Below are 72,089 nucleotides of genomic sequence, written 5' to 3'. Positions count from 1 at the left end.
GGAACCTTTAGCCGTGACATGACCATCTGATCAACCCCGACCTCTCACTTTAGCTGGTCATAGGTTGCTGACTTTGCCTTGGCAAGAGTTTTCTTGGAGTACGTCTGCTTGTAGCAGACTGATCCCTTTGCCACCATGAACTGTTTGTGGGTAATGAGGTTACTCAGGGTCTCCATTTGCATACTGGGTCTGAACTTGGTTTTATTTTTTGTGACAAGACTGAAGATGCGTTCACAGTCTGCGTTGGAATGAAAGATGCAGAGGATAGCCAGCATCACCCTGCACAGCAAAGGATACTTGAGATGGCCATACCCATCCTTCAGCTGACTCATCAGATGCCACTGTGTGTCTGGTCTGTCACAGCTGGTGATGCTCTCTGGCAGAACATCCGTTTGGTACGTCATGAATTGACCCTCAAGCTTGTCCATCTCCTCAGCATTCATCCTCAAGCAGGGGAATCTGCCTGTGAAGTACCTGATAGAATTGAAGTCTGCACTGTCCCGTGTAGACATGTCAGCCACAGAAGCATTCAGTAAAACTGGGTCCTTGTAGGGAAACTTCTTGACCATGTACTCCACAGCCTTCACGTAGAAAGCCCTGACAGCGCTGTAGACCTTGGCCAGCTGCAGCTCCTCAAGCTCAGGGTGATCTGCAATGAAGGTTCTTGTGGTATCCCCAATGAACAAGGCCTCATTGCTCTTCTGGTTTCCTGGCTGACTGAATTGTACCTGGTGAACCTCAGCAGCCGCATTGATCACCTCAGGCTTCACAAAACGGTTAAGGAGATCCTTCAGCTGTGTGGTCAAGGTCCTGTGCAGTACATGAATGCAAGGTTGGTCTTGCTGCAGCAGCGTGTTGGCCTCATCAAAAATGGGCAGGACTGCACTCAAAAAGTAGCAGTAAAGCTTGAATGCTGGGTCCTTCAGATGTTCACATGCCCTCTTCACTCTCTTTTGTGCCCATGTCTTGGGCTGAGTGGCTGCAGTGCTACATGTCTTGGGCCGAGTGGCTGCAGTGCTACATGTCTTGGGCCGAGTGGCTGCAGTGCTACATGTCTTGGGCCGAGTGGCTGCAGTCTTGGGCTGTGTGGTTGCAGCTGCTGGTCTTTTCGTTGCCTGACTGGACTTGGCTAGGTTTTGTTGGCGGAAGAGATAGCCTGCCAAATCAAACCCAGAATTGACCTTGCTGCTGCCACTGTGAGTTGGTTTCTCCTTGCTGTGGGTTGACATGTCGCTACCCCTGCTGTGAGTTGCTTTGTTCTTGCTGGTGCTCTGCGTGGACTTGGTCTTGCTGCTGTGCCCAAACGTTGACTGTTCTGATTCAAAGTATTGCAGCAAGGCAGGCCACTGCTGCAACAACCTGCCAATGCATTTCTCTTAAGAGAGCCACCAAGTACTAACATGTTTCACGATCTTTCGCATTTCAACTCCACACAGGTCCTGAAACTCTTTCAGTCCCTGTTTCCTCTTACTGGATTTGTCCAGGTAGAAGAACACATCCACAAGCAGCTCTTCAATAGGCACTGGCAGCTGAGCAGCTGCTTTTTCTGCAGCTAGATGAATCAGATGGCACGGGCATCCCAGCACATATACTGCACTGTTCTTCTTGTTGATGTACCCTGCCGTGCCCTCCTTGAGTCCTTGCATCACCATGGCATTATCTGCCCCAAAGCTCATGCAGTTGTCCCAAGAAATGTCACGTTTCTCAAGTTCACTGTCCATGAGTTTAAATATGTTCTCACCAGTAGATGCAACATCACACTCCGGCATAGACAACAACACTGTCAGAACACGGCCAAGTCCTGAATCAAAGTACTTGACAACTAGGGGATACAGCTTGCAGTCTCCATAATCTGGGCTCCCATCTGTGGCTAAGGAGTATGGAGCCGTCTTCATTGCCTCCGTGATCACAGAAGCATCTTCCTTGGCAAGGGCTCCTACAATGGCGCTACTCTTTGTGCGACCAGACCCATACTTTCCTGCAATTGCAATCAAAAAAAGTATTGCATTGTATTATCATGATTATACTATGGATTAATAAACACACAGTAGACGCCTCATTGTTCCGACGTCTCAATGTTCCGAAATATTTCCCATTAGATCGACATGTCACTATTCCGACGGTTCAATGTTCCGAAAACGAAACCCATTGGTCCGAAGGTCCGTAAGTCCGACTTTTCGAAAAGGAGGCGCATTAGGCAGACGGTTCAATATGCCGAATAGGAAAAATAGTTTTATACCTCGCTCGCTCCCTCTCCCTCTCTCTCTCAATCTCACTCTCACTCTCTCTCTGTCTCCAAAATACAACCTAGGCCTACATATCACGTTCACGATGAATTTTGGAGGGCAAAAAGACAACGCTTCACTTAATTTCGACACGGTGTTGCAGCACCATGGACAGAGAGCGGAGGTCTAATTCTCAACACGGGCACGAACACACACACACACACACACACACACACACACACGACACACACACAGAGTGAGAGTGAGAGAGAGAGGGAGCGAGCGAGGTATAAAACTCTTTTTCCTATTCGGCATATTGAACCGTCGGCCTAATGCGCCTCCTTTTTGAAAAGTCGGACTAACGGACCTTCGGACCAATGGGTTTCGTTTTCGGAACATTGAACCGTCGGAATAGTGGCATGTCGATCGAATGGGAAATATTTCGGAACATTGAGACGTCGGAACAATGAGGCGTCGGAATTACGGGCAGGCCCCTCTTGGCAATACATCTTATACTGTTGGAAAGCCTGTTTATTTCCTTTTTAAATGGTGCAGCATTTGTAAGGAACATGCATTTGTTGTGGCTGCGTATGGATCTTCCACCCACTCCTGAGGCTCTGGATGGTGTATTAAATGAATAAACTGTAAAATTGCCAATATGTCTTGTTTGTAACTTTTGTTCAATTATCAAATCCACCAAACAACTAAAAACAAGAGTGTTGCTCATCCTACAAATGCATGTTCCCCACAAATGCGGCACCATTTAAAAGGGAAATTAACAGGCTTTCCAACGGCATAATATGTATTGCCAAGAAGCATTGTTACAACAAAGAAATAATCTACCAAAACACAAATTTCTATGTTTATTTATATAATATTAATATCAATATTGATTGATCATGAAATGTATCCTCTAGAGTAGGCTAGGCTTAATTTTTTTTTCACTTTCATATGAGATGGAAAATTATGAGAATATCATATGATAAATCAAAAAGAAACAGAATCAGTTTTAATCAGCAATAATTAGTTATCATGATTTTAATCAGATTATTAACAAAGGCAGTACTGTTACTGTACTGTAGGCCTACTGTACAGACTGTACAGTTTGTAGAGTGTATTGTGAGAGTACATAGGCTACAGGTACATCTATGCTAGGATGCTAGTGATACATTGAGGCTATTTGTCATTTGAGCCTTACCTGCTATTTTTGAGTCTGGAAACATCTTTTTTACCAGTGGCCCAATATGGTCGGCCACCGCGATCGGGATGTTATGTTCCACTAGAAAGTCAACCGCCAGCACTTCAGCATTTATGACACTAGTGTCCTTATCAAGAGTTAGGAAACCCGCGATTGGCCTTGTAGACTCCATCGCCGCTTTGTACGACTGGTGTTTGCCGGTCCTGGTGTGCTTTTCAACATCGTGACGACCACCATGCCGGACGCTGAAATCTGCCTTACACAACATACAGTAGGCGTGGAAGTCGTCCAGCTTGGACCGTGTGATGATCGGCCATTCAACGTTGTACTCCAGCTTGTAACGCTGTTCAGATACCCGCCTCTTTTTCGACGGAGCTCCAGTAAATTCACCATCCATGTTTGATACCTGTAGTCTGTAGACTTTAACTGACAGCTCACTCCGCAATTTCGCGGCAAAAAACACGTCACATAAATCACATTGATTCGTTTACACATTTATAACAATGTATCATGGAGGCGGAGATCAAACAGATAGACACGCGAGCTGAGGCATCAATGAGCTTAGCCTCATCTCTGCCTTGTTTTCTCGTTGTCTGTCACCACTTAAATATTTTTAGACACTTTTATTATATGTCCTTTCTATCCATAGAAAATGGAATGTATTTCACGTATGTGTATAACCTATTGGCTTTGGAACAAACAGCGGGGACTAAATATTCGCTAACATTACATTCAGTGTAGTAAGCCCTTGCTCCGTTGATTTCACATTATTTCTCTTAAGATTGTTTAATGTCTTTGTGAAGCCATTTAACATAATACAAGTGGATGTAATAACTTTGAACCCAAGACTGCTTTTTATTGGTGAGCTGATTTTGAGAAATTAAACGTTGCAGCTAAAGTTGTGTTTCTGGTTGCTTATGGTTATGTAGTTGCTATGCTAGCTAACTGGCTAGATAAGGAAACTTTAAATAACCGTTAACGATTTAAATGGAAGAGTTCAATTTGCATGAAATTATAGCTAGTTATCCATCTGATGTTATAATCTCCCGAGATTACATTTATAGAAACCCTTACCTGTGCAACTTCGTATGAAAGAGTTCGTATTCACAGATATTAACAAGAGTTCTCGTCACAAGCTAGCAGCTGCCAAATGTATGTACCTTACCTGTGTGTGTAAAGAATGCAGATATGAAATATGAAAAACAACCAGTAGTCAATGTACAAGATGCCAATTGTATTATATAAATGCTCATCAACAGCGGGAATCCTCAGACTACAAACAGCATAGCATCTTGGTAAAAATAGAGACGGCATTAAAAAAACAAACAAAAAAAAAACGGCCATTGTATTGACTCTTTTCCGACGCAATGAACGAATCATAAGAGGGCTTATATGTGAGCTTTACGGCTGGTTGGATGTCAACACATGGACGTGGCAGCCTGCTAAAAGATTGACATTGATTTGTTGGGAAATGCGTAGGATATTCAAGTCAAGCGTAGCAGCGTAATTGGGGTCTGGAAATCGTATCTGCTACGCCAAAATCGTGTATGTTGGCAGCTCTGGTACAGTAGTCATATTATGATCATAACGAATTAGGAACGACCGGGATTCGTTACGACGAGATCAGGATGTATATTACGGTATTTATGGCACTTTACATCGACTAACTTTATTCATCATTCTTTATTACAATACGATATATATTTGATACAACATTATTATTCGTTTGCATAAGGATCTGGACATGTTTCTGATGTTAAGTATTTTAAGAAGCTGCATTACCCTCACATAGCCACTAGGAAGCAGGATCGAACATTTAAGCTGCAATAACTACTTTAGCCACAGATAGCAGCACCTTTAGACAGGGGCGGAGCCATTACGTCACCCCGGCCACGCCCACTGCATAGGCCACGCCCACTTGACGTCCTCTATCAGGTGATTCGAATTGAAGAGGCCAGAGATCAATAGGTAGACGGCGGAGAGCCGGGGCTTGAAGTAGATCATGGTATTTTCCTCTCCACGCGTTAGATACAATTCCCTCCCTTAAGCTTCATAGTTTACCATACCGAAACATGCCTACTTTAACAAATAAAGTGAGTTAAAAGCAACCCGGGATTGGACTATTTTCTTCGAAGAATGCTGCAATACTGACAATATGAATGTACAGTAGTCATATTATGATCATAACGAATTAGGATCTACCGGGATTCGATACGATGAAAATCAGCATGTTTTTTGGTATATCTTGGTGCTTTACCTCGACAAACACGCAGCTTCAGGGAAATTTAAATTCTGAGGATTCAGATTAGTTGGGGTGAGAATGTGGTGGGATTTCCTGCGACTTTGGTCATGCTCGGTACTGGCAGTGTCTTTGTCCTCTAGGGTCTCAGGACACCTAAACTAGGTTCTGCATCCAGGGACATTCAAATGTGCTCAAGTGGTAAATAATAATTGCACCATCACATCACATGGACATGGTCTAGAAGTGAAGTAAGTGCTGTTCTTAACACAAATATGTATTTTAAGGTGACAAGACATCGCAGTGTACAGGGATCGACGTCTGATCAGTCAATAGCACTACAGAACTATTATCCGTTGCCGTGTTCCAATACCCGTACTGTCCGCACTAACTAGCCAAAATTTGAGTACACGGTACGTTCCAATTCAGATCCGGCGAAAAGAAGTATACTTCAAGGACCCGGATGCCGTACTCAAAACGGGCTAATCGTGAAGTGTGGATCGAAGGACACTCCCCGTACTCAACGGCAGCCATCTTAGCTACGTAGCGGAAGAGGCGGAGCCAGGCTGAGCCAAAGTCGGCGCATTTTCCACATAGCCTGCATTAATAGAGTCATTTTGTAGTTTTTATAGTTTTTATAGCTGCTAGGCGTAAAGAGTTCACCGTTCAAAGCGGGATGTTTATTGCGGGGGAGGAGCCACGGCGGCAGTCGTGATCGTCATTTCCGGTAAGTGCATCACAGAGTACTCGATTTGGAACAGCACTCGCATCTAAAAAATTAGCGTACTCAAGTGAGTACGGATAGTGCAGATAGTGTACTTCCTTTAACTATACTCATGGAAGTACGGGTATTGGAACATGGCCCGTGAGTCAATTATCCTTCTTTATTTTTTTAAACCACTGTAATCGAAATTATTTCTGTGTGTCTTTTTTATACAATAAAACATGTATTTTCTTACTATGCATTATTTTCCCAGCTTATAGATTTTGCAAGAAGTAGTTTTTTTCTTCTCAAAATGAATTGATAACATTCATTAGTAGGTCCTATCACATTAAATAGATTAGGGTTCAAACTGACACTATAACATTCATGTGGGCTATGTGGGGTAGATAAGAACAAATCCAGTCTCTTTTATCAGCTGTAATACGTTTTAAAGCGAAAATATGACACATTGGAGTCGTTTTCCTCCTGCCAGAAAATTATCGCAAGCCCTCTTGGTACTGAAATGTTTTATATGCCTTAAAATTAGTTGAGAACATTCATGAGTATCACATTACATTGATTATATCCCATCCAGTGTCTATAATGTTAAGTATTTTAAGAAGCTGCATTACCCTCACATAGCCACAAGGGGAGCAAGACCTTATTGAAGGCTGCTCCCTCCACAGAAGGCAGCACCTTAGATCGGTGAAGAAGCCGAAGCCATTACGTCACCCCGGCCACGCCCACTGTATAGGCCACGCCCACTTGATGTCCTCTATCAGAGGACGTCAAGTGAAGAGGCCAGAGATAAATAGGTAGACAGCAGAGAGCCACCGGGCCTAAGCCCGGGGGCTTGAAGTAGATCACGGTATTTTCCTCTCCACGCGTTAGATACAATTCCCTCCCTTAAGCTTCATAGTTTACCATACCGAAACATGCCTACTTTATAACAAATAAAGTGAGTTAAAAGCAACCCGGGATTGGACTATTTTCTTCGAAGAATGCTGCAATAATTACCAGCTGAAACACCTTTACATGGGCAAATATAAGACATTTCAGTCGTTTCCCTCCTGCCAGAAAATGATCTCAAGCCCTCTCTTGGTACTGCAATGTTTTATTTGCCTTAAAATGAGTTGATAACATTCATGAGTATCACATTACATAGATTATATCCCATCCAGTGTCTATTACCAGCTGAAACACCTTTACATGGGCAAATATAAGATATTTCAGTCGTTTCCCTGCTGCCAGAAAATGATCTCAAGCCCTCTCTTGGTATTGAAATGTTTTATTTGCCTTAAAATTTGTTGATAACATTCATGAGTATCACATTACATAAATAATATCCCATCCAATGTCTATTACCAGCTGAAACACCTTTACATGGGCAGAAAATGATCTGAAGCCGAATCTTGTAGTTAAAATTATATTTCTGCTCCAAACTGACACTATAACATTCATTTGGGCTATATGGGGTAAATAAGAACAAATCCTGTCCATTCTATCAGCTGTAATACGTTTTAAAGCGAAAATATGACACATTGCCAGAAAATGATGATACTGAAAAGTTTTATATGCTTTAAAATGTGTTGATCATAATCATGAGTATCACCTGCCAGAAAATGATCTCAAGCCGAATCTTGTAGTTAAAATGGTATAATATATACAGCTTTTTATTTCACACTAATAAATCAGTTTTTGTAGGAATCCAAACTATTATTACAAGGACAATTTTCTGAACTTTAGAAAATATTAAATACAGAGACAAGTACAGCTCTCATGTGATTTGCTGAAAACGAGGAAGACATTTGATTGGCTACATAGTTCCCTGTTAAAAATAAATGTATTTGTTAATCGAGCAATATCAATGGAGTCTGATGAACCACATAATAATGCAGAGTCCACGGGGCCTGCCCGTAATTCCGACAGTTCATTGTTCCGACGTCTCAATGGTCTGAAATATTTCCCATTAGATCGACATGCCACTATGCCGACGGTTCAATGTTCCGAAAACGGAACCCATTGGTCTGAAGGTCCGTTTGTCCGACTTTTCAAAAAGGAGGCGCATTACTGAAGGCTGCAATAGCTGCTCCATCCACAGAAGGCAGCACCTCAGACAAGTGAAGAAGCCGAGGCTAATACGTCACACCGGCTCCGCCCACTTCACACAGGCCGCGTGGATTTGAACATAAGTCTACAGAGAAGTAGAGGAGGCAGAAACTTCAGGCAGCTCAGACTTAAGGGTTAGAGTTTTGATCAGCTGGGAGTCGCTCAGCACCTGTTAGACACACTTCCCCTCCTTTTGCTCCGTAGTTACCATACCGAAAATCTTTGACAAATAAAGTGAGTTAAAAGCGATCCGGGATTGGACTACTTTCTTCGAAGAATGCTGCACCATACATACCGGGGAGCATAGGACCCTTTTTGGGAAAAGCTGGGAACATAGGACCCTTTTCTGGGAAAAGGGTCCTATGTTCCCCCGCAATCTTTCAATATTTAAAAATATTTAAACTTTGACACGACATTCGCGTGATGACAGCCAATCGGCGTTCAACAGCGTGGCCACTGAGTGACATGTGTAACGCGTAACAGCCAATCAGCGTTCAACCGGCCAACTCAGTGCAGTGCAGTCCGGGGTGAACTGCAGCATTGAAGAGAAAGTGATTGTTGCCGTTTGCGACTCCCGGAGCTCTTTATATAATAGTATATAATATAATATAATTGTATAATAATATCACGGCCAAAAGCTCTGTGCGCCTCCGGATGGCCGTAGCGCGAGGGAGCTCTCATAGGGATTGGGCTTCTCTGGGTTTGTTTACCGGCGTATGAATAGACTGTGTCAGGTTCTTCGACGTCTCTCCCTCTTCCACAAAAGGTAAAGACGTGCAATGGTAGTTATCTCGGCCGGAATTTGGCAGTAATGGTGGAAAAAGTAACAGACCGGGGAACATAGGACCCTTTTTGGGAAAAGCGGGGAACATAGGACCCTTTTTTAAAAACAGGTTCCTATTTTCCCCAGTCTCATACAAAGAGGGGAACATAGGACCCGGGGAACATAGACACGCTCCCTGACGGTTGACCTCATTGGCCAACCTGCGCTACTTCAGGATGGGACGGTGCAAATTTAATGAAAAATGGTTTGAGGAGGATACATTTCGGGGGTGGTTGGAGAAAGCAGGTGACTACGAGGCAAGGTGTCGTTTATGCCGAAAGTCGTTCATATTAGGGACAATGGGAGAAAAAGCTTGAGTCCCACATGAAGTCGAAGAAACATATCCGATACTCCGCGGTAGCTAGTGGGACAACACCGATGCCCGTATTATTGGAACAAAGTGGACCGAAAAGTTCAGAATCCGTGGCTAGTACGTCACATCAGACGGCGTTAACCGGCTTTGTGTCGCCACCAGAAACCCAGAAGGCGGAGGTATTGTGGGTTCTCCACACGGTGAGCAGACATAATTTGTTCAAATCTAACGAGGACATTAGTAGCGTCTTTGCTGCTATTTTCCCAGATTCGGAGTTTGCGAAGTCGTTCACCTGTGGTGAAAACAACGGCCTATCTCGCCAAATACGGCATTGCATCTTTTATAAAAAGCGAGCTGTCACGCAGCGTACAGGATAAACAGTACGTCCTCATGTTCGACGAGAGCATGAACAAGACAACTAAAAGTAAACAGATGGATATGCGAAGTTCTTCAAAGAAAGTAGTCCAATCCGGATCGCTTTTACATGGTGTCTACAGGTATAAACAAATTAAATTTAAGACTTTTTAATACCACTTCTTAATGAAATTTAAGACCAAACTTACGATGGAAAAACAAATCAAAAGGGGAAATATACAGTAATCTTTCCAAGTAAACACACTGATGTCTGATAATAACCGGTTGAGTTTAAGAACATCGGCTAAATGTGTGTAATGCGAAAAGAGAACACAAAAATGTCATTAGTCCTCAATTATATTTATTATTTTTATTTATTATTTTCAGAGCAGGGGGAAAAAGACAAATTGTCTTTTTCCCCCTGCATAATAGTAATCAACCGTACTGTAAATGTGATGCATGAATTAAGTTCTGACAATTTCACTTAGTTTTATAAAAATTGAATGGATTTTCATTTTAATAAAGACAATTCGATCAACCACAACAAAGCTTTTGTGACTTCCCCAAAGAAGCTCCATGCGCAGGAGACATGACCGCATTCATAACAGACAAAAGTCAAATAAATATCGATCAGCTTGATTGCTGTCATGTTTTATTCATAAGCGCACATGTGTTTACAAGCGGACACGCAGTATTAAAAAGCGGAAGCGCTTCCACACTACCGAGTCGTTCCCAAAGTCAGACGTTACAAACGCTAGGAAGCACTCGAGCTAGCACTCTAGTCTCATCTCCATAGGACGCGACTAGCAAGGACGCGTCCTAGCAAGGCTGCAGCCTTCACTTTGGGAAACAGCCCAGGCCCCGAGGATAGGCGCTTACTTCCGCAATCCACCAGTGCTCAGAGGCCAAGCCTGGTATTGCAGCTGTTTAAGCTGGCAGTGGACGGGGGTCCGTCATTTCATGTGGCCCAGAAGTAGATATCGCCGTCCACTCCAATACAAGTGGGGAACAGGATTGTGTCTCCGCAAAAAATGTCTGGATATCTTGTCTTTCCCGCATGTAAAAGACTGTACAAGGGCAGAATCTGGGAACATCGCTTTAAACAAGTCATCAATTCCGTCATTGGACCTGCAGGAATGGTGGCTTGTCACGGTCCTCATCACCCAAATCACCTCTGCTCGCAGTGTTGGCGTAGAGCCACAAATTGCGCGGTCAGATGGCATGCTTGTAACAGGCTGTGGATTTCCTGTTGCAACACTAGCGTTGTCAATTACATCATTGCTAGCGGTGGAGCAGAAGCTAGTAATTGTAGGCTGCAGGCGTGCTTTTGAGTAAGCTTTGTGTTTCTGGCTCTGGACATGGGATTCCACCGCTCCGATCCCCATTGTCCCAAGTTTGAAGGTTTTTTTACACACAGTGCACCGAGCTTCATAGGCGCTACCAGGCACCGACCTTAACCAGTCATACTCGTCCTTCTCGAGCCATTTATCATTAAATTTACACTTACCCATGTTTCAGAGTCGAGTGTCTATATCGTAGTGAGGGGTCTGAATCGCGCAAAAATCTATAAACGAACAGGCTGGAGCCCTGGCTAGATGATAAACCAATAAACAGGAGCCCTGGCAGTGGCGTAATCGGGGGGGTGGGGCTACAGCTGCGCAGTAGTCTACGCTCTGACCTAACCAAAGACAACGCAGCGCACAGGCTACCGGAAAAAAAATATTTGACCTGGCAGAACAGATTGCCCGCATTTTCGCACTGACATGGCACACAAATATTTAAGACCAATGCAATCTGAATTTAAGACAATTTAATACTTTTTAAGGCCTTATTTTGATGAAAATTGATTTACGACTTTTTAAGACTTTTTAATACCCCGCGGCCACCCTGTTTTAACTCACTTTATTTGTCAAAGTATTTCGGCATGGTAACTACGGAGCAAAAGGAGGGGAAGTGTGTCGAACACGTGCTGAGCGACTCCCAGCTGATCAAAACTCTAAGCCGCGAGTCTGAGCTACCGGAAGATTCTGGCGTCCAACCTCTCTGTAGAGATTGTTAGGGTCAGCGTGGCCTGTGTGAAGTGAAGGAGTTCCTGCAGGCCCTCAGGGATAAAGTGCCGTTTATGCCAGAGGCCTTCGACCTCTGCAGGCTCATTGGCCGTACATTCATCGTTCTGGTCGATGTCTGCCCGAGGGACCTTCGGGGACGTGGCACGATGGGCCGGTCCAACCTATACATCCGACCAAAGGAAGATGAACATTAACAAATAAGCACAACAGGTCAAATAAAATAAACATCGACCACTGTACCTGGCATTAACAACTTATTTTACAGGGTGCTGCGGCTGCCATTCCCTCAACCAATGAGGTCCGGCACCCTCTAAATGCACCTGTCTATGTTGACAGTATTCATGTTAAAAAATGCTTAAAAACGGTTATTTTCACAATATAAGTGAATACTTTGACTGAGTACTCATTCAAGGTTTGTAGGTGTCTAAGAAGGAAGAGCAAATGTGGAAAAGATAACCACTCTTGCACTAGCAAGACATTTTTTTGAAAACATTAATTCCAAGTCTGTCGTCTGTTCATTGAGAAACTACTTTTTCAGGGTTACCATCTAAGATCCCAGGCTCCTCTTCAGCCAGCCAGTAGCCTGAAGTTGTTAGCTTTTGTAATAGGGCTTTATTTAGACCGAGCCAGTACAGAATATCTGCATAGGTAAAGAATACTGATGGTCTTTACTTTTCAGGTACCTCTGCCACCTGCTGGCCAACCCCAACCTGCCGGCCCAGAAACCCTGCCCAGCCCTTCTCTACCTCCCAGCCCTTCTCCACCTCCCAGCCCTTCTCCACCTGCCAGCCCTTCTCCACCTGCCAGCCCTTCTCCACCTGCCAGCCCTTCTCCACCTACCAGCCCTTCTCCACCTCCCAGTCCTTCTCCACCTGCCATCCCTTCTCCACCTTCCAGCCCTTCTCCACCTGCCAGCCCTATCCCATCTGCCAGTAGTCTGTGAGTAGTGAACCGTGTTTCCCATTAATAACTTAGTCTGGTGCCCCGTCAGAATCCCAATTATTCCCTCCATAATTTACGAGTTAAACTGAAATTATCTTTAAATTTGTGACAGTATCAAAATAACTGCATCTTGCCCTGTTGCTTAAGCAAAGCTTATCCAAGCAGGGAAAATGTTTTAAATTGTTTATTTAATAGGAAAAGTGGTATAGCTAAGCAACTGACACATCTGGTAACGCTCTTCTTTATTAAAAGGATCAGCACTACCAAATTATACATTTTACTTTTGTCTTTAACTTGCACAGTTTTACCCTCCACTGATTTTCGTTGTTGCACTGTTCCTTGTCTTGGCTTGTCTTTTACAGTTTACTTCTATTTGTTGTATTTTCTTTGCACCTTGGTCCGTATGAAAATGTAATTTTGTTTACTGTAAACTGTTTATGTAAAATGACAATGAAAGTAGTTGAAGCATTTTAAGTAGTAGTGCAACGGTTCACGGGTTACCCGTGATCCGTACGGATCAACCCTCACGGTTTGGGACGCAAGTGATCCGTGGATCGTGGATAAAAGTTGTGCGTTCACGTGATCAGCGCATGCTTAAAGGACAATTCCGGTATTAACAACATCATCAAGTATCGTAGCGAAATACAGTTTCTGTTGTTTTATTTGGCGTTCTGTAAATCCCATTGAAATGGGAACCAGAAGCGGACATGATTATGTTTGGTTGTAGTCTTTTCTCTCGGTTCTCCGTATCAACAGTAGGGTTAGAACCGAGCGAAATTACTACAATCAATCCCCCTTGCAATGAGCAACGAGTCTTCCAACCGAAATCAATGGATTTACAAAATGCCAAATAAAACCAGACAGAAACTGTATTTTGCTACCAAACTTGATGAAAAGAGGATGTCTGCATTGCCTTTGGAGAGTGTGGACTCTAAACTCTCCCCAGGCAATGCAGATATCCTGAGTTTAAAGTTGTAAATCCAGATTAAAAATAATAATAATATTGACTATGCTTAAAGGAAGCAGGAATATTACCACATTTTTCACTCTATTTTGTTTTTACACATTTGAAGATTCTACTTAAAGTCACATTTGTCTTGTTATCTTATTTGCTGTTGTTGATCCAAAAATGATCCGACCCGTGACTCAAATACCATGACACGATCCGACCTTGAGTTTTGTGATCCGTTGCACCCCTAATTTTAATTAGTGTTCTTTAATCCTGTCCTGGAGGACTGCTTATCCTGTACAATTTAACCCTCTCCCTGCATCTACACAGCTGATAATCAGGGATAGCTAAAATGACTAACAGGATAAGTGGTACTCCAGGAGATGTGAAGGACATCCTTCTGCCGCTGCAGGACCTTGTGCTGAAATTGGGTCAGGGAAGCCGGGTGAACGCTTTAAGGGGGGAGGAGTTTCAATGTGCCGCTAGGGCCTTCAACAGGTCGAGTTTTGACCCCTACACTAGGTTGGATGTGGTGTTTGTCGATGGCGATGGGGTGGCAGAAGGAGCAGTGGATGAGGGGGTACCGACCAGAGAGTTCTGTACCCTCCTCACCCACCAAATACAGAACAACTGTATCTTTGAAGGTCCTGAAGGCAACAAAACCCTGGCCCTGAACAGTGTTGGTAAGCTTTGAATTTAATTTATGGTATTGGGCGTTGCAATTTAGAGTTTTTAACATGCATTTAAAATGAGTAACAAACTTTAATAACCTTGTGCTTTTCCCCTTATCACAGCATTGCAGAAAGGACAGTACAGGCTGGTGGGGAAGATGATTGCCCTCTGCCTGGTGCAGGGGCAGGTCTCTCCTCGATTTTTTATCACAGCGCCTCTACAGACAGGTTTGTAATCTTTCCCCTCTTCCTGCCACTTTGGAAGAGGTGACTGGTGATTACAATTTGAGGACCAAGCTCCAAAAGGCAAGTAAATGGTTATGTTAATTGAAACCACTTTTTGGAGAAGTGTTTTTGTGTCAAGATACTGTGTGGTGTGCTCTATAGTGTACTGATGTTGAATTTCAATGTATGATTTATGTCATACACATATGTCAATGCATTCTTTACTGTTAGAAGATAATTTGTGCCATGAAAGTGCTTAGAAATCCCAAATAATGATTATTGTTCCTAATGTATGATATTAGATTGCAGATGCCACACATGTGGAAGGTGCCAGGGAGGCTATGGAGGAGGCCACAGACGAGCTCTCCCTCATGGGCTCCTTCACCTTTGTGCGGAGCCTCCCGCATAGGGATGAGCTGCTGGGGGCAGCCCTCAACTTCCTCACAGAGGCCGTATTTCAACTGCTCTCAATCAGTAAGTGGAGCTGGGAATTGACTATTTAATGGACTGAGACCTTTGTGTTGGAGTGAAAAGTTATCATGTGTTCCAAAATAATCTAAATTTCAATTAATTGAAAGGATTCCTTGTCTAATTGATTTTTATCTTCACATTATGTACAATGGAGTAGTCTAGAACAGGCTTCAGAGCAACAGACTTGGATATTCTATCACCTTATATTTTCTCTGATCTATTATCTCATTGATTTTACAGATTCAAAGAAGGGTTGGAGACCTTCGGAATTATAGCCCTTTTGAGGATCTACCATAAGGCGCTCAAAGGGGTCTTCATGGACACACCTGAGCCGCTGCTGGCCTCCCGGTTGGAGTCCACATTCATGACCTCCTACCTGTCAGAGCCGGGCTCCAATCGGAGGAGGAAGGAGGCCAGGACCCTTATATATTGGAGGGACTGGCTGATCGAGGTGGAGGGTAAGGAAGTGTTTCTATCTACAACCCTTATCTTTCTAATTATTCTTTGTTAATATATGCTTATTCTGAATTTGATGCCAGCAACACAATTCAAAACAGGGGACCACCAAACTAGGAAAGCTGTAGAATGCTCAAAAAACAACAATGTTCAACTGTTTCAACATTAGTAACTGGTAACAGGTGATATTATCATGAATGGATATAAAAGGGGCATCCCGTAGAAGTTAAGTCTTCACAAACAATAATGGGTCACAATACACAAAGGAAAAATACAAGACTGTTTACAGCTCTGCATGAATGAACAAATGCACACATGAAAAATATTTACTATTTTATTTGTGAACCTAGGCATACCTGTAAATACAGCACTGCATAGGGAATTATAGTGAACCAATGCCTAGATTGTGACAGAACCCATTTTATATTTTTTTTGGAAGAATGACACATTGATTTATTAGTGCACACTTAGGGTTAAACAAGGACTTTTGAAAATTTCTATTGTGATCTGAGAAATGCAACATAAACCAACATAAAACATAACCTAAATTTCTCTGCTGAGATGAATAAAGTATATCTTATCTTAACTAAGGACGACGAAGGATTGGCACATGTCAGGCAGTGTAAAATTCCTGTTAATGTTCACATGCGGTCGTTCTTACAAGTTATCTCTTATGTACTAACAGATGGAGATAGGAGTCTCACCCTGGGGGCGGTTTTGGCATTTGCAACGGGCCACAAAAGGATTTCTGCCGTGGGTTTTCCCATCCAACCCCGGCTTGAATTCCTCCATGAGGAAGATGGACCGGCCCTTTTCCCCACGGCCAATACCTGTTCCCTGGTCCTCAGGCTACCGGTGTATCCGGAATACAATGGATTTAAGGAGGCCATGGAGGAAGGAATAACCCCCTGTGGGAGTACCTTTGGCGTGGCCTAATTTGGTGTCGAACCCCGTGGAAGGACGCTTGGAGTGCCCCACACACACACACACACACACAGGGAAGGACGCTTGGAGTGCCCCCACACACAGGGAAGGACGCTTGGAGTGCCCCCCCACACACACACACAGGGAAGGACGCTTGGAGTGCCCCCACACACACACACACACACACAGGGAAGGACGCTTGGAGTGCCCCCACACACACACACAGGGAAGGACGCTTGGAGTGTCCCCACACACATACACACCTTTTTTCCCACTCATGACCTGCACCTTAACGTGGTGAGTGGGCTTTCCACCAAGCCAGGTCAAACTATTGTGTTCCAGCCTCACTATGTTAAAGGTAAACAAGAACAGAGTCTAGGCAGGAAGCTGTGTTCATCCCTGTTCAGTGGTGTTTGCTCGGTTTAGCAGTAGCTAAGTGTAGAGTACAAGACTACAACTTTTCAACATTCAAGATATTTATTGTCGTTTGCACAGCAGAAGTACAGGTACATTGGAATAATTGTACCTGGAGGGAGATGGTGGGATAGCCCGCGGCCGTGGGGCCTGCTCTGAGCCAAGCACATCTGGCTGTTCTTCTGCTAGCCATGGAGAAGAGGCAGAAAAGGATGAGCACACAGCAGCAGGAGGACCATCACCTCACTCATGTGGAGGAGACGACCCCTATAGCACTGACACAGGATGCTGGGGTAACACCATTGATGAACAGGTGCGTGTCTACTGGGCGAAAATGGGACCAGAATTGTCCACTTACTTTAATGCTTTCCAGCAAGTCCTCAGCCGTTGCATGCCCAAGGAACTGTGATCCAAAATATCATCTTTCCAGAACCAAACGTGAACATCCATCTGTTTCCTCTTAAGTGACTGGTTAAGAGACAGCAGGGCTAGTGGCATTTGCTGCTGCTCCCCCCTCGCATGAAGCCGCTGCTGGTGAATGCTCGAAGCGTCTGATTGGCTAAGCATGGTGCTGAACTCCCGCCCCCCTGGATACCCGTATGTATCTTTATGTTGTCCCTTGAGGCTATGTGTTGGCATTGCAACTTTGTTTATGGCTATGTGCGGGAATTACACTTGTTCTTGTATCAAAGCTAACATTATTAAACATTTAGAAGATGAAAATCTCTCTAAAATATGTTTGTTAATAATTGCTGTTACAGCTTAACTTTGACAACTACGATGGAGTCATAGGATTCATGAATGTTGCAAACAACCACTGGAAATTCCTGGTAAGAACCTTAATGAACATATTACAAAATATATCCTCAATAATAATAATCTGCCAATAGTGAAATTCTAATGAAATGTAATTTCTCCTTGTAGTATCTCAACAAGTTGAACCAAAACGTGTTTGTCATGGATCCATTGGGTCAAGATGAGGACAAAGAGTCAGTCGTTTCTGCGGAACGGTTTCGGTAGGGTCCGCTAATAATAATGTAGATACTTTTTAATAAATGTTATCAGTTAACTACAAAAAAATTGTGAATCTCTTGCGATTTTGTATTATTTTCTATTTAACATTAATAATGATGTAATGTAACAACGTTTTTTTGTTTGTTTGTAGCAAAGTAGGCCTTCATTCAATTAAAATTACAATCAGGATAAAATATGTTTTGAATCTTTCAACCATCACTACAGCCAGTTCTTCAGGATGCGGCAGAACCGCTATCAACCACATCATGTCAACCACATCATTCAAAAGGATGGTTGAAACTGTGGTGTTTTCTTCATGAAGGTAATGTCTTCATCCCCTGATAAATAGTTTGAATATGAAAACATTTGTTTGTTTTGGCTTGTTTTTTATAAAAACATGACTGATATGGGGTTGTGCTGAGTGCAGAACACAGACAAGGAAAATGGATGAAGTTAAACTGATTTATTGTTAGAAAAATCCTGGGCAGTGAAGTGGAAATGGCTGCCACGGGCTGTAGCAGGGGTGAGGTCGAAATGGTGAAGTGTCTACTAGGCAGGGGTTGCTGAGTGGCAGATGTCTGGCTGGACCTCTGAGCATCATAACAAAAGTATGAGCTTAGTAGAACATGAACCTAACTTGACACTTGGACAAACAATCAAACTAAGAGGCAGGAACGCCATAATAATAATGGCATCCTTAATTTTCTCACCCAAAAGTTTCTACTTTGTATTTCTATGATTAAACAGATGGCTACAGACGTTGTGGCTTTTCCCGTTGTCCCCCAGGGAATAGAAATACCCACATCACTAAAGGACTTAAAAGACCCGAGGATCACCATGGAAAAAAACATACTGCAGTGCTCTGGGGTCTCATTTATAAAACTGTGCGTGGGATCGTTATTAAAAATGTGCGTACGCCAAGAAGCCAAGTTTTGCGTGCGCCAAAAAATATACGGATTTATAAAACACTGCGTACGCACACCTGTACGCAATCTTTGCTTTATAAATCACATACTGACTACAATTGTGCGCAGCTGTATCAGCTTCACGTTCCGCCCTCTACACGCCCCTTTTTAACCATAAATGGTCAATGCAAATGACCTCATGAATGCGATCTGCATATAAAACAGACTCAGATGCCGGTATTATGTCTTGTTGGAAACAATGGCAGAAGTACTGAGAAAATCAAAAAAGCGAAATTTCACGGAGGTTGAAGTGGAGACACTTGAGGGTGAGATGGAGGCCCGAAAGGTAGTTTTGTTCGGCGGTCACGGGATTGGGATCGCCAACAACAAAAAGAAGAGTGAGTGGCAACATGTTGCTGCAGCAGTGAACTCTGTCTGAACTCTGTCATCAACTCTGTGATGAGTAGTGTGGCTTGGTTTTTCACACTTGGGATTTAATTGACATTTGATTATGTGTTTACAGTCTCATCTCATCTCATTTTCGTCCGCTTATCCGGGGTCGGGTCGCGGGGGGGGCAGCTCAAGCAGGGGGCCCCAGACTTCCCCTTCCCGGGCCACATTGACCAGCTCTGACGGGAGGATCCCGAGGCGTTCCCAGGCCAGTGTTGAGATATAATCTCTCCACCTAGTCCTGGGTCTTCCCCGAGGTCTCCTCCCCACTGGACGTGCTTGAAACACCTCACAAGGAAGGCGCCCAGTGGGCATCCTTACCAGATGCCCGAACCACCTCAGCTGACTCCTTTCTAAGTAAAGGAGCTGCGGCTCTAATCCGAGTTCCTCACGGATGGCTGATCTTCTCACCCTATCCCTAAGGGAGACGCCAGCCACCCTTCGGAGAGAACTCATCTCGGCCGCTTGTACCCGCGATCTCGTCCTTTCGGTCATCACCCAGCCCTCATGACCATAGGTGAGGATAGGAACGAAGATCGACCGGTAGATCGAGAGCTTTGCCTTGCGGCTCAGCTCTCTTTTCGTTACAACGGTGCAGTAAAGCGAACGCAATACCGCCCCGGCTGCTCCGATTCTCCGGCCAATCTCACGCTCCATACCCTCACTCGCGAACAAGACGAGACCCCGAGGTACTTGAACTCCTTCACTTGGGCTAAGGATTACAGGTGTTTACAGTGTCACATAAAATGATTATGTTATTGACACATGTTGGACAGATGCTCTATTCCAGGGGTTTTCAAAGTGTAAGAGAGTGAGCCCCCCCTCAGAGAAAAAAATTCAGCTGAGCCCCCCCCCCCCAAAAAAAAGTTCTAAAGACCTGTGTTTTGAAAGCTATCTTAATTATTTTACACATTTTAAACATCTCTGATCATAATTTTAAAACATTTCAAACATATTTTTTAAACATTTTAAACATATTTCTGAAACATTAAAACATCTTTGTGTGTTTTTAAACACATTTCTTAACACAATTTAACAACTTTATCTAAGCAAGTTTTAGCTTAACCTTTTTTAAATACATTTGAACATCTTAATCTGTGTAAACTGCCAGTTTACACAGATTCGTTCAGGGTCCCCGACTCTGAATTTTCAGAGTTGAATCAGATCTGCTTTTTCAGTCCAGAGATTCGACTATTCGGCGGGGTTTGTTTACCGGCGTTGCTATGGTGACCTAAATTATTATAAGCAACTGAAACAATGCCGGTTTGAAACTAAAACGGTGATTCTGAAAAAAGTATAAATGCTATCAAAATTCCGTTTGGATAGTATTGAAGATACAAGTGTGTAGATTTGTTCAATGGTTTGAACGATGGTAAACGGTTGAAAAATGAATGAGTAACGATGTCTAGAAGTAGGTGTATCAGAATGGGCTGACGTCTTCAATGAAAACAGCTGAAAACGAAGCGGTATGAAACTAAAACTGTGATTCTGAAGAAATTTTAAATGATATCCAAATTCTGTTTAGATATTATTAAAGATACAAGTGTTTAGATTTGTTAAATGGTTTGCACGAAGATAAACGGTTGAAAATCGATTTAGTTATTTCTACAGTTGAAGTACGATTGATGATTTGAATCATCGACTTTCAGGTTTTCTTCGGGTTTATTTTTTTCTCACGTCGCGCCCCCTCTGAAGAACTCTGGCGCCCCCCAGGGGGGGCGCGCCCCACAGTTTGAAAACCACTGCTCTATTCCATGCAGTCGCGCCGTCAGTGGACAGTATGGAGTGACGGGATTAAATATAGAGAATTTCTTTTTATTTCTATTCTAAGGAGATATTTCTGGAGTTATAACTGAGAAATAACGCAGTGGATTTAAATTATTCTGATTAGGATTTAACGCATGATACGGGTTGAAATTAAATTTATGAAGGGCGATGATAAAACATAATCGTTCTTCTCACTCTGCAATTCTTCGGTCTGACTTCAGTTCACCACCACACCGTCTGTGTCGCCAATTCTCCTTTTCATCCAAACCATGCGTACGAATGGGTCAGAGTTTGCTTAGGGCTGCGCACATTTTCCCGTCAAGTTGGTTTTTTATAGATCACAACCTTGGCGTGAAAAGTCACGTACGCAACTTTCAGCCCCGTTTTGTGCGTACGCAACGGTTATAAATGAGACCCCTGGTTTGTAGAATGAACAATGATAATAAAAATTGGTACTGTAGTAACTTCTTCAAAGAAAGTTATTATTATTATTAGTGTTATTAATTATCCATTTTATTTTATTCGTTACTCTGGATCATGCCCCATCCACCAACATGGAGGGAGCAGGATAAATGGCATGTGATGGGGCGTTGGCGTATATTTGTGTTTATATCCATTATTTACCCCACCTTTGATCAACAGTGAAAGTAATTTGTAAAATCACTATATTTTAGTCTTCAGTGAAACAGACCATTGTTCCAGTTGCGGCCAAGATAATCCCACTGGACAGAAGGGGAACACAACATGGGTAATTTATCAATTTAATATTAAAGAAGTTAAACTTTTGAATACGCAGAGTAGTACTGTAAAATCGCCCCTTCAATGGATACGGCTTTGGCTAAAATTTGATATCAGATATACAAATAGCATTTTTTTTTCAAGAAAGTATAATCTAATGTGCTGTGTTCTTTTTGGAAAAAGTCTGCCGAGTCAGGATCGCTTTAACTCACTTTATTTAGCAAAGGTTTGGACCAGCATTCATGAAGCAAAAGGAGGGGAATTGTACAAACACGCGTGGAGATACACTTAGTAGGGCATTCAAAAGGATGCTTTACCTGGAGCGTTCTAACCCCCTGGGCTATGTGTTGGGACTTATCTACTGGGCAGGCGTGGACTCAGTTATGTGCTCTGATTGGCTAAGCATGGTGCTGAACTCCCACGCCCCTGGATACCCGTATGTGTCTTTGTGCTGTCCCTTGCGGCTATGTGTTGGCATTGCAACTTTGTTTGTGGCTATGTGCGGGAATTACACTTGTTCTTGTGGCCTTGAGCGTCTGGGTCTCTTGAACATCTTGACCGCTCGTATCTCTAGAATTGACACATGATGAATGGCCTCCTTTATGAGCTGGACGCCTCCCTAGGCTCCGTATCCCTCCTTAGCCTGATAAAGAAGACTCTTTAATTGGTAAGGGCATATGTGGCCTTGGTATGAATGTGTGAATTACGTTACAATTGTGATTTAAAAATGTATTTCAGGTTGAATGCACTAAATGCAAGAGGTGGTACCATCCGACCTGCATGGCCATGTCGGATGAAGAATGGGAAAAAGAGGAAGTAGCATTGAAATGGAACTGTGGCCTTTGCTTATTTACCGTACAAGGTGTCTACGTTACATACATAACTTTGAATGTGCCTGGTATGTGTGTAATGTAAGTAAACATAGAATAGATAGAATTCCTTCCAATTCCTGGCTGTAAAATTAATTTGAGCTTAATCACTTCGCTTTAGCAACTCGCAATTAATTCTATATACAAAAAAACAAATACAATTTTTATCTTTAGTAGCTTTAGGGCCTATATGTGTTGTTTACTGTGTTTCCAGTGGGCTTTTAGCCTAAATAATGCAGCATTCTTCGAAGGAAGTAGTCCAATCCGGATCGATTTTAACTGACTTATTTGTTAAAGTATTTCGGTATGGTAACTATGGAGCAAAAGGAGGGGAAGTGTGTCCAACACGTGCCGAGCGACTCCCAGCTGATCAAAACTCTAAAACACTCGCAAGTCTGAGCTACCAAGAGTTTCTGAATCTCTCCACTTCTCTGTAGACTGTTATGGTCAAATCCACGCGGCCTGTGTGAAGTGGGCGGAGCCGGTGTGACGTATTAGCCTCGGCTTCCTCACTTGTCTGAGGTGCTGCCTTCTGTGGATGGAGCAGCTATTGCAGCCTTTAGTAAGGTCCTGCTCCCCTTGTGGCTATGTGTAGTATTTACGGCTTATATGTTTGGTCCTGCTTCCTAGTGGTTATGTGAGGGTAATACAGCTTGTGTGTTTGAATCTGCTTCCTAGAGGCTATGTGGGGGCAGCTTATGTTCTTAAGGCGAGACACGGCAGGCAAAAACATCGATTTTTCATGCAGTGGTCAATTTTGAGATTTTGGGCTAGTTTACTCCTTCAATATGTGTTCTTTCAAGCTACTATAAATAAAACGTTGAAAATGTACACAAAGATGTTTATTTTAATACATTTTGGCTGCATCCGAATACTCGTACTTGCATACTATATAGTATGCATTTTGTAGTATGCGAAAAATCTAGCGCGTCCGAATACTGTAGTATGCATTCTGTAGTACGGAAGTCATTTCCGAATGCATACTACCGCCAAAGTGAACCACGGACCACACTACGCTATCCCACAATGCAACCGGAGTCTGGTAACAAACGAAGAAGAGATGGCTGACCCGACACCACCAACAGCGGCTCCCGCAAATTTCGAAACATTGAAATGTAAGTACAACATTGAAATGTTAGTACAAGTATTAAATGTTTCTTTAATCGGTCATTACGAAAACTGTGCCGTCTTTCTTGTCATGGTAAGGTCAAACCTTGATCTGTTTTTCAGGCTAACGTAAATGCTACGTGTTAGCAGCTATCTATCGACAATAATAACGTAATTTCAGGTAGTAAACTAGTGCCGTTTTGTTAGTCCATCGTAGCTTGTGTTTGCTGTGGATATAACATTTATGTTGGTTTATATGATGGCTTAACGATAGGTTACGATTGTTAAATGCGTGTTGCGTTCATACGACAGTCTCGGCATCTGTGCAAGCACGCGAGTGCCTTGCACAGATTGAGAGTGAGAGAGATATCAACGTACCAAGTGCCAAACTAGTAGGCAATAAACTCACCAATGAATTACTTTGGCTGAATATCTGATTTGTCATAATTTGCTTTGACGCAGGGACTGACGAGGACACCCGCCATCTTATAGCCTGGCGGGCAGCTAATGCAATGCTATTCACGGGAGTGAAGAAATCTGCTAAGGATGGCTTTGAGTACGTAAAAGTAAACATATGTTCGAAGACTTTGGTTAAATATTGTTGTTTTATCCTGTGCTCATTGTTTTTGTCTCTCTTCTGCAGACAATTTATTAAAGACAAGGGGCTGGGGGGGAAGATATCCACCCAGCAGGTGAAGAGGAAGTGGGAAAACCTCACCGCAAGATACAAAGTAAGTTTTTGTGCTTCTACATCAAAGATCATGCTAAATGTGCTAGGACTGCATAATTTTAAAATATCATGCTTCTTGGTAATGTTTCATAGGACTTGCGCAAGCCCCCATCGGGGGTTGGCACTGAGGACGGGAAGGCCACAGCGGCGTCATGGAAGTGGTACAGTGAGATGGACGGTATTCTTGGACAGAAACCATCCATCTCACCCCCCGTAGTGATCTCTTCCTCCGGCCAGGGCGCCGCTGTGGCCACCCCGTCCTCGGTGCCATGCACCTCAGCAGATGACACCATCACCCCGCCACCAAATAAAAGGCACTTGTCAGGTGCCGCTACAGGTTTTAGGGAGCTCATGGAGCTGATGGAGAGAAGGGAGCGGCAGGACCTGGAGAGAGAGAGAGAGACGCTAGAGAGCAGGAGGAGAGGCGATGGAGAAAGCTGGAGGAGAGGGAGGAGCGAAGAGACAGAGAGAGACGTGAGGCAGAGGAGCGGAGGGAGCTGCAGGCGAGAGAGATGGAGGAGAGAAGGGACAGGGAGGCAAGAGAGAGGGAAGAAAGATTTTTCCTCTTGTTGAAGCGAATGAGGGAAAGAGAAAAATAAATAAATAATCTTTATGAGAATTTTTTAGTGTATGTGTTGATATTTTGCTCAAGCAATCAACAGTTTATTTACTCCTTTCCGAGTCCAATACAATAAACAAACCAATACATCAATAATTTTCCATATTATAAATAAATAGCAGCATATATACAAATAGATGGCAGTATAAATATCACATCTCTACGTGTGTGTCCACCCAACCGCACACCAACCAACGACAGAAAGAAAAGGCCAAGATCTGCAACACACCGACCTGAATAGCCGCAGCAGCACTAACGTACCAAGCGACAACATAACTAGGGTCGGCTTAGCTCAGGAGGTAGAGCAGTTGACTTGTAACCGGAAGGTTGCAAATTTGATCCCCAGCTCCTAGCAGAGTGTTGATGTGTCTCTACGCAAGACACTTAACCCTAATTGCTCCTGATGAGCTGGCTGTCGTCTTGCATGGTTGACTCTGTCGTCGGTGTGTCAATGTGTCTATTAACCGATGTAAGTCGCTTTGGATAAAAGCGTCTGCTAAATGGAGAACTGATGGAGAACTGATTGAGAATTATTAAACAATGAATCACTGGCTTTATCTTACAGATAGTCGTGCCCGTGAGGTGCTGCCACACGAGGCCCAGCAGCAACGGCAGCAGCCAGGATCGCACGTGCATCATCCCCTCGCCTTGTCTCAATGACCCTCTCGCCTGCAGGACCATCATTGTCACGCCCATGGTCATCCTCCACAATGTCTGGCTCAACAAGGTCTCCGTTGGCAACGCAGACATTGTGCAGGATGGCACAACATGTGACCACGTAAGGGACAAAGGTGGGGCTGACCTCCAGTGCCTTAAAGAAAATGGACCGCCACCTCGCCTTCATCGTCCCGAATGCCCTCTCAATGACATTTCTCGCCCGTGCGTGCCTACGGTTGTAAAGGGCACGCACAGGGTCTCGGACTGGTTCCCTGTAAGGGGTCATTATGCAAGTTGGGCTCGTCAAACACGGATACCCACCATCCCCAAGGATGCACCGGCCCTCAGGTGGGTACAAGGCCTCATAATAGACCGGACTGTTCCTCAGCACCCTTGAATCGTGGACAGAACCTGTGAATCCAACAAAGACATCGATGAACCTGCCTCGGTGGTCACAGATGACCTGCATCTGGATTGAATGGAAAAGCTTCCGGTTGAAGTAGCAGGCTCCATCTGCTGCTGGGGGCTTCACACGAATGTGGCAATCATCTATGGCCCCCACTGCCACATTGAATGCTTGCGAACCAGCCGATGCCGCAAAGCCATTCCCAACTTCCTCCAGGTCCTGGGGATTTCCAACTTCCCTCCGGAGAAGGCCCACAATAGCCATGCATGTCCGGTGTACCATGTCGAAGACCGTGGACCGTGGGATGTCGAAAGCCCTCGACACCACTGGATAAGTGGTAGCATGGGCAAACCAATAAATGAATACCAACACGTTGATCTCTATTGGCCAACCATGGTCCGAGTCAGACCCCAGCATTCCAATAAGGGCTGTGATGGTCTCCCGAGACAAGCGGAGATCTCGCTTGAGGTCTCCACCATTGTAGTAGAGACGAAGGATGGGCACATGCAGATTAACCTCACGATAGGATGTGGGATTTGCACCTTGAGCCTGTAGATAGACAAAATGAATGATAGAATAATTCTTTATTTTTTTTGTTCAACATGTACGTTATTTGTGTGTGTGTGTTCAATAAAAAAGGAAAAATTAACTTCAATCGTCTTTTTCACGGAGTAACAAATAACTGTAAATGTATTATTATTCCAAAAAAATGACGTACCAAATGTCCACATATATACAACATAACCTGCCGGTAAGTCGCTCTACGAGATGACCGACGACGACGCCTTCTAGCAGAGATATCAATTTCAAGAGCCATTCGCGTAGAAAGAGACTTTTTTTTATTCAATAGCAACGATAATGAGACGGAAAACAGGTACATTTTGCCGCCATCTGGGGGGAGATACGTCATCTCCAAACATCCGGTGGAGTTTCGGCGGTGTGCGGAAGCGTTCGACGCATGTCTGTAGACCGTACTACACAGTCAAGTGTAGTATGGTCAAGTAGTAGACACTAGACAGAAATAGTATGTACTAGGTATTCGGATGCAGCGTTTGTTTACTTGCAGCAGTAAGTTACTCCCGAATTTACCAAGAAGTTAGCATTCCAACGCGACATGCCGAGTTTCGCCTGTTTACTGAAGACTTTCGTGTCCGGTATTGTTGTAAAGCTCCGAGTCCCCTGCACAATGATCTGTTCTCCAAATAAGGGCATTTCCTTTCTATCAGTAACCAATCGTGAATGTCCAACGGGGGTTTTAAAGCTAATGACGAAATCTCATTGGCTATTGCTGATTTCTACTAACGTGATTCGCTCAGACGCATCACGTGGTGTACTTTGACACTTCCGTGTTTAGCTTACCGCGGGAGCTTCCAAAATGCCGATACCACCGCAAATGACAAGGGAGAGAAAAAAGCAATTGGCCATAGCAAGATGTGGAAAGGGAAGGCGATCTATTGGATTAGCTGTTAAAACACCAGCAAGCAGCACATCTGATCGTAAGCTGTCATTGGGAAAACCGAGGGGGGGTTAATGACAGTGCCACATAGGCGGAGTTTCACTTTTGCATCAGGGGGGGCAAAACAATTTTTTTCACACGAACATGTTCTCACTCATGTTCACACGCACACACACACACACACACACACACACACACACACAAAGCGCATTTCGCATGATGGCACAAGTTTAGATGAGGTTCAACACCAGTTGTTACATTACAACGTGGTTACTAGGAGTATTCATTTAACCCATTTAGGCCTATAAACGCCTGCTATAAAGGCACTCCTTGCAATGATGTAAGAGTTGTAGCAGCTGACCATCAGGAAATAAAAAAAAAAGCCTCCGCCACCATTTCTTGGACCGATGCTGGATTTGATAGTAGCCCACCATCTGGTCCAACAGATCGACCCCCTTCATGTGCCTCTGATAGTCGGTGAGGCATGCTGGCACTGTCACCTCAGTCTGGATGGTTCCTCCATGTCTTCTTTTGACTGTCCCTGTTGCCGTTGGAGCATGGAAGTTTGACAGGACCAGGACGGTCTTCGTGTCCTGCCAGGCACAGAAGGTCAGCTCATCCTTCTGGGATACCGTGTACTTATGCTTGGCCATGGCAGCCAGCTTTTTGGGGATTCCTTTCCTGTTGGACCGAATGGTCCCACAGGCATCCAGGCCATGATCTTTTAACTCTTCAAAGAGAGGGACCCCAGAATAAAAATTGTCCATATAAATGGAGAGATGGGACCCAAAGTATGGTCCGGCCAGATCCAGAAAGGCCCTTCTCACTCACCCCCCCCCTTACGTCCAGTGTAGACCTGGAAGTTCGACACATACCCGGTGGAGCTCTCAGCCATGACCCACACCTTGGTAGGTTTGAGAGGGAGATATTGCCGGAAAGAGAGTCCCCTTGAATTTTACCATACTCCCATCCACACTCACAAAGCCATTGACTTCATATAGTCCCTGGAAACGATCTTTCAGGTAGTCAAGGAACCATCTGACTTTCCAGAGCTTGTCTGAGCGGTCCACATCATGGGCCTTGTTGTCTTGCAAGTGGAGATACCTGAAAATGTACATAGCCAGTTAGACAGTGAATAATATTGTTTTATTGTTTGACATTGAACTAATGTTGTTGTTATTGTCATGAGCTTTCATTGTCATGTATTTTTTAAATTATACATTATCAATCATCTGACATCAGAATTATTTCCATCATCATGAGCTATCATTGTCTTTTCTATTTATTGAGTTATTAATAATCACCTACTTATTATCTATCATCAGACATGAATTATTATCGTCATTATAATCTATCATTGTCATCTGTATTGTTTTCATGTATCATATTATTATCCATAATCATCCATTATTATCAGTGACTTGTGACATAACGTATTGTAATTAGTATCAGGATCAAATCATTATCATCAGACATGAATTATTATCGTAAGAATAATCTATAATTGTCATTTGTATTGTTTTTTTGTATCATATTATTATCCAAATCATCCATTATTATCAGTGACTTGTGACATAATGTATTGTAATTAGTATCAGGATCAAATCATTATCATTGTTGTAATCATGTCATATGACATGGAAAATATTTCCAATATTCTTATTAGCTTACCTCCAGAAGATGGCAAACCTGTCCCTTGACATGGCTTGGGGAATGGATGTTCTGAATAGCCACTTCTTTTGACGCCAAAAGTCTCTTCGTGATGGCAGTTCAAGTATCCCCATGGCCAGACACAGTCCCACGAACGTCTTCATTTCATGGATTGCGTTTGCTCAGCATAGAGGTTGGTTTGCGTTATAAGACGCATCCACATTTCTTCCGTGAAGATTTTGGAGAATACCTGCACCGGTGTTATAACATCTGGCATTGGCAGCTCGATCTATATGCCAGGTTGGCGATTGAATGGAATCTTTTCCCGCGAGTGAAAGTTGCCACTCTTCCACTCGTTCGCGAAGCCTTCAAACTCGCTCAAATCCTCTTCTTCCCCAAACATCGCTTGAATCCATTGCTCTCTTACCACTCGATCAGATGGTAAAATATTTTCTTCCAAGTTATCTAATTCATCTAAGTTATCTAATTCAGTGTCTTCGATGTCACTACCTTCACTTGAATCTGCCATGTTCGATGCCATATTCGATCGCTTCGGCGATTTTAAGTTTAAACGTCCCGCTGAATAAAACATGATCCACGTGTATTTCGACCAATAGAATGCTTCGCTATTAATTTAAAAAAAATCCCAAGCATCTCGTTCGCTCAGCCCAAGAATATATCAACCAATCACAGTGAGTATAACTGGTCATGTGCCTTGAAAAAGACCGCATTGCTGAAAATGACACACACGCGTTTCCCGGTCTCAATGGTAACTACGCATAGATGCGTGTTCCGGTCTTAAAGGTAAATACACACGTATGCGTGATCCGGTCTGAATGGGTTAAAGAAAATAGTCTTACCTAGTGCAGAAGTAAGCGTCTTTTTTTGCGTCCTGCGTAAACGTCCACAACCGTCTCAAGTGACAGCCTGGCAGTGATGTCGCGCTCGATGTGAAGCACAGCAAGGGATGAAAACCGTGCAGCTCCTGTTGTTAAGCGTAGCCAGTTGCGAATCCTTCTCATTGCAGAGAAACTCCTCTCGGAAGTGGCAGATCCAACGGGTAGAGTCAGGGCCAACTGTAGTAGAATGTATAGATTTGGGTATACGGCCCTTGTCACAGTTTTTTGAAGATGTTCACGTGACACAGATCCGACAGTAGAGGCTTTAACAATGTCCATCTCTGTCCCAACAAGGTGGGGGTTGATTTTCAGAGGCTGTGCATACTTTTGTACGAGAGGTTCAATTCCACTTTTGTCGCATCTTAACACTGCTGCACAGGCCTGTGCGAGTTCAACAGCCTCTCCCGTGAATCGTCTGTCCAGTTCGCCAATGATGGTATCCAGCACTGGGAAATACAGGTGCTGTTGGAATCCAGGGGTCTCACTCTGGGACATTTGTACAGTATTTACATAATGTTCTTCTCTCTGGCCCAAAGTCGTTGTTATCAGGAAATTGTCGAGGGAGGTGGGGGGTTGTGTGGCCCGTTTTCTTTTCGGTAGTGGTCCAGGACCAGCAGGTGTCTGACTCTGAATGTTCGCATCCTCGGGTACGGAGACGTTGTTGTCTCGGCAGAACTGTTTCACTGATCCCCATACATCATTCCATTTGTCAGTCTGTCTCTGTGACACAAAGTGCACTTTCAGGTTGTCGGTAAGCACAGCAGCTTCGGAATGTGCGAGACTGCAGGACTGAAGGGCTTTGTGTGTGACATGAATCACACGCAGTATGTCTTCAAGTACAATGAGACATGTAATGAATGACAACCTGCCCATATGCTCACATAGGCCAGTGGCCTCCACTGACCACTTGCCTCCCTCATCACTCATTTCTCTCAGGCACGGTGTAATCGCAGAGTAGTGTGTTTTAACGGCATGCAGAGAACGCCACTTGCATGCCCAGCACGTCTCGCTGGGCTGTGCAATTTCGGTTGGCTTCATATCCAGCGATTTCTGGACTTCAATAAAGCGATGGTGGTATGTCGGCTCTGCAAATACTGAGTACAGTTTGCCGATGACATTCAGTAATGTTTTGACACTGCGGTTCACCGTGCAGCAGTCCACAAGCACGAGATTCAGTTTGTGAGCCAAGCAGTGTATGTATACTGCGTATGGATGCGTCTCTTTAATGCGCTGCTGCACTCCAGACACTTGGCCGGACATTACAGAGGCGCCATCGTAGCTCTGGGCAACAATTGGGATGTTTTTCAGTCCGCAGATCTCCAATCCAGTGTTTATGGCGTCCACGTTCCCAGCAGCATTTTGAGATGCTGAACAATCAATAAAACACAAAAAACGCTCCTTGATTTCAAGCTGCTCTGTATATCTTAAACAGACTGACAGCTGCTCAGTGTGGGATGACCTGGCCTCATCTGCGATTACAGCAAAAAACCCAGTGTCCTGCACTTTCTCTGCAATTTCCGCCAAACCAAATTTGCGCATATCTCAATTATTTCGTTCTGAAAATCTGGACTTGTAGCATTGAAATAATTAGACTGCATACTTTGAAAGTCGGGATCATATTTCGAGAAAAAATTGCAAACCTCAAGATAATTCCCACGAGACTCTGAATCGATAGCCTCCCTGTGTCCACGGAAAGGCAATCCAAGTGCAGACAGCAATCTCACGATATCCACAACTTTAAAAAGATAAGATCTGTCCTTCTCAACAGTAGCGTTGTGGCTCTCCGACAATTTGGCAGCTATCGATCCACCTCCAGATATGCTCTGTTTGAAGTTGTCCCATTTAACCATACAGTTCTGATGGGCCAGTGAATTTGCATGTTTTTCCAGTTTCCTGCTTAGTTTTTTCCAGTCACTTACGCCCTTTCGGAACGATTCCTCCACACTGCTGTCAGTCTGGAAGTGGCGGCAGGCGAAACAGAAGACAGCATCCTTTAAAACCGAGTATTCAAGCCAACAGTACTTGTTGTAGTAGTACGTGGAGAAGGCTCGTTTAGTCTTTCCAAACAACCTTGAAGGAAAATCCGGAAGAATAGGCTTCTTAGGACAGCAGTGCTTGTCGCCAAGATCATTTGGTAGTTGCTGTGAGCTAGTGCTGCTAGGCAAGCTAACTGACCCAGACGACAGCCCAGCAAGATCCGATGGTGAGCTAGCACTAGCTGGGTTTGCCGAGCTGGTTCCAGGTGTTTCCAGGTCATCAGCATTTGTTGGTAGAATTACTGGCTCTGGTTCGACTTCTTGCCGAGTGTTGGCCGAGGTCATGGGACGTTTTAAAAAACGTCGAATATCCATTTGCAGTTTGCAATACTTACATCAGGCTACAACTGTAATTGTTATGCTATTACATACTGGCTAGCGAGATTGATACTGAGAGCGGGAAACCAAGTAGCGGACGGAAACAGTAGTCAACGTCACTATGTCACACGATTACTGAAAAATAAATATATTACAAAAATGTGCTAGGATTCATATTCATTTCATACTACTACCATGTATTTTAATCAAAACCTTAAAATATCAGTACGTATACATTTTTAACATTTATATTTTGCCATTTCCTTGACGTCATGTCATTACATGTTTCAGCCACCAGGGGGGGCAGGGCCCCCCCAGAAACTCCGCCCATGCAGTGCCACTGACTGTGCGACACAGCAGTGGCTAATTGTGCATGTCACACGTCTGAATGAATTGATTCATGATCTCTTGTGCCCCAATTGTGCTACTGCGTCGGGTTTATTTATAAAGGTTGATCCAGAGAATCATGGCTTTTGCAGTAGTCTGCTTTTAGAGTGCACTAATTGCAAAGGAGAGAGCATGTATAGGCGGAGCGTGTACACATCCACACGGCTTCAAAGCGAGACGAGAGGGGACGTCGCTTTTGACGTCAATGTCCGCATGGTGCTTTTGGCCCATGAACTAGGCATGGGATATGCTGCTCTGAGGAAGGTCAGTAAGGTGTTGGGGATCCCTTCCCTTCACCTGAAAACATACCAGAGGCATGACAAGAGAGTGACGGGTAGGCTATGGAAACAGGGATGGTACAGGGATGTTGATTTTGGAGGTCTAATGACCTGTTACATTTTATGGTGTTGTTGTAGACTCTAACAGCGAACATATTGTCATGGATGGAACAAGGATGGATTTGTAACAGTAGAATAAAATGTCATCTCATACATTGTGTTGTATTGGTCAGTTTTACTTGAGTTTTCAGTTCAGTGGCAAAAACAAAGGACACTGAAATAATGCAGCCTTATGGGAGAGAGAGAGAGAGAGAGAGAGAGACTATTATGTTATACCTGTTGTAATAGTATAACATTATAGGATGGCCTTATTCTTTATAGTCATTTACAGTTGGCTTGTCCAATTGGCTATGACATTACATTACATACTGCACGCTAGCACAGCTCCTTTACCACTACACTACCACCGCCCCAACATGGCTGCATGGTCTGCTCCCTGGTCCTTTTTGCCACTCTAAGTCAACAATAAAGTAACAGTTCTTGGCATTTTTTATTTTAGTGGCGGAAATTGAAAGAGGACTGGAGTCACTGCACAAGACCAGGGAGCAGATCAGGCAGGCCTATGCGGATGTTGACCCCGAGTTGGCAGAGTTGCTGAGGGAGGATGCTGATGCTGTTATCAACATCGGTGTCTCTTTTGATGGCACATGGCAGAAAAGAGGTTTCACTTCCCATTATGGGATTGGCATATGCATAGACATTCTCACAGGTTTGGTAATTGACTTTGAGGTGTTATCCTCTTACTGCCATGCCTGTGTCCTAAAGCAAAGTGCTGTGAATGAGGGCAAGATTACGGTGGATGAACTGGACAGCTGGAGGGAGAAGCACACTGACTGTGCAAAGAATTTCAGTGGTTCAAGTAAGGCAATGGAGCAGGAGGCAGCAAGGAGAATGTGGGCCAGATTAGTGAGTCGCCACCAGCTGCGCTACACTGAGATGCTCTCAGATGTTGATAGCTCTGCCTTTAAGGAGGTACTATCACTGAACCCATACCCTGGGAATGAAATTGTGAAGCTGGAGTGTATTAACCATGCTCACAAGCGAATGGGTACAGCTCTCAGAAAATTTAGTGCAGAGCGCAAATTGGGAGGCAAGGGTTTGGGGAAACTTACTGCAAAACAATGCAAAATTATTACAGGGGGGCTATTTTGAATAATCAGGGGTCTGTAGATGCAATGAAAGCTGAAATATGGGCAGGCCTTCTCCACTCCATGTCCACAGATGAGACACCATTGCATACTAGGTGCAATGTGTCTTGGTGTTGGTATCGGAGGGCAGAGGATAAAGGTGAGACCCCCGAAAGCCACACACGACATGCTTCCAATTACCTCACCCGAGAGGTGGGCGAGAAACTTCTCCCCATCTACCACCGCATGTCTAGCGACAGCTTGCTGAAAAGAATGCAGCATGGTGGTACACAAAATGTGAATGAGTGCCTCAATTCTGTCATATGGGCCCGATGCCCCAAAACAGTTTTTGTTGGTAAGAACAGGGTCGAGGCAGCAGCGAGCATGGCCATCTCCTCTTTTAATGAGGGTGCCTCAGCTATGCTTAATGTGATGGCCAACTTATGGCTGGAGAGCACACTCATTACAGTGAACACAATCAAGCAGGCAGACCTGCTCAGAGTGTCCAAGGCAAATGCCATTCAGTCCGCAACTGTGAAGCGCAAACGAAAATTGGTGAGCACAGCCAAGAAAGTGGAGAGGCACCAGCAAGAACTGTCAGAGGGACCTACCGTATTTTCCGGACTATAAGTCGCGTTTTTTTTGTAGTTTGGCTTGCCCTGCGATTTATATGCCAAAATTGTGCGTACATAATCTTCGGCCGCAAGATGGCACCGTCATTCATTAGGCCTACAACTGAACGCTGCAAGCCTACTGCACCACCGAATAAATTATAAATAAACTAGACCGTAGACAAAACAAAAGAGAACACAAAATAAAATGCCGCCAAAAAGAAAAAGCTATACTGCACAATTTAAACTGCAGATTATAAAGTATGCAGCCGAAAACGGCAATCGAGCAACAGAAAGAAAGTTTGGGGTGAGTGAAAAACTTGTCCGGGACTGGCGAAAAGCCGAGGAAACTCTAATTGCGATGAAAAAAACAAAGAAAGCTAACCGGGGGCTGAAAGCCCGATGGCCAGAGCTGGAGGAACGAGTCCACAGATGGGTCATTGAACAGCGTGCTGCTGGCCGGGGCTTATCAACGGTGCAGTTGCGTCTCCATGCCCAGGTAGTTGCCAAGGAGATGAATATCACTGATTTTGCTGGCGGTCCATCTTGGTGCTATCGCTTCATGCAACGCAACCACCTGTCTATCAGAGCACGGACCAAGGTGTGTCAGAAACTGCCACTGTTTAAATGTTTAAAAATAAATGCGACTTATACACCGATGCGACGTATATATGTTTTTTTCCTCGTCATGGAGCATTTTTTGACTGATGCGACTAATACTCGGGAGCGACGTATAGTCCGGAAAATACGGTACATATGGTGCTGGAATGGACATTTAGAATAGAAAGCTGATGGTCTTGTTCTGTGTTAATTCATGAGTTTGAAATGTTTTATATTATTACTAAGGGCCTGAGCATTTATTCTGTTTTTGAGCAATTGTTTCCAATAGAAATGTATTAAATTCCTTTTTCTCAAAATTATTTTTTTGTCATTCTCCGGTAGATACTTCTCAGCCTATGTAGCACCTATGTACACCAAACTTTCCAGTTATACACTTAGCAGTATTCTGAAGATATTTACAGAGGGATTTGTTAATAAATCATTCCTGGCCTGATTTATGTGACATTTTGATCAAAAAAAGGTGGCGAAAATCGATTTTTTTAAGGCTATAGACAGTATATTTTGATTTTCTAGGGAATGAAAGCAGATATCCTGAAATCCCTCTGTACATTTGTTTGCATCTTTTGTGTAAACAAAATGAAAAAAAAAAAATCACCTGGCTTTATCGTATGTCCAGATATATCTAACGGAAATATATGCAAATGTGCGCATATTTAATTAGATAAGGCCTCATTTGCATAATCAAAAATAATAATTTCAGAAACTTGTAATACATTTTTTGTTCATACATGTGTAAGTAATCAACTGAGGAAGTTCATGGTGATATCTATTATTTAAAAAAATTACCCTATTCACCTGTAGTGTCTCGCCTTAAAATACGTAACAATAATTTCGCTGGTATTGATTTAGTCAAACTTATGCCTCATACCGTGTACTTAGTCAAGTGTGTGTGTGTGTGTGTGTGTCTTCGTGCCCGTGTTGAAAATTAGACGTACGCTCTCTGTCCATGGGGCTGAAACACCGTGTCTAAAGGAAGTGAAGCGTTGTCACTTTGCTCTCCAATATTCATCGTGAACGTGATATGTAGGCCTAGGTTGTATTTTGGAGAGATCATAGAGAGAGAGTGGGAGAGAGCGAGAGCGCAGGAGAGAGCGCGAGCGAGGTATAAAACTCTTTATATGTAGGCCTATTCGGCATATTGAACCGTCGGCCTAATGCGCCTCCTTTTTGAAAAGTCGGACAAACGGACCTTCGGACCAATGGGTTCCGTTTTCGGAACATTGAACCGTCGGCATAGTGGCATGTCGATCTAATGGGAAATATTTCGGACCATTGAGACGTCGGAACAATGAGGTGTCGGAATTACGGGCAGGCCCCTGTTGTGTGCGACAATTTCCCCTATAGTCTTAAAAAAAACAACTGCAAAATGTAATACCTAGAGCAAATTTACGGCCTTAATTTCACCAAAAAAAAAGTACGACTTTTTAAGGACCCGCGGGAACCATGGATCAGCTACTTTCCTCTATTAAAGTATCTATATGATATGTAGGCCTAATAATAATCATAGTTTAACATAAAATGTAAGGTTAATTTCTACCATACCTGGAGAATGAAAGATGAAACAAGGAGAGTGCTCTGAAGAGGACGGCAGCGGAGGAGGAGCTTTTGGACCACAGAACCCAGCGTGATGCCTGTTACGTATTTTAAGCACATAAGCTGCCCCCACACAGCCACTAGGAAGCAGGATCGAACACACAACCTGTATCACCCTCACATAGCTACTAGGAAGCAGGATCGAACACACAAGCTGTATCACCCTCACATAGCCACTAGGAAGCAGGATCGAACGCATGAACTGCAATAACTACTCAAGCCACAGATAGCAGCACCTTTAGACATGCGAGGAAGGCGTGGCCATTACGTCACGCCGACCACGCCCACTTCACATAGGCCACGCCCACTGACCCTAACAAGCGAGACAGTAGCTGTGTTCGAAATCGTTCCCTATTCCCTCTATAGTGTACATGATATAGTGCACTATATAGGGAATAGGGAACGAGAATTCGGACACTACGCTGAACATTTCTAAACGTCATTTGCGTCAGTAAATGCGCCGGGTATTTGTGTGACGCAGACAGATGCGCCCACAACATGTAAACAAACCGGTCACTCACGAGGAAAGCTGGAGGTTGTATCGATGTTGAATGTTACATTTCCTTGATCAAGTTTTTTTCAAGACATTTTGAATGTTACATTTTCTATGTTAAATCCAAAATAAATTGTTGACATTTCGATGGTGTGAAAGTGTGGTTTTGTTAACTGGTTTTGTGTTCCGATTGTACGCTTTAATAGCCCACGATGTATTTTGTTTACTTACCGAGCCACATGAGCGAGGTAAGTATACTAGTATTACTGGTTGTTACTTACTAATTGTTGGCGCTCGAGTAAAAACTGCAGTTCGGTAAGAAACGCTAACTGTAACTAGTGACATCTAGCAAAATGGTCCCTGTTGTCTGGCTGCTGCTGGCACAATTGCTGCTTCTCAGGCACAAACGGAGGCGAAGGGATGCTCGTCTAAGGCATTTAAGGCGTCTTGTGTTGCTTCGCCGACGTCAACTGGTAAATATATCAACCAATCTAAGCTAACAAGCTACCTAACATGAGCACTTCCTTTTGTCCTTACTAACGAACTAACCCTTGTGTTGATAGTTATTTAGTTTAATTATTAATAACGGTTTACTACAGCCCTAACTACTCTAATAATTTAGATACTCGTAATAATGGACTAACATAATGAATAGAAAAATGTAAATCAGAAGAGACTTGTGAATTCAATTCATATTTTATTGTGAAAAAACAAAAATTGGTGACGGAGCAGGAATAAGTACGACAGTTTCCCTTATCCCCAAGAGAATCCCTCTGGAAACATAATCTGCAAAAACAAAATACAGAACACCATTGTGATTAGAGTAGTGAAAGAAAAGCTCAATGTATACTAACTAAAAATAAACAAATGAAAGCTGACGTGGCTCTGTCAAGGGGTTTCCTGATTGATATGAAATCATATTTCAACTTGTAGTTTAGCAAAATAACCAACACAATGTTTGCTTTAGATGGAGCCCAAAACGTACTGCCACCTAAATATCACCATGCCAGTCCTTCGGCTCTATCTGGACGGAGAGACAGACCTGAGGCCAGACTACAGGCTGAACAGGGGGTCCTTGGAGCACCTGATGGCCATAACCCGCAGCAGGCAGGACCATGGATGGGGTCATCACATGGAGGTCCTGGTCTTCATATTCTGGCTTGCGAGCGCAACATCATACCGGGTTGTGTCCAGGAGCTTCGCCATTCCTCGGACAACAGTTCATGACATGGTGCATAAATTTGCAAAGAAATTACTAAAAATTAAAAATCAAGTCATCTCTTTCCCATCCCTTGCTGACCTGGAGGATGTGGGAAATGGCTTTGCCCACCTGGCTGGATCCCCTGCATTTTCCAGGGTAGCAGGCAGCATCGATGGCTGCCAAATTCGGGTGAAACCTCCCTCTGTCGATGCCCAATGTTTTATAAACAGGAAATTGTTCCCCTCCATTCAGCTGCAGGCAGTCTGTGACCACCGTGGAAAATATGTGGACATTTTCATCGGGTACCCAGGGTCTGTCCACGACTCCAGGGTATTTAAGAACAGCCCTTTGTACACCAGGCAGCTGTACCCACCCCAGGGATTCTATCTCCTTGGGGACGGTGGGTACCCCTGTCTTTCAGCGCCTGTGGCCATCATCACCCCATACAAAGAGCCAGTCCGCCTGGAAACATCCAGGCGGTTCAACCACCACCACGCCAAGGCAAGGTCCATAATCGAGCGTTCCTTCGGCAGCTTGAAGACTCGATGGAGGTCCATCTTCCTCAAGGCACTGGAGGTGAAAGTAACATTTGCGCCGGATGTCATCGCCTGCTGCACAATTCTGCACAATATATGTTTGTCCAACGGGGACATCATGGAGCCAGCAGAGGAGGTCAGGCCCGACGACAATGCCACCATGCCGCATCACCACCAAGACCAACAGAATGGGTACCGGATCAGAGAGAATTTAACTGCAGCCGTCTCTGCTCCTGATGCTCTGGTGGCAGCTCTGGAGGGCCATGATTACACATAGAATAGTAAGAATTTGTACATAGCGTGATTACACAAATTAGAATAGACAGAATTTTGTACATAATTATGTTACATTGGTTATTTTGTGGATGTTGTTCCCGTCCTTAAGTGTTTAGAACTGCCTGTAAATATATAAAATGTCATTTAAAATATACATATTTATAATCTGTTTGTATATCTAATAGTGTATATATATATAATATGTTGTACTTGTTTTGTTATGTTATTTATTTGTTATTTAATACATTTATTATAATGGTTTTTTTGTAAAGGTTATTGTATTGTATATTTATATCTCTGTTAACTTTTTAAAGACGTTCTGGTAAAGTAAAACATTTGTTTAAATGACCTTCATAGTGGGTTCACTGTTTGAATTAAAGTTTGATTTAAAACTATTTACATGAATATAGCTTTAGCCCCTTGGACTGACCTTGATATTATTTTTTGATATATAAAAACTCTTAATCTCAAAACATTTTAATAACTATCAATTGACTGGACAATTTTCACATTTTATCAACTATTCTCTCGAGAAGAGCCAGCAGCCTCTCCTCTCGCTCCTCCTCTCTCGTTGCCCTCTCCTCTGCCCTCGCAGTCTGAGCCTCGAGAAACTCCAGGACAGGATCTGCCCTCTGCCTCTTAGCTGGCCCTGTCTCCTCTACCATCTGTTGCTCTGCTGTAGGCTGAGGTGACGCTCCTCGGGTATCAGAGGAGGACCCTGCAGCAGGCCTGGAGCTTTCTCCCCATGCTGAGGCCACAAGGACAGGAGGCGTAATGGATGGCCTCCCACCAAGTGCCTCATCCATAAGGGAGTACCATCTCCAAGATGCTGCAGTGTCCTCCCCTGACTCTGTCCCCTGGCCAGTTGGGGGTTTCTTTAGCTCCTTGACATGATGGAGGCATGGACTTGTCAATGAGGCAAATGTATTTTCACTTCACTAGATAATGTTAAAAAATGTGCAAAGAGCTGACACAAATCATACCTTGTAGGCATTTTTCTGACCCGCTAGATGATTTTCCATCAACAATGTAGCGAAATAGAACCTTCTGGGAAGGTAACAGCAGCGCAGGGACCAATGTACGCGAGCCTCTAGGCTCTTTTTTTTGCTGCACTTCGACGACATAATAATAATCATAATAACACAATATTTCCCTCCGTTTCCGTCAATGGGAATCGTCAGCTTACGGGCGAACAGAAGTGAACTGAAATGGGAAAACCTTTATCCAAAGACGAACTGATTCTGAAAACGCGGAACATTAGCCTACTTATATAACTTGCTGAAAATGAATTAAACCCCCCTGTTAAATAAAAGTAACTGTTAAATATCCTAACTTTTTATTGTAATCTCAGATGAGCTTTATGTGGCTCACCTGAGACTAAAAAGAAATAATGGCTCAAAACAAAAAAAGTCTTGCGGTCCCTTTTGGCAGTTATTTTCCTGACTCGCGCTGCCAGGCTGACTGCTTTTCAAACGGTATTTTGACTGCTTTTCAAACGGTATATTTTAACCTACTACATACTAGTATTTATAATGGAGAACCGAATTGCCAGACAATGTTTAATGGTCACAGCTATAATAGTATTGCGGCGAAGGCGAAGGATGAGGGCAAGAAGGGTGGAACTGCTGAGCCTGGTCGAGGCCTGCCTGGCGTTACCTCGGCGCCCATCGCCGCAGGTGTGGCAGCGACATCGCTCAAGTGTCTGGTGGGAGGTAGATGTTTTGGGGCATTTTACTGAGCACCAGTGGATAACATACTTCAGAATGTCCAGGGAGACTTTTGGTGAATTATGTTCTGACTTGGAGCCACATCTTCGGCCGAATACACCAAGCCGAAGGCCAGCTGTACCAACCCGAAAGCGAGTAGCATTCGCGTTATACAAGTTAGCAAGTTGCTGTGAGTACAGAGTAGTTGCCGGCAAGTTCGGTGTGAGCATCACCACAGTCCACCGATGTGTGTACTCTGTGTGCCGTACATCCGTTGCCATCTGCTCCGGCATTACATCAACATGCCGTCAGCTGAAGAGGCCCAGCAGATCACCTACAAGAATGCAATGAAGCATCACATCCCCCAGGTGAGTGTAGGCTATGAGAGGACTTCCTCACCTGCTGTCATGTTGTCCGTATAAACATTCGGTTCTGTGCTAGCTCTTTTTAAACTGGCAGGCGATGACGTAGGATAGTCCTGCCACGCCTTCACAGCAGACTGACAAACGTGTAGCCCATATTCATATCTACGGTGTAGTAGCCTTTGCGTTGTCTGGGAAAGTCCCGCCCCTCTACTTCCGGCCATTTGGATTTTGCCTGCTGATAGCCAGAATAGCCTTTGCCCCCACTTCCCAACGAAAATCAACTGTTCAATCAATTGAATGTTAACATTGAACATTTGTGGATGCACTACCTGCTGTTTCAGCTCAAGTAATGTCTATGGAAATGTGCTTCGAAGCCATTTCATTACATTGAAATATATTAGCCTACAAAACTATGCACAGTTCATGGAATGGAGGAAGTTGGGATGTCTCAATGCATAAATCACACCTCAAATAACGCAATGATATGCTAGAGCATATTTCTTTATTTTTGATTAAAAAGCCTAAATAACAATTGTGTCCATGTGTTCTTTTTATAGCCTATTATGTATTAGTTATGAAGGTGAATGCCACTTACGAGAGTTAGCAAATGTTTAATATTAATATGTAATATTTCTCTGTAGGTCTATGGCGCAATTGATGGGTCGCATATCCCAATTCTTCCACCCCAGGAAGGATACAGAGACTACATGAACAGAAAGTGCTGGGCCTCTGTCGTCCTACAAGCTGTGGTGGATGACAGAGGCTTGTTCCGAAACATTTTTGTCGGAATCCCAGGGAGCACACACGACGCAGCTGTATTTAGACAGTCCAGCCTGTACTGCAATCCGGCGCTGCATCCCCAAGCCAGTTTGAATTTAAAGGGTGTAGACATCCCATTGGTAATTGCAGGTGACCCCGCGTACCCCCTCCTTCCCTGGCTGATGAAAGCCTACCCTGGCCCACACCTTACACCAGCACAGGAAGCATTTAACCAACATCTTAATTCAATTCGTGTTGCTGTGGAGCACAGCTTTGGCCGCCTGAAAGGTAGATGGAGAGTCTTGGCAAAAAGAAGTGACATACACAACAGTTTCATCCCTACCGTTGTTTCAGCATGTTGTGTACTTCACAATATATGTGAAATACACGCTGGAGATGTAGGCCTACCTCCAGTCCCAGATATCCAACCAACAGCACAGCCGTGTCAGGGAATGCCCACAGCAGAGGCATCCGTGGTGCGGAGTATGCTGTTGCAGCATATACAAAATAAATTAAATCTTTGATTGTACTTGTAATGTACTGCGTACCTACTTTTTCCCCTACATTTGTTGAAGGTGTGGATAATGCAATATATTATATCATATATTATATCATATGCAGTCACCTTACCTATTATATACTTCTTTTTCAGAAAAAAAGGACAGCTATTTTAGATGGATAAAAAAGCTGTTAATTTATTGTATACAAAAGTAATGGAAAGAACAAAGTTGAATTAATAAATAGATACATGTAATAAATAAATAGATGTATAAATATGAAAAGAACACATTAGATAAATAAATATTGCAATATGTAAAATAACTGTGAAATCAAACATTTTAAAACATTTTTTTTAAACTACAGCTGTGTGTAGTGTGGCTCATCAGGTGAGAGGGAGTTGGAGGGATAGCTCTGCTGCTGCTGCTGCTGCTGCATGTAGAGAACTGACTGGTGGTAGGTGCTGGGACCTGGATGGGAATAAGGCAATGGTGCTGGCATCCTTGAGGCTGCTCTCTGATCGGTTTCTATACAAACAACCAGTCGGTTGACTGAGGACACGAGCGACTGCAGCATCTCTCTATCGCTCGTGTCCTGTCTTTCGTGCCTCTTTAGCAACTCAGACAGCTTGTTGTGGATCTGCTGTGAGGGATTCACCTTCCGCTTTAGTGGTCTCCTAAAAAGACCACTCCCTCCCACTGCAGCTGGGGTGACTGGGGTCTCTTGTGTGTCCATTTGGGTGTCCACTTGAGGGACATCCTCCTCAACAGTTGTAGAATCTTTAAAATGAAAAAAGAGGGATATAAACAGTCTAAGAAAGATAAGATCCGACATTTCAACAATGTAGAATTGCAGTGGAATTCATTTAACTCCCTCAAATGAGTTCAAAATAATTAGTATTATTTCAGAAAAAAAAATCAAAACCAGTGCAATTTGTCCTTGAGCCAGACCCCCAAATTTGGTTCTACGGTACCAAGGACACAAACGAGTTTATTTGTCACATGCATATAGTTACTGGGTTGTAATAAATTAAATGAAATTGTGTCAGTTGTCAGGCTTTTCCTGTGCATAAATGAGAGAGAAGGGGGATAGATAAAGTGCAGATATTACAGTAGATCACTTTATGCCTTAATCGCTGTCCTCGGATGGTACCGACCAACCCCCTGCCCAATGTAATTTACCGGGCCTTTTTCTAGGCCTACTATAAATGTGTTAAATAAGACTGTGTAGAAATCTTAGATGCATGGCAGATTTAATCGACTTACCATCATCATTGTCCTCCACTCCGTCAGAGAGGTCGAGGTCGTGGTCGAGGTCTTCATCTGGGGAGACTGTGAAAGATATTAAGATTCAGTTAATCTTAACATTTTCCTGTTCATTTTCATACTTGTTTGAACACCATATTCACATATTCACTCAACACTACCACAGCAACACGAGACACATTTCACTGAAATTGAATATAATAGCCTACATCAGGGGTGCCATCAAAGGGAACCTTTTTTGAGACAAAATCTACTTTTTAAGTTGATAGTGTATCATCAAGATCTACCAAGCCTTATTGAAAGCCGTTGTGTATAGCCACAATGTATTGTGCACATACAGTAGGCATAGGACTGGCTTGTAACAACCCAACAAACAACCCAAATAATTCTAGTAAATAACGCTTCTTTCACAATCTCACCATCCTTGAAATATTTCTTCCCTTTTGTAAGAACATGACTGACACGATCAGATGCTATGGTTGCAGCCTTACTCTTGGTGTTGGGCCTCGTAAAACTATTGACTATTGTGCCGCTAGCTGACTTTTAAATTCCTTTAATTTTTCGGGCACTGAGGTGATTTAGCTGGGAGGTTTGTGTAGCTCCTGTGGACCGTCTTGAAATGCAGCTCTAAATTCCCTTTCTTTGGCCACGTTTGCATTGCAGATCAGATGCGGCCACACCAAACGCGTTAAGGCTGGTTTATGCTCGGTTACGTAAGCGCAAGCGCAAGAGGCCCTTGCGCCCCCCTTGCGCGACTTCTCACGTCTTGCGTGCGTCGGGCGATTTTTCTAGACTTGCGTCATTTTTTACGTAAGCTTTTACGCGAGCCGCCCAGCCTGCAAGGCTGTGATTGGTTTGCTGGTCTGGTTACTACTTCCTGTCTGGAGTATCACCCGGCAGGCTCATATACAAAAGCATTAACCTGAAGTGAAGTTAACTTTGCTGCCAACACATTATGTCGTTTTAAAATGTAGAGAGATATGCACATTTATACAACCCCAATGATCAACAACTTCATCACCCCTGTTCCTCTGTCTGTTGCCATCATTCACTGTGTATGGGGAGAACACGATCTGGCACATAAACAAACCAACGACTCCCACAGACAAAGACGTCATTCTCGAGGTCGTCTTCAACGAAAAACTTTCCTCCACATATTACTCCACCTACTGTTCTGGCGGTAAATTGCTTGGCAACACGCGCAACCTAAAAGGGAGCATGAATTGCTTTGAGTAAATTTTGCGCAACAACGTAACACCAACGCTGAAGCATGCAGCCGCCTTAACGCGCCTAACCTGACGCTTGATCATTGTGGGGTGGTTATGGTGCGGCCACACCAACCGCGTTACTCGCGTTGGACAACGCGAGTACCGCGCCTAACCTGACGCTTGACCAGTGTGTGGTGGTTCAACGCTCCAACGCGCCAACGCAGCTAGATGAGTCCATTGTCCATGCAAGTGAACGGAGCGTTCCCCCTTCGTCATAACTATCAAACCAAACATCCTTCACATTCACTGAGCGAACATTATGAAAGTAAAATGCACATTTCTCGCTAGAAATGTTTCCATAAACGCATTTAATGGCGTAACTATGTTACTATTTCCACCCAGAAGAAAAAAGAAAGATGTCGGCCGTATGCTTCTGTGCAAGCTCACTACTCTCTGCCAGTGACGTCGGGTCAAGCTCCACGCTGATTGGCTACCGCGGCTAAGCGTCACGCGTTGGAGCGTTGAAAGTTCAATTTTCTGAACTCCGGGCGTTGGTGCGTTGGGCGCGTTACTGCGTTTACGTGCGTAATTACGTGCAACTGCCGCGCCCAACGCCCCCAACGCAACGCTTCAACGCGTGTACCGCGCCTAGACCAATGGTTCCCTATGCAAAAATGCCGATTTTCAACGCCCCTAACGCGAGCAACGCGGTTGGTGTGGCCGTACCTTTACTCGGTTCAACGCTTCCAACGCGTCAACGCGCCAACGCAGCTAGATGAGTCCATGTTCATGCAAGTGAATGGAGCGTTCCCTCTTCGTCATAACTATCAAACCAAACAGCCTTCACATTCACTGAGCGAACATTATGAAAGTAAAATGCACATTTCTCGCTAAAAATGTTTCCATAAACGCATTTAATGGCGTAACTATGTTACTATTTCCACCCAGAATAAAGATAGTTGTCGGCCGTGGCTGCGCTGGAGTCCGAGGTAGGAACCCCAAACGCTGCCGTGTTTGGGTGATAGAGTTTAGATCGGGTTAGATTAAATAATCTCTGATATAAATAACAATAATCGGGTTAAATAACTTCACATGGTGTGTCTGGTGTGTTTCCAGCATTCGTAGTGTTGATCAGCAGAGAAATAGTCCGCCAAGACGTTGAGGTTGCTTAGCATCCAGACACTCAGTCCATGCAATGGAACGGAGCGTTCCCTCTTCGTCATAACTATCAAACCAAACATCCTTCACATTCACAGAGCGAACAATATGAAAGTAAAATGCACATTTCTCGCTAAAAATGTTTCCATAAACGCATTTAATGGCGTAACTATGTCACTATTTCCACCCAGAATAAAGATAGTTGTCGGCCGTGGCTGCGCTGGAGTCCGAGGTAGGAAACCCAAACGCCGCCGTGTGGGTGAAGAGTTTAGAATAGAATAGAATAGAATAGACTTTATTTGTCATTGTGCATTGGATACACAACGAAATTTGTTTGTGCAACCACTAACAAAAGTGCAGTTGTGCTGGGTGGAGGGTAGGAGTGTAGTGTGATTATTAAGTTCTGTGATGGCCCTGGGGATGAAACTGTTCTGCAGTCTGGAGGTGCGGGCTGTGGTGGCCCGGTAGCGCCTGCCAAAGGGTAGCAGGGTGAAGATCGGGTTAGATTAAATAATCTCTGATATAAATAACAATAATCGGTTTAAATAACTTCACATGGTGTGTCTGGTGTGTTTCCAGCATTCGTAGTGTTGATCAGCAGAGAAATAGTCCGCCAAGACATTGAGGTTGCTTAGCATCCAGAGACTCTGTCCATGCAAGTGAACGGAGCGTTCCCTCTTCGTCATAACTATCAAACCAAACATCCTTCACATTCACCGAGCGAACATTATGAAAGTAAAATGCACATTTCTCGCTAAAAATGTTTCCATAAACGCATTTAATAGCGTAACTATGTTACTATTTCCACCCAGAATAAAGAAAAATGTCGGCCGTATGCTTCTGTCCAAGCTCACTACTCTCTGCCAGTGACGTCGGGTCAAGCTCAACGCTGATTGGCTATCGTGACCCAGCGTCACGCGTTGGAGCGTTGAAAGTTCAGATTTCTGAACTCCGGGCGTTGGCGCGTTACTGCGTTTACGTGCGTAAATACGTGCGTCTGACGCGCGTAACGCCCCTGAAGGCGGCTGCATGCTTCAGCGTTGGTGTTACGTTGTTGCGCAAAATTTACTCAAAGCAATTCATGCTCCCTTTTAGGTTGCGCGTGTTGCGCGTGTTGCCAAGCAATTTACCGCCAGAACAGTAGGTGGAGTAATATGTGGAGGAAAGTTTTTCGTTGAAGACGACCTCGAGAATTACGTCTTTGTCTGTGGGAGTCGTTGGTTTGTTTATGTGCCAGATCATGTTCTCCCCATACACAGTGAATGATGGCAACAGACAGAGGAACAGGGGTGATGAAGTTGTTGATCATTGGGGTTGTATAAATGTGCATATCTCTCTACATTTTAAAACGACATAATGTGTTGGCAGCAAAGTTAACTTCACTTCAGGTTAATGCTTTTGTATATGAGCCTGCCGGGTGATACTCCAGACAGGAAGTAGTAACCAGACCAGCAAACCAATCACAGCCTTGCAGGCTGGGCGGCTCGCGTAAAAGCTTACGTAAAAAATGACGCAAGTCTAGAAAAATCGCCCGACGCACGCAAGACGTGAGAAGTCGCGCAAGGGGGGCGCAAGGGCGCGCAAGGGCCTCTTGCGCTTGCGCTTACGCTTACGTAACCGAGCATAAACCAGCCTTAACTTGACGCTTCATCGCATGTAACGCGTCTACGCGCCTATACCAATGGTTCCCTATGCAAAAATGCCGAATTTTGACGCCCCTAACGCGAGTAACGCGTTTGGTGTGGCCGCACCGATAGACTTTGAATTCGAATAAACGAAAAAGTAATCCTCCTCCCACTTTGAATGAAAATGATACGTTTTAGCTTTTTAAGCTTCCGCCATGATAGTAGCCTATCCACTCACCCTAGTCTAGCTTCTCCCGCCCTTTCGAGTCCTTAGTTACAACTTAGCAACCACCATACCGTGCATGGCAGATACAAAGACACCCATAATATTATTTTTTTCATAATGCCTGATAGCTACTATTGTAACGTACACGTCTACACACTGCTTCACCCAATCGGCAATCCATTGTGCGTATTTAAGATGTTCGAAGTTGAATGTTGTAATGTAGTTTTACTCAACGTTAGAAGTAGGCTACACACAACACATGAGTGACAAGATTTCTCACGATCGACTACAACTCACTCAGCCGGGCCTACATTACATTACCGCTTAACAGCTACTTACCCAGACAACATGTCCACCTGGGTATCATATGGGCTCAATGTGTGTTACCTGGGTACCAAGTGGGCATGGGCTAGAAGTGGGCAATTGTTCTGGGTTCCATATAGGTTCCATATGGGCTAAGTGGGCATGGGTTAGAACTGGTCACCCATGTCTGGCTCCCATATGGGCTATCTATGGGCTAAGTAGGCATGGGTTTGAACTGGTCAACCATATCTGGGTGCTGTATGGGTTATGTGTGGGCTCAGTGGGCATGGGTTAGAGCTGGTCAACCACATCTGGGTTCTATATGGGTTACATATGGGCTAAGTGGGCATGGGCTTGAACTGGTCACCCATGTCTGGCTCCCATATGGGTTACATATGGGCTAAGTGGGCATGGGTTAGAGCTGGTGAACCACATCTGGGTCCGGTAAGAGTTTTATATGGGCTAAGTGGGCATGGGCTGGAACTGGTCACCCATGTCTGGCTCCCATATGGGCTATCTATGGGCTAAGTAGGCATGGGTTTGAACTGGTCAACCATATCTGGGTGCTGTATGGGTTATGTGTGGGCTCAGTGGGCATGGGTTAGAGCTGGTCAACCACATCTGGGTCCGGTAAGAGTTTTATATGGGCTAAGTGGGCATGGGCTGGAACTGTAGCTATCATGTATTGCCAGGCTTCAAGAAATGTATTCAAGTTTTCACTTTGAGAAACAAGTGCCGGACAGTAACACCATATGAATTTTGTTATGTTTGGTTGAAAATTCTGAAAAAATTAGTGCACTGCCTCTACGACACCAATTAAGCCAAACCAAGCAGTGTGATTTATTCAGCGTGATCAGCGCTTGGAAGCAGCTGCGGGGCCTATTGATCACATAACTTCCTCGACACAGTAACAGGTCGAAGCAAGTTCATAAACTCTGAGATGACCAACAACCAGCTGCCGGAGATGGAGAAGAGTCTGGAGGAGGTGTGTGCCCGCCAGCATTCCGAGCTTGAAACAGTAAGGGCCATGCTGCAAGCGCAAGATAAAAAGATTTCCGAGACGCACCGGGCCATGTCCGAGATGTCCGTCTTTGTGGTCAACATGACGCGCACGCTGAGTGACCTCAAAAGGATCATGTCGGACAAAGCTAGTACCGTGAAACCTGCGAAAGATGTCAGCTGCGGTACTGACAGACCCGCAACGTTGGATGTCGCCTGTGCCACAGATCGCAGCTGCATCGTGCCAGGCTCATGGTCCCCTGGGCCCCGAGTTAAGTTGGACCCGGTGCCCGTTCCAGAAAGCAGGTTTTCCTGAAACTCTGAGTATGTTAACCCTGAGAAGAGGGATACTCTGAGTTTTCCGTTCCGGAAAGAGAGTGAACTCAACTGTTAGGTCAGTTACCATAGTAACTGACTCTGTGAACCTAACCTGCTCACTGGCAGGTTTTCTTCAAGAAACCCTGAGTTTCTCCTACATGTCTCCGCATTTTTAACTCTCTCCCGGTTGCCATGGTGAATCGTAGTATCGGAGCTCCATTGATGATGGCTTTGTAGAGTCGGCAGGCATGCGCTTAACTCAGAGTTTACATACTCAGAGTTGATTGAACTAATTCAGAACAGCTGTTCTGGAATGGAAAACTCAAGAGTTGCCCATCTCAGAGTTGGTTGACTCATATTTCAGGGTTAGGTTCAGAGTTGGTTGAGCGTGCTTTCTGGAACGGGCCCCAGGAGGAGAAGCTCTGTCTCTATTGTGGCGACCCAAACCACATGGTCGCGAGCTGCCCATGCAGAATTTAATTTCCGAGAACTTTATTATTTTTTTTGCTGAGGCTTTGAAGCGAACAGAGACTGAGCCGCCATGAACACTATTCCTGTACTGTTATGTTAGCGTTCAGGGTTTCATAAAGGAGACTGAGCCGTCCCCATGAACGTGTTATTGTTATTATTATATTAAGCCAACTTTTTTTTTTTGTTGCTGAGGCGGAGTTCAAGGGTTTCATTGAAGCGAATGAGCCGCCATGAACCCTAGCCTATTCCTGCGTGTGTTATTAGCGTTCAGGGTTTCATGAAGGAGACTGAGCCGTCCCCATGAACCTTATTGTTATTATTATTATTATTGATATTTTTTATTGTGTGCGTAGTAAAATTTGTGAAACAACTTTTTGCTTCCAGCTACTCATTATTGTGACTGTGAAATACATGCCTATATTAGTTGCGCATTTGGTAAATTCTAGTAGCCTATATAAAAAAATAACAATTCAATATTTGCATATTGTAAAAAAAATAAATGTATTTTTCACAAGGTTGATCATTTTGAAATGTAGAATAAACACAGAGAAAGTATATTTAAATTAAAAAAATATTTAATTGCTTAAGGTGCACATAGTCATGGAAAAAAATATTAGACCACCCTTGTTTTCCCTTGTTCATTTTACAACTAAAGGTACTTTTGTTTGGACAAATAACAACAAAAATAGCTCATAAGAGTTTAATTTAAGAGATTTTCCATGGTTTTCTTGAATAACCCAGCTCTTACATTAAACTCTTAAAATGAACCTTTAACTTTGACAGCACTAGTCTAAAAATAATATAGTTTTTATACAATGCAGGGAACCGTGTAATTTCGCAGGCACTTCCGAAGTCAGCTAAGTGACGGGTCCTTCAGGCAGTGTGTTCCCGGTTATCACAGGCTCACAGCACTAGTTGCGGAGACCGCGGCATATCCAGAAGAGTAAGTACAATTTTATAAAAGTGTTCACATAAGGGCAAAAAAAACAATGCTTTATGTTTTAAAGGCGGGATCATGTCCACAGAAACAGTTAATTAATATGTGCGTGCTTTGGAAAGGCTAGCCCCCCCACATCGCGCGCAAACTAGCTTTTGCGCGCGATGCTAGCTAGCTTTTGCGCGTCCACAGAGTTTATTAATATGTACGCGCAAGTCCCCGCACTTTGCACCAAAAATAGGGTTGCCATCATCGAGGGACGCCCAGCTAGAGGGTGACACGGGAGTGGATTTTCACTCTTGTCTTGTCCCACTCCCGTGAAAATTCTCCTGTCTTGTCCTGCTCACGTGATGAAACTTTTACAACTTATGTATGCAAAATTTAACGTATGTACAAATTTAGCAAACAACAAATTAAATTTTCATTCCAAGTAATAAAAATTGTTCGTTAAGCATATTTGTGGTTTTCACACTAAAAAATAAAAAAAAATCCTACTTGGATTTTATGATTTTTGTGTTTTTAGGTCCACTGTATTAATACAGTATGTCAAAATTAAAAAATAACTGTACAGTCACATAAGTGAGGTTGTGCTGAGAAAAAAAGCACCAAACAGGGCAAGGTAAACGGTTTTTAAGGTGAAATATAAAAGGTAAAAGGGGTCAAGAGAGAGCTGAATGAAAAGCTAAAAAAGCCCCAAAATGGACCATGTGAAAATTTAAATGTGCTCATTCATAATCAAGCAATGAAGCTCAGATGTGTTCTCTGTCTCTGTGTGTGTGCGTGTGCGCAGATTGACAGGCACCTGCATTTGAGGAGAACTAAGTAAGTATACAAACAACACACACACTTAAGCATTTATCTTCACTTGTTACAGCAGCGGTCTTCCACAGAGGCTTTAGTGGTTAAACGGCATATTTATGTCCTTAAACAAGTAGTATCTATTGAGATTTTACATTTAAGTGTCAAATCTTTATCTGTTACAGATTGATTTAAATAATGGAATATAGCGTTTGGACCAAGCGACGGCGAATTAATGCCAAAGTTCAGGAGCACTTGCGGGTGTTGGAAACTGTGGGGAAAAACGGTCTGTCTAGCTACTGGACCAGATAAAATGAGACGGAGAGGTAATAAAGTCTATCGGCACGAGGACCTTGGATTTATTAAGTAAAGTGGCAACGGTTATACAGAGTCATAAAGCGTGAGAAATCGAATATGTCTAAGTCCCTAATCAGCGCTGATGGTTCGTCCGGAGCTTCGCCTCCGTGGAAGGTCTGCTTCAGAAGAAGGGGAATAAGAGTCCCTGTGTGGTACAGTTTTTATGCTGTATCCACCTCTCGATGAGGTGTGTGCGTTTTGAGGTGTGTGTGGTTCTGTGTGTTTTGGCTCCCAGGCCCTGAGAGAGCTTCGTAACAGGGGAGAGTTCCTCGTGTCTCCGGTGTGATAAATTAAAACGGGGAGTGCCCCCCTGAAATGTCTCGTGTGTGATAATTTAATGTGGCTCTCAGGCCCCTGGTGTGGGCAGAGGTATCTCTTGGTTCCTCCTAACGGGGAAGAGCTCTCAAAATGTCTCCTGTGTGATAAATTAATGTGGCTCTCCCGTTCTGGAGATGATACTGGTGCATTGTCTGAGTGTCCACCATCTGCCTGCCTGGGAGATGGGGCCTTCAGCTCCGGCCTTGACCTGACTATATATTATCATGTTTGTGTTGTTGGGTTAGAGCAAGAGTTGACTATATTATAATGTGTCCATGTGATGTGCTCATCAGGCTAGGGTAGGAGTTAGCTATATTTATAATGTACATGTGATGTACTCAGCAGGTTATTTTTCCCAACAAAACCTACAAAAAAGACTTCGGGAATCTGAATGAGGAGTTGGACTGTCGTGAAAGGGACCAAGAATCAGATTCTGAGGAAAGGCGCCAAATATCAGATTCCGAGGAAAGGGACCAAGATTCAGATTCCGAGGAAAGGGACCAAGATTCAGATTCCGAGGAAAGGGACCAAGATTCAGATTAAGACGAAGGAGACCGAGAATCAGATACCGAGATGGTTTATGATTATTGCAGTGAAGCAGAACCTTGCCAGAATAATTCAGACATTGTTGAAGGATCTGATCCGTGTAGTGAGCTTAAAGATAAGTTGGCTGATTGGGCAGCAAAACGCAATATTTCACATAGTGCCTTGTCAGAACTATTACCTATTTTAAGGCATTGTGGCCTTGACTTGCCAAAAGATCCAAGAACGCTTATGTCAACCTCAAAAAACTGTGAGGTCAAAGAAATGGGAGATGGAAGCTACTACTATTTTGGAGTTGCAAATGCTATTATTTCACAGCTATCTCGTGAATCACCTCCTGTAGTAGACACTCTAACCCTCCGGGTCAACATTGATGGCATATCCCTCTCCAAAAGCTCGAAAAATGAGTTGTGGCCTATTTTGGCCAAGATTAAAGAAATTCCGACATCTGATGTATTTGTCGTTGGGCTCTATGCAGGCCCCTCAAAGCCCCCTTCTGTTGGTGAATACTTGAAGGATTTTATTCAGGACCTTAAGCTAATAACTTCCGAGGGTTTTGATTATAATGGGAAACATTTTAATGTCGCTCTTCCAGATGCCTTCATCTGTGATGCACCTGCCCGTGCCTTCTTAAAAGGTATCAAAGGCCATACAGGCTACAGTGCCTGTGAGCGCTGTGTAGAGCACGGGGTTTATCTAAATGGCAAGGTTGTTTTTCCTGACTTGAATGAACCACTCAGAACTGATATAACATTTAGAAGTAGGTGTGATGAGGGACATCACCATCGTGACTCACCTTTACTAGAGCTGGGAATAGGGATGGTTTCAAGTTTTGTACTTGACTACATGCATTTAGTTTGCTTGGGAAATGTTAGGAGACTTATAAGTCTGTGGATCCATGGGCCATTAAAGTGTCGGCTTTCATCGTCCACCATCACAACTATCTCGAGCCACTTGAAATCAATTAGAGAATATATCCCGAGGAATTTTTCAAGAAAACCACGGTCTCTAAGTGAATTCAAACAATGGAAGGCCACTGAATTTAGGCAGTTTTTGTTGTACACTGGACCTGTGGTCCTGAAAGGACGCCTATCTACACGGATGTACAAAAACTTCATGCTTTTATCTGTAGCGATGAGAATTCTTCTCAGTCCAGCTTTGTGTTCAGAGTATTGTGACTATGCTGACAAACTATTAAAATGTTATGTCCAGAACTTTGCAAAGATATATGGACCTGACCAGGTAGTTTACAACACACATTCTCTTATACATCTGGCTGATGATGCACGGAGGTTTGGTGCCCTAGACAGTGTTTCGTGTTTCCCATTTGAAAATCATCTCGGGACATTAAGTAAGTTAGTAAGAAGGCCACACGGCGCTGTTCAACAACTCGTAAGGCGTGTAGGTGAAAAACGTAGGCCTATCTCCCGAGAGGAAAGGAGGAATGGCCCGCAACAACCACATTTATGTGGTCCTACTCTCCCACATATACCGGCTCGTATGCAGTACAAGAAGTACAGGCAAGGGGGACAAGGGGGACAGATATGTCGCACTAACTTTTGATGCGCATCATTTTAAAGCGCATTATCTTTTTGATGGAAAAAGGACTTGTGACTCTATCGCTCTGTGTGCCAGCTAAAATTATCACCTGACAAATGCAGGTAAAATTGTTATTGTTATATACGTTGTTATTGTTAACTTCTCTCTTAAAATTAGTTTTCGGACATGTTCAAACTGTCATGCATCACATACCACTCCATGGACTCTTTGAACAGCTTTTTTTTAGTCCAAAGTCCTGTGTGAGTTATTGTTGCATAATTTAAATTGTTAAAATAAATTCCTCCTTTGGGACAGTAATTCACTGCTTAAGTCTGTGTGTTTGTGGGTAAGTGTGTGTGATGAAACACACTTTATTATTAATCTTTATGCAGGGTTCCCGCGGGGTCTTAAAAAGTCTTAAAAGCATTGAATTTATGAATTTGGAAATAATACCTTAAAATAGGGCTGCTCGATTATGGGAAAAATCATAATCACGATTATTTTGGTCAATATTGATATCACGATTATTCAAACGATTATTTTTGAGTTTGAAAACATGCATTTATTGACACAATCAATTATGACATAGAAACACGTGTAAGTATCCAAAATAAAACCTTTTTCGTGTGTAAGTGTACTGTCTGCCACAACATTCTGAATCTAACATTTGATTTTTATAAAACATTTCATGAATACAATATATTCAGCCAAATGCACTGACGAATGACTCGACTGAAATAATACATTCCCTATTTAATGTCTAGAGAACAACGGTCCCAGCATTTCTCCATAGCAAAGTTAAAAGTCACAAAGCCATAACAAACACATGGCCAGTGATGTTGATCGGTTTTCAATGTAGTGAGTCCCCGGGACCCACAGGTGGCGAGTTGGGTGGGTCCCTGAGAAATTCAATGGGTCCCGACTCCCCAGTTTAAAAAATGTGTTTCTTTTTTATTATTATTCTATTTCTTAAATTAAATTAATAGTGTTAAACTCCTTGATGGTGGTATGATATGGTTAGAGCTGGAGTACTCAACCGTTCATGTTTAACACTAGAAACGCCGGGCCATTTTTACTTACTCCTAGCGCCGCAAGAGGGGTCAAATGACCCCTAAGTCATTTTAATGAGAGGCTGTGCATTTGCACATAATGATCACTAGGTGGCGCCAATGAGCTATTACCGCGCGAGCGCCACATTTGTGTGTGTGTGTGTGTGTGTGTGTCACAAGCCTAGTCCTCACGATTTCACATAAATGTACATATATTCAATCAGAAGGATTGCAAAAAAATCCTGTTTGATTTGCTCATTTGACACGAATGAGCACAGCATCGAGCAGTGGAAACGTGGGTTTATTTACTATGAAGTTCGTATTTTTAATTGTTGAAATGAAATCAGCGGTGACGAGCTAGTTGTTTTGGTAGCGGCTAAATTAGCATGTTGCGATACTTTGTACAGGGGATCACGTCTGCGCCGAGTAGATGCGCAGAGGGTTGAAACAGCGCTTGTCCGATCTGCTCACAAGAAGGTTTCTTTGGCCAGTTACTGTGATTAAACACGAGTTGTTTAATGTTCACTATGTATCGTTTTTCATGGGGAAAATGAGATGCGTCCCCGGGACGCATGGATAGTGAGTTTAGTGCGTCCTTTCAGATTTGAATGCGTCAGGGACGCAGGACGCGTACCTAGCAACATCACTGCATGGCTAGTCTCGCAAAGCCAGACCAAACTACAGCAAGTAGAATGCATGGCTAATAAAAATCATATTGTTGTTAAACAGAAATACATATACAAGATGTACTTGGCAGTTCTGCCTTAAAGAACTCTTAGTTAAAGTCTGCTATAGGAGCTTGTTATCGTTCATCAAACTAACGTTACTGAAACTTTATTATTCCACACGTTAGGTCTACTTCCAACATGTCTGTCAACAGTCGATGCTGCTGATTGGCGGTTCACCGGCATGTACCGCCTCCTGCCAACGGCATACTTCCTGATGCAGCACGCCTGTTAGATTGTACTCCCTCTCGCCGCGTTGAATGCTTTCGCATGCGCGTCTCTTTCATAAACTTTCATAAACTCTCTAGGCCTACTGTAAAACGGAAAATGTCAAATTAATCGTTTCAACTCGATTATACGAGTTTGGAGATCGTTTGACCCCAAAATCGATATCGCGATCGAAATTCGATTAATTGCACAGCCCTACCTTAAAAAGACTTGAAAGCCTTGAATTTTGACATCTGTGTCTTAAAAAATCTGCAGTATAACTTCTCTGTATCGCATTCTCCTCAAAAGTTTCATTTCGTCAACCACTATTATTCTGATTAAATAACGTAGCCTAAATGACTTGCGCGGCGGTTGCCATGCCGTAATTCCGACACCTCATTGTTCCGACGTCTCAATGTTCCGAAATATTTCCCATTAGATCGACATGCCACTATTCTGACGGTTCAATGTTCCGAAAACGAAACCCATTGGTCCGAAGGTCCGTTAGTCCGACTTTTCGAAAAGGAGGCGCATTAGGCCGACGGTTCAATATGCCGAATAGGAAAATTAGTTTTATACCTCGCTCGCTCCCCCTCTCTCTCTCTGTCTCCAAAAATACAACCTAGGCCTGCATATCACGTTCACGATGAATTTTGGCGGGCAATAAGACAACGCTTCACTATATTTCGACACGGTGTTGCCGCACCATGGACAGAGAGCGGAGGTCTAATAATTCTCAACACACACACACACACACACACACACACACACACACACACACACACACACACACACACACACACACACAGTGAGAGTGAGAGTGAGAGTGAGAGTGAGAGTGAGAGTGAGAGTGAGAGAGGGAGCGAGCGAGGTATAAAACTCTTTTTCCTATTCGGCATATTGAACCGTCGGCCTAATGCCCCTCCTTTTTGAAAAGTCGGACTAACGGACTTTCGGACCAATGGGTTTCGTTTTCGGAACATTGAACCGTCAGAATAGTGGCATGTCGATCTAATGGGAAATATTTCGGAACATTGAGACGTCGGAACAATGAGGCGTCGGAATTACGGGCAGGCCCCGCGCGGCGTGGGTGTCGGATTGACTCGGCTGCCAGATCGACTCGGGGTCGGGTCCTAGATGCACAATAATGACGCACTTCCTGTAAACGCTGTCTTTTAAATGCGCATGCGCGTTTCATTCATTCCCATGTTATTCCCAAGTATTAACAATCTCCTTTTGTTTTCTAATCTATGAATAATAATCAAATGTACAAATGATTGTTGCCTATACTTAAGTTATATATAAAAGAAGAATCGGTTAACTCCATTCACTGAACGGGGCGATCCACTTATTTCCAGCGCTCCCAACACAGAGGCCCCGTTTACACAAAGGGAAACCGCAGATATTTCCACGCGGTTTGGCCTCTCATTCACACGAAAACGGGGAGAAACAGGGTTTTAGGTTCTGAAGCGTCACATTATGCGCCAGGAAATGCTTAACGTCATATGAGCCATAGATATATATATTAACGAGATGCCTCGTCCGCGGTGCTGGCCAATGGAGACGAACGTCATCCCTGGCGGCCATCTTACCACAGTAAGCTGCTCACCCCATAACATTGTGTTGGTAGAGGTACATGAACTTTTTAAATAACCATAACTTGCTAAATTCTCAACCGATTTTCAAACGGTTTGGTTTTGTTATAAACGTCAGAGATGTAGGTATGACAGTACATACTTACGTTCTAAGAAAAATAGAATAATGTTCTAAAATAGGTACAAGATTTCCCTTTACAAATATACGTCAAGAAAGGCTGCATGTTGAAATCCCCACCCTGTACAGAGATGTATTTATTTAATTATAACCATGTGTTTTCATATGAAATTAACATTAAACAGAACAGATAGGTGCAATAAATACACACATGCACAAGGTATTCATGTTATTTATGTAAAATCAATATATCGGCTACTAAAACTCAGCAATCTATTGTGTTGGTAACTTCACTCAAATCTATCTACAGTCAAGTATGCATTTAGACAAATACGATAAAATATGAATATAATATGTGCAACCTTTGTGGCTGTTCAAGACACACTGAAGGCATGATGCCGACATAGGTTTGCAGAGAACTATATACAATATGCACACTGAAGGCATGATGCCACCATAGGTTTGCAGAGAACTATTTACAAAATGCACACTGAAGGCATGATGCTGTAAAAAGTGTAAATGCCCCCACATCCTGTCAAAGTGGTCACTGCAGAGCAGTGTCCTGTCAGAGGTAGCAAAACCGTCCCTTTGGGCAATTCGATGTAAAATTACTGGGTAGCTAGCTAGCTAGCTATAGTAGCCTACCCGTGATACACAACTAAGCTGCACGATTAAGTTGTTTTTCGAAGAGAAAAGCTGCAATTTAAACATGTTAAAGCATCCAGAATTATAAACACGTTAATAACGTTTGTAAGAAACCAAACCGTTTGTAAATCCGTCAAGATTTCCACGAGATAACCGTATTAGCGTTTGTGCAGATCAATGATTTACATCCGCTACAACAGATTCCACCAGAAAGCTCTACTGTGGTAAGATGGCAGCCTTTGGTGACGTTCTAGACGCCGTCGTAGGGCATCTAGTTAATATAGATGCTATGATATGAGCGCCCTATGTTTACAGTTTGTTTGTTACAGGAAGACGCTTGTGTTATTCGTTGTTGTTGATTCTGAGGATTTTGATTGGCTTGCATGGCTTTCTTTTTCTGCCGCCCATAGGTTTGGCATAGTTATAATGGTGCTCGACGGCGTATTTATGCATTTTGATGTCAACGACAAGGGGGGAAAATATTAGTTTCTATAAATACCCTGCTACTTATAAACGTGGCCTCTAGAGTCAAAACACCGGAACCAATAATTGAGAATGCAACGCTTCCCTGGGTCCCACACGTCACTTTGCTACAGCACTAGTTGCTACAACACGCACACACAGACTGCAAACAACAAGCCAAGCAGAAGAGCGAAAAATCTAAAGAAAATCTTCGCAGAAAACAAGAAAGTTTGACTTTCTTTTTATTTTTCAACGTTTGTTTACGTTATCTAGCGACCCATTTTATGCAGGGGTTAATCTAAACCGGGAAAGAGGGGCGCTGCGCCTCCTTGTTTCAACCCAGCGCCTCCTTGTCGAAATTTTTAAATTACTTAAAATCTCCCGGAATGGAGAGCGAGCGAGCAAGACCGCGCACAGGAGACAGACGTGCTCCTAACCGCGTTCGCATCTGTGTAGCGAGCGCGCAGCACAACAGAGGGATCTAGAAACTGTGCATGAGGCAGTGTGCACGTGAGCCTCAGGCGCCTCCTGATTGGCCTGGATCGGTAAGTCAACCAATCAGTTTACAGTGTAGGCTAGGGTGACCATATTTTGATTTCCAAAAAAGAGGACACGGCCACGAGATAGCCTACTTAAATGATACTCGCAGTTTACCGAAAGATTCCCTATAATTTTGATATCTATATGTATGGATAGAATATTTTGTTATATTACAAAATAATATCTCTCAAAGACAGAAATTCAGATATGCTTCATAGAGGTTATTGAACTTTCTTTATTATGCCTCAATTGTAAAATAAAATAAAAATATATATATATAAATGTACAATAAATGTAAAATCTCTGGAATAAAATAATGATAGAAATAATGTCTCTTCTGTGTTAGAAAAATGAACTAGTAAAATAATAGCTCTCTTTCAAATCTTAGTGGACAAATAAATAAATAAATAATATGAAATAATGTTCTAAATCAGGGATGGGCAACTTTCATGATAAAGAGGGCCACATTTTTCATCATAACCATCGGAGGGCCACATGACTGCACACTTCAACTAAACGTGAGCTGAGAGAAGCTACACAATTTTGAATTTGGTAGATATGATTTCCTGTATTCTGGTGCATTTTGGGGATGGCCACTACCTAAAAAATCATCCAGAATCATAACCTATGTACGGTATGTTGACTTGAACCAACATACATTCATTTCATGTTTTCCATGCTCAAACAGCCACACTCAGTATTTTTATCAGTGCAAAGGGCTCACATACATCATCATTCAATGAAGTCAAAAAACTGAAAAACAGTGGCCCAACATTAAGTGCAACAACTCAATGAACTCAAACCCAACAAGCAGTTGTAGTAGTTGTAGTGGCGACTTAAGTGGATATCTTTAATGACTGATATCGCTTCTAAGCAAACTAGACGCATGGGTTTGCCTTCGAATTCTATGAATTCTTCTCATCTTTCTTGACCGAGTTTTCTGTAACTCGATCAATTATTATTATTCTTTTTTTCTTTTTTTATTATGAGCGGGCCTGACAGAGTGAGGATGCGGGCCGCACTGAGTAAGGATGCGGGCCGCCAGTTGCCCATCCCTGTTCTAAATGATACCTCTTCTGTATTAGAAAATCCAACTTTAACAATATATTTCTCACTAAATGTTCAGTGTAATGTAAAATAATACAAAGTACCCTCACAAGATATTACTTACAAAAAACAAATATATTATTAACAAAAAACATATGGATATTAACAAAATAGATATTAACAAAAAACAAAATCTTTAGTTATCTTCTTCATCCTCCTTGTCTACCCATCCATATTTTGCAGTAGAGCTGATCTTTCCCAGCAGTTTTCGGTTGCTCAACATGTAAGCATGAAAGTTGTTGTTGACGCTGCCGCGTCTGGTCGTACGTCCTGATTAACGTCTGTACGTCATACGACGTCTTCTCTGGCGATGCGTTAAATGGCTACTGTAATAACGCTAACCCACAATGACAACCGGGGGAGGGGGGGCACACACATATACACGCACAGAAGGAAAACCGGACATTATCATCAATTAATAAAAAAAAACCGGACGCCCCGGACGGGACGTAAAAAGTGGACATGTCCGGGGAAAAGAGGACGTTTGGTCAGCCTAGTGTAGGCGGGCTTTTATCTCTTCTCCCGAACCAAATTTATCAGTTCAGTTCAGTTAAATAATAAAGAAAGTGTTCTTCCAGCAGGTTCCCGAAGTACGTGTTTTTTTTTCTATATACATTACTGTATGTAATGTTCTGCATCTATGGTAACTTAGCCATTTTGAGTAATTTGGCCTTACTATACGAGTCAACATACTGGTCCTTCACAAGCCTCAGAATGATCCATTTCTACCTCACCTTCCCCCCCGCTCGGTCGCTTTGCTCCCTCGCCATTGATGTTTTCCCCCTTGTGAATTTTTTCTAGAAAAGCCCTGTTATGCAATGTTACATCATCAAACTTTGTCGGTAGGTCTGTGAAATAGGCCGTGAAATAGGTATTACGTTTTTATATAAGTGGTCTTAAAAAGACTTGAAGAAACCTGTAGGAACCCTGATTTATGGTTAAGTGTCTGGTTTTTAAGAAGTGCCAAGGTTACAATTCACGTAGGGGCTCGGTTAAGGTAAGGACAACTGAAACTCGACTCAACACTATTTATGATGGGTATGACAGTGTCACATTTATACCTTATAGTAGGCTGACCAAACGTCCTCTTTTCCCCGGACATGTCCACTTTTTACGTCGCGTCCGGGGGGGTTTTATTAATTGATGATAATGTCCGGTTTTCGGACATTTTCTCGTTGCATATTTGTTTTTGCCTCGTTGCATATTTGTGTTTCTGGGTCTTTCACATAACCTACTAGTTATTACCATATGTCTATGGTTATTACGGCCTTCCAAGTTCTGGAAATGGTATCTCCCTTACGTTCCACCTTCTTGCGCGAGCTGACTGTAGAGAGAGTCTGTCATTGGGCGACCGATCTCAGGGTTGCCAGAGCCACGATAATTATCCTCCAAATACGACCATTTTGAGCCTTTGGTACGTTACTTTGCCATTTCCAATCTGGCAACATTGAGCACCTTGCCGCTTCCACTCTGTTTACAACAGCACATTACATCTGCAGCCATGCCTAAACGTAAATGTAAGTTCACGGACGAACTAAAGAAAAAATACCCATGTTTTCACCTTGCCCCCCCCCCCCCGCGACGGGAGTCGCGGGGGGGGGTGTCCTCTTTAAAAAAGAGGAAGTGTCCTCTTTTTCACAAACTCAAATCTGGTCACCCTACCTTATAGTAGGTAGAAAGTGGTGCTTTATATACCCCCCGCCCCGCTGCTTGATGTCGTGTTGGTAGTGTTACGTATTTTAAGTACATAAGCTGCTCCCACATAGCCATTAGGAAGCAGAATCGAACACACAAGCTGCATAACCCTCACATAGCCACTAGGACGCAGGATCGAACACTTAAAGGACAATTCCGGTATTTTGATCATTGAGCCCCCTTTCTGGTTTGTTTAAGCCCAGTTCAGACCAAAGATTCACCTTGCAACGGCCTGCAACTCGCAACTCCTTGCAACCCCTTGCAACGCCTTGCAACGAGACGGGCTGCGACGTTCTAAAACTGGGCAGTTCACACTGGCTGCAACGCGCTGCAACGGGCTGCGACGCTAGGTGGTTTCCATAGCAACTGTGAACGCTCTGGCACATGCTGAGAGCCGCAACATCATCATTTGCGTAGGTTAGGTTAGATTAGTTAGGTTTGTGATTAGTTAGGTTTGCAATTAGTTTTATTTTTATTTTACTTGAGAGTAGGCTAGAGTTACTATGTCTTGTCATTCTCCACTACATCTGCATTGGAGTAATTAGCTGGAGCTTACAGTTAGTTTAGATTACCCGTTGTTGGATACATAGCATTTTCCGGTCATTTGTCGTCCTCATATCTATGTGCACACAATTATTCATGTCTGCGATCATCACAGAGTCCACAAGCAGCAGGTCGCAATCCCCGATGGGTCACAATTCATGACAGCAGACCGTCGAAATCTGCGACCACACTGTAAATGCGGGGGAAATTAGTCAAACTCCAACCAAATGTTTTCAGGTCATTTGTCGTCCTCATATTTGTATTTGGACACAATTATTCATGTCTGCGATCATCACAGAGTCCACAAGCAGCAGGTAGCAATCCCCGATGGGTCACAATTCATGACAGCAGACCGTCGAAATCTGCGACCACACTGTAAATGCGGGGAAAATGAGTCAAACCCCAACCAAGTGTTTTCAGGTCATTTGTCGTCCTCATATCTGTATTTGGACACAATTATTTGTGTCTGCGATCATCACAGAGTCCACAAGCAACGCAGGTCGCAATCAACGATGCCACAATCAATCTAGCGCACCGTCGAATTCTGCGCCCACAATGTAAATGCAGGAAAAATTAGACGAACCCCAACCAAATCTTTTCAGGTCATTTGTCGTCCTCATATCTGTATTTGGACACAATTATTCGTCGTAGAATTCAGCAAGATTAAAAGTGCAAATACATCAACAAAATTAATATAAATTGGCAACCTTGTGTGGTTGTTCAAGACACACTGAAGGCATGATGCCACCATAGGTTTGCAGAGAACTATATACAATATGCACACTGAAGGCATGATGCCACCATAGGTTTGCAGAGAACTATATACAATATGCACACTAAAGGCATGATGCCACCATAGGTTTGCAGAGAACTATATACAATATGCACACTGAAGGCATGATGAACTATATACAATACAACTATATACAATCTGCACACTTGAAAGGGGTGGGGTGGTGGTGGGGGTTGTGAGGGCCGCTGAAACCCCAGTGTCCATCCTCACGGGAAGGGGGGGGGGGGTCGGGGGGTGGTGATGAGGGTTGTGAGGGTCACTGAAAGACAGTGTCCATCCTCACGGGAAGGGGGGGTGGTGGGGGTTGTGAGGGCCGCTGAAACCCCAGTGTCCATCCTCACGGGAAGGGGGGGGGGGGGGGGGGGGGGGTGGTGATGAGGGTTGTGAGGGTCGCTTAAAGACAGTGTCCATCCTCACGGGAAGGGGGGGGGACAGGGGCGTTGCTAGACCTAGAGTTTTACTGGGGCACAGGCCCCCAACTGCCAACATTTTCGTGTGCACAATATGAAATAGATGGATACAGAAGGGTATGTACGAGCTTCAAAATTGTTGTCACTGTCATACTGTAGGCTATATTAACGCACTGGTAAAGGTAAAGACGCAAAGATGGATTCATGAGTACCGTACAATTATATTTATTTAAACACATACACATCTCAAAGATTTACAAATAAGGTAACTGACAAATAAACATAAAGTCTCTTTATGACCTTCACCTCTTTATCAGGAGAAGTCTACACATCTATATTTATTTAGAAGCTGTGTGGAAACAGCATAATTTTGCCAGAACGACATGTACTAAAAAGGCAAGAAACAAGGTTTAAAACTAATAGAATTTCTGACTTAAGGTGAGGTGGCTCATTGCCACCAATCAACCTGGAAAATGTTATAGAACCATCAAAGCTCTTAAATTAAACTAAATAAGGCCATACACTACTGCATAGAGCCTTTTTAAATGATTATTTTTTCACTATCAAGCTGTATCGCCGCGCCTTCATGGTGGCAAAGCGGTCAATAACGTGGCTTTGACTCACTTTGCATAGTTGCTCCTTTTCAATGGACAAAAGAGAAAGTTGGTGAAGCCTTCCTTGCCCCATGGTTGACCTAAGCCAGGTGTGGAGCCTTCTTGACACACTGAAAGATCGCTCACAACTACAACTGTTTACAGGAATTGTGAGTGCAATGATCTGAATTATCTGTGTCAATGTTGGGATCATTGTTGGATCCAGTATGTTAAAAACACCCTGTATATCCATAATTTCCTTTTTTGTGTTAAGGAAGTTTTTGTCTAAAACTTCCTCAAGTTTTGAAGACAGACAATTTTTCATTCATTATTCATTTTCCGCGTGTGTGCGTGCACGCATGGTGTGTGTGTGTGTGTGTGTGTGTGTGCTATAAAACTACAGGCTACAGACGCTCAGTATTGAAAAACTGGTGCTAATTATGTGGGCAACATTCTTTAACAGCAATCAAGTTGTCATTGTTTGTGTCAAACAAGTTGTGAATTTGTTGTAACATTAAAAAAGGAGATGACTTACTCTGGGCTTTTTCCAGCTCCCGTGGTTTCCAACGAAACATGATCAACAAAAAAAGAGGAATTGAAAGCTACTTACATTTCCCCTGATGGCAGCAATGTTCCACTTTCAGCTGGAATTCACGGTACATCAAAACCACCTGTCTTCTTTAGATTTCAGTTCCCTTTATTTATTCTCACAGTTCAGCAGCGGCATTTATTCAGAATCAGAGCCCAAATTAAAGCTGCATTTAGGGCGACTATCACTACCCAGCAGAAAAATAGATGCACTATAAATGGTTTTGTATAGCAGTCACGAACATGAGCATAGTTGTGGAAATGCTGGTGTTAGAAAACAAAGTTGACGGGAATTAAAGTGCTGCACATCGACTGTACAAATGTAGATTATTCATCACAAGAATTTTAATTCAGAAATCGAATAGGCTAATAAACTCTGAATTGTGAGATAAAATTCAGCATTCTGATAATAAAGTCAGAATACTTGGATAAAATCCGAATTCTGATAATTAAATCCAGCATTAAAGGTTCATTTAAGAAGGTTCTCACCAGTCATTTGTCGCCTGGTCGCAGTGTCGAGTTTTTTTTTAAAGTAGTTCACTAGTCGTAGCGTGCAAATAAATTGCAGTGTCAGAATTCTGAGAATTTTGTCAGCATTCAGATTTCCCAGAATTCTCTTACACTGCAAATTAAAGCGCTACTACTAGCAAACTAGTTTCAGCGTGACTGGAGAGAACTTCCTTAAATTAACCTTTAATGCTAGATTTGCATCAACGCTATTGTGTGAATTAGTATGGTTCTCTTTCATGGAAGCCGGAAGTGGGAGATTCCTTATTTTTTTTACCATTATTGTTTTATTAACAAATTTCTCCTACAGGGGATTGATAAAGTTCTATCTAGACTATTGAACAGAAAGAAACACTTGGTCATACTTTACACACTTTCAGAAGAGTCACGTGGACGAATCCGTAAATAACTGACTTTTTTCATTGGTTGTTGCGTTAAATCTTACCCAGATACAATAGGGCTATTTTCTGATTGGCTTTTATGTAGCACCTTTCGTTTTTTGATTGGCTGGTAAGAGGCAGGCTCGACTGAAGACTCCCGAGGCAGCAGGAGATGCACTTGATGAATCCTGCCGATTCCATAGCGAGAGCGGCGCTTCTGCAGATGAATTTAATAATGATCAATGGAATTTTACTGGGGCACTGGAGACTTTTACTGGGGCACGTGCCCCAGTAAAAAGGGGCTGACGACGCCTCTGGGGGGGGAAATCCATAAAATCAGCACCTCGAGATGAAAATGAGGCGAAGGTAAGAGAAGGGGCGATTCAAATTTGCAATAACCAATTAAATATCTAAAAATGAATAAAACAAATTTAGAGATGTGAGAGGCTTGGGGGGGGGGGGGGGGCTTGGTTGTCTCTATCTTTAAGTGAAGCCTGGTAGCTTCCTCCAGCTGGTGCTCTAAATCGAATAAAATATTTGGGTCCTTGATTCGCCTCATTTTCATCTCGAGGTTCTTACAAAAGACTGACATTGTGTCCTCCTCCCTCTGTTCCGTCCTGTTTCTCAGAAAATTGCCAACTGCAGTTAGGACCTCATCTTGCTTTTCTGTTTGCCTCTTTCTTTTACCGCCTGCGACAGAACGATTAGACGCCTGCGTCTGAACCTGAGGGACAAGGCAGGTGCTGCCTTGTCCCTCAGGTTCACTGCTCTCCTCTACTTCCACGTCCTCTTCCACGTCCTCTTCCTCGTCCAGTCCCTCCACATCATTCTCTCTTTCAACAATCTGTAAAAGAAAAATAATATATATAATAATATATCAATACAAATGACACATTATTAATCGCCTGCACCGTGCTGCACAATGTCCTACGTGACCAGTGTGGTGATGGCTACACCCAGCTTCCCAGCGAGCGGGATGGCCCCTGGTGAACATGGTCCAACCCTTGCCCAGGCTGCACTACCAAGCAGCACAAACACCACTCTGCAGGCTAAGAGGAACAGAGAAATCCTCTGCAATTACATGTGCTCAGACGCTGGTGCTGTAGCATGGCAGTGGGACAAAATTTAATCATGTGTGTGGGTGTAATTAATAATCAAGCTGTATTATATTCAATTGTTTTATATTTCATATTCCAGCACAGATCAATTGTATATAGTTGTATGTAGCCTATTCTATTATCCATCTCCAAGTAGTAGTTGAGCCGATTGTAAACAAAGACAGATAAAACTGAAATTTAACTAACAGGAAATGCAATGTATCCAACAACGGGTAATTTAAACAAACTGTAAACTCCAGCTATTTACTCCAATGCAGATGTAGTGAAGAATGACAAGACACAGTAACTCTAGCCTACTCTTGATACCTAGGCCCATATATGCTTTAATGTTAATTAATATGTGTGATAAGTTTTACTTTAAATAAATACCTTTATTAAAGAGAGCCTCCTTGTTACCCAGTCCTGCCTGCCAGTTCTCCCACCGGCACTCCCCGAAGCTGGTGCCTTGCTGTACCTGTTGTACTGTGTCCGGAGGGAGTGGATTTTCTTGCCCCCCTCTTTTTCTGAAAAAGACAGTAGCCTAATGTTAGCGAAAAAACATCGCACATTTTAAACTAAAGTCTATTTTACAATCACCTTTGACCCCACAAAGCATTAGCGGATGGAGTAGGCCTATTACCAGCAGTAAATATTTATTTATTAAGCCTACCTGCTTTCCAATAGGCATTTTTAGCCCCTTGTTTTTACACAGGAAACATACATATAGAAAAAATATAAAGATACTGAGATACCGTTGGGAACCGTTGGTCCCGTTAAAATAACTGTAAATCAGCTCGAGCCTAAAGTTATCTACAATCGTTATCTACAATCGTTCTTCAGAAACAAAGATAAATACCGTTAGCATCTACAACTTGCATTTAATAAGCCTATATATTAGGCCTACAGCCTAAGCTATGCCTTTATGAAACGAAAATAAAAACAGGAAACAAGGAAAGGAAAAAGTAACAGAAAAGAAAAACAAAGTATTGCCTCCTTACCGGATACACTAATTGCCACCGCAATTTCACAACACGCTCTCCTCTTGCTGTCCCTGTTGCTGTACCCCTTGCTGCCAACGTCGTATAGGACAGGTTGATCCTCCAGCAACCAAATTAATTTCTCCTCCCTCTCCTCGGACCAGAAGTCTGCCATCTTCGGATCTTTTTATGCTGGAGTGGACAGTACGGTACCGGGACGGAGTAAGGCCGTGACGTACAAGTTGTTCTGTGCTGTGATTGGCTGAAGAGGAATAGTTAAATCGCCGCGTTCTAAAACTGGACCTTGCGATTTGACATGTTCAATCTCTGGCGACTCCTTGCAACTCCTTGCGACGCCTTGCAACTCCTTGCAACGGCTTGCAACGACCTGTTCACACCGCCCCTGCGACGTTCTAAAACCGTCTCGTTGCAAGGTGAATCTTTGGTCTGAACTGGGCTTAAGGATGAAATAGAGTGGGTGACACTGAAATTTGAATTAATAGTCCTTTCTCGGGTATTTGGCTCATTTTTTTTCACCTTTCATTGCCTGCACTAAAGAGAATAAAAGAGCGCATCCTCATTGTTTGATTGTGGTCGTAGGTGTTGTTGTTGGTGCTGAGTTACCACTGAAATCAGTGGGTCAGTGGGTGGGATCGGTCGTCAAGATGGCGGCGCAAAGCTACAGTGACGTCACGTGAACCTTATGAATAGGTAACCGCGGAGAGAACCGGGCTTAAGAACCGGGGCTTGAAGCTCACAATATTGTCCCTCACACGCGTTAGATACAATTCCCTCCCTTAAGCTTCATAGTTACCATACCGAAACATGCCTACTTTAACAAATAAAGTGAGTTAAAAGCGACAAAGGATTGGACCACTTTCTTCCAGAAATAACGCAATAGTAGTAACAAATATTGTGGAGGTAGTAAAAAAGGTAGTAAATTCACTCTATTGTTACGTATTTTAAGCACATAAGCTGTCCCCACATAGCCACTAGGAAGCAGGATCGAACGCATAAACTGCAATAACTACTCCAGCCACAGATGGCAGCACCTTTAGACAGGTGAGGATGGCGAAGCCATTACTTCACACCGGTCACGCCCACTTCACATAGGCCACGCCCACTTGACGATCACAGCACGGAATTCAGATTGAGAGGCCAGAATCAATAGGTAGCCCCGCCGAGAGGACCGGGCCTATGCCCGGGACTCGAAGTAGTGCACGATATTAGATACAATTCTCTCCCTTATGCTTCATAGTTACCATACCGAAATAAGCCTACTTTAACAAATAAAGTGAGTTAAAAGCGATCAAGGATTGGACTACTTTCTTAAAGAAAAAACGCAACACTATGATTCCTGCATATACCCTGTAACAGTACATTTTGTTGTGTGTGGACGCCACCCAGACGAGAATTCCCAATTTTTTTAATTTCAGAATGTTGTTCCCCACTCTGGGGAATATACAAAAAAATGAAGTACTCGAGAAGCAAAGGTGAGCAGTTTATTAATTGTTCTAATGACATCAGGATGTCAGGAGCAACGAAAGCAGCAGACCCAGACCTAGTACTGAAGTGAAATGAAAATTGAGTGGAAGTAGGTAGGTGGGCGGTGCCAGGCTAGCTCAGAGTCACTGTCGTATCCATCCCAGTCACTCTGGAAGTTGTTCGATTTCAGCTTATTTCTAAACTGTTCGGACAGACTCTGCGTTGACTGGAACCATACTGGTTCCAGTCAAAACTTGAGCATAACAGTCTCTTGCATGCTTCATCATGGTGGTGACTGTTTGCTTCTTTTTCAAAGTTAAGCTGAGGAGACCCTTGATCCCTTCTTCATTTAGTCCCCACAGCTCACCTTATGGGAGTAAAACAAAAAAGATAACGGCTACATTAAAAATCTCCGGAAAAACACTGTACAATATAGTATTCCAACATATTAATCAGTCCCTCCAGAAACATGTGGCGTTTTTTATGTGATTGTTGCGGCCAAAAATCCTTGATTATGCGGCACTTTTTCTTAAAAAATGCGATGAAATATGCGGCATATTTATGCAATGAAATTGCGTGAACTTGCAAAAAATTGCGGGAACTTGCAAAAAATGCAGCTTTTCGATGACGTTCACGTCGCTTAATTACGTCACTTAATAATGTTTCCATGGCAATAGGGAAATGGCTGCTATTGTGTGAAGTAAACGCAACATTTTTCAACTTTCTGCTAAGATATGACTTTTTTGCAATGAAAATGTGGGGATTATGAAATCATGCAAGCCCCGCATATTTTGCGCGGAAATCAGCAATTGATGCAGTGAAAGTGTGGCATATTTGAAAATGTGGCCCACGCATGAATATGCAGACTTTGGCTGATAATGCGTTGAATTGTGTGATCGCATAATCGCGTATTTCTGGAGGGACTGATTAATTAAATACTGACTTTTCAATGGCTCCCTGTGTTACGTATTTTAAGCACATAAGCTGCCCCCACATAGCCACTAGGAAGCAGGATCGAACACACGAGCTGCATTACCCTCACATAGCCACTAGGAAGCAGGATCGAACACTTAAGCTGCAATAACTACTCCAGCCACAGATGGCAGCACCTTCAGACAGGGGCGGAGCCATTACGTCACATAGGCCACGCCCACTTGACGGGGAAAAGCGTGTGTTTGAAGTGGAGAGGACAGAGAATATAGGTAACCGCGGAGAGAACCGGGCTTAAGCCCGCGATATTGTCCCTCACATGCGTTGGATACAATTCCCTCCCTTAAGCTTCATAGTTACC

The 72,089-nt window shown here is 43.4% G+C and overlaps 4 protein-coding genes across 5 annotated transcripts in view; all 4 read left to right on the top strand.

Annotated features, from left to right (window-relative positions):
• The first annotated feature begins 23,591 nt into the window (after nucleotides 1-23,591).
• Nucleotides 23,592-27,864, top strand: LOC130386677 (uncharacterized). Its single transcript, XM_056595698.1, has 3 exons — nucleotides 23,592-24,491; nucleotides 24,579-24,666; nucleotides 25,850-27,864. The coding sequence occupies exons 1-3, from the start codon at nucleotides 24,448-24,450 to the stop codon at nucleotides 26,336-26,338; spliced, it is 621 nt and encodes a 206-aa protein (XP_056451673.1). The 5' UTR covers nucleotides 23,592-24,447; the 3' UTR covers nucleotides 26,339-27,864.
• A 9,438-nt stretch (nucleotides 27,865-37,302) lies between these two features.
• On the top strand, nucleotides 37,303-40,078 carry LOC130386306 (putative nuclease HARBI1). Its single transcript, XM_056595138.1, has 2 exons — nucleotides 37,303-38,349; nucleotides 38,844-40,078. Exons 1-2 carry the CDS (start codon nucleotides 38,230-38,232, stop codon nucleotides 39,888-39,890), a joined length of 1,167 nt encoding a protein of 388 aa, XP_056451113.1. The 5' UTR covers nucleotides 37,303-38,229; the 3' UTR covers nucleotides 39,891-40,078.
• Nucleotides 40,079-50,308: 10,230 nt separating this feature from the next.
• LOC130385424 (uncharacterized) lies at nucleotides 50,309-57,775 on the top strand. Of its 2 annotated transcripts, XM_056593927.1 has the most exons (3): nucleotides 50,309-51,733; nucleotides 52,518-52,549; nucleotides 52,711-57,775. In XM_056593927.1, exon 3 carries the CDS (start codon nucleotides 53,774-53,776, stop codon nucleotides 55,304-55,306), a length of 1,533 nt encoding a protein of 510 aa, XP_056449902.1. In that variant the 5' UTR covers nucleotides 50,309-51,733; nucleotides 52,518-52,549; nucleotides 52,711-53,773; the 3' UTR covers nucleotides 55,307-57,775. The 2 variants fall into 2 exon arrangements, with proteins under 2 accessions (XP_056449902.1, XP_056449900.1); XM_056593925.1 differs by having other exon boundaries at nucleotides 52,518-57,775.
• A 10,187-nt stretch (nucleotides 57,776-67,962) lies between these two features.
• LOC130385425 (general transcription factor II-I repeat domain-containing protein 2A-like) overlaps nucleotides 67,963-72,089 on the top strand; it is an 11,596-nt gene continuing 7,469 nt past the window's right edge. Inside the window, exon 1 of the mRNA XM_056593928.1 lies at nucleotides 67,963-72,089. This exon is cut by the window's right edge and continues 3,118 nt beyond it. The gene's annotated coding sequence lies outside the window, so the exon portion shown is untranslated.

This window comes from Gadus chalcogrammus, chromosome 7 (assembly GCF_026213295.1).
Source record: "Gadus chalcogrammus isolate NIFS_2021 chromosome 7, NIFS_Gcha_1.0, whole genome shotgun sequence".
Taxonomy (NCBI): domain Eukaryota; kingdom Metazoa; phylum Chordata; class Actinopteri; order Gadiformes; family Gadidae; genus Gadus; species Gadus chalcogrammus.
The sequence above is the reverse complement of the archived record's forward strand: the minus strand, read 5'-3'. Positions and strand labels throughout refer to the sequence as shown.

Coding starts and splice junctions, on each gene's coding strand:
- LOC130386306 (XM_056595138.1), top strand. CDS start 38,230: ATGGTCCCTGTTGTCTGGCTGCTGCTGGCACAATTGCTGCTTCTCAGG. Junction 38,350..38,843: donor TGCTTCGCCGACGTCAACTG/GTAAATATATCA, acceptor TGTTTGCTTTAG/ATGGAGCCCAAAACGTACTG.
- LOC130386677 (XM_056595698.1), top strand. CDS start 24,448: ATGCTATTCACGGGAGTGAAGAAATCTGCTAAGGATGGCTTTGA. Junction 24,492..24,578: donor TCTGCTAAGGATGGCTTTGA/GTACGTAAAAGT, acceptor TCTCTTCTGCAG/ACAATTTATTAAAGACAAGG. Junction 24,667..25,849: donor ACCTCACCGCAAGATACAAA/GTAAGTTTTTGT, acceptor TTTATCTTACAG/ATAGTCGTGCCCGTGAGGTG.
- LOC130385424 (XM_056593927.1), top strand. CDS start 53,774: ATGGTTTATGATTATTGCAGTGAAGCAGAACCTTGCCAGAATAATTCA.